Source organism: Quercus suber, unplaced genomic scaffold (genome assembly GCF_002906115.3).
Source record: "Quercus suber isolate HL8 unplaced genomic scaffold, Cork oak 2.0 scaffold_475, whole genome shotgun sequence".
NCBI lineage: Eukaryota > Viridiplantae > Streptophyta > Magnoliopsida > Fagales > Fagaceae > Quercus > Quercus suber.
The window spans coordinates 202,217-263,164 of NW_027069926.1; the positions used below are offsets into that span (position 1 = coordinate 202,217).

The 60,948-nt window shown below is 32.6% G+C and overlaps 1 protein-coding gene across 1 annotated transcript; it reads left to right on the plus strand.

The window, feature by feature from the left end:
• The first annotated feature begins 30,855 nt into the window (after window positions 1–30,855).
• On the plus strand, window positions 30,856–39,464 carry LOC112011970 (filament-like plant protein 4). Its single transcript, XM_024044322.2, has 6 exons — window positions 30,856–31,164; window positions 34,120–34,233; window positions 35,131–35,350; window positions 35,478–37,896; window positions 38,235–38,295; window positions 38,711–39,464. The coding sequence occupies exons 1-6, from the start codon at window positions 30,883–30,885 to the stop codon at window positions 39,164–39,166; spliced, it is 3,552 nt and encodes a 1,183-aa protein (XP_023900090.1). The 5' UTR covers window positions 30,856–30,882; the 3' UTR covers window positions 39,167–39,464.
• Window positions 39,465–60,948: the final 21,484 nt, after the last annotated feature.

Sequence of the window (60,948 nt, forward strand, 5' to 3'; positions counted from 1 at the left end):
AGGATGGTTGGGGTTGGGATTGGGATGATCCGCAAAAAAAGGCTAATGCATGTGCTTCAAGTCATGAACTGTGTACACTGGATAAAGCAGCTTGCACAGTAAAGTTTTTTTTTTAAAATAAATAATTCCATAGCTACAAAGAAAAAGATTTAACTCGAATTTTTTTTAATATTTAATTTAATTTACTTAATCTCATAAATCAGAGTAATAGACTTGAGTACTAGACAAACACTTTTTATTTGAACGGAAGCTACCAAAAGAGCATCTTAGCTATATAATTTAGGGAGCCAATAGTTTAGGAGTGTATAACAATTTAAATTCAAAGGTTTGAAACTTAAAACCTTTGTTATATCTTGAGTTTAATTTGTTATTTTAAAACTATAAGATTTTCTTTGTTATATATTCAAACTTTATGATTTAAAATGCAATTCCTCCCATTAATTTGTTTTTCGCAAGTGATCAGATAGATGAAAGGATTAAATTTTGATTTTGATTTTTTTAAAACAAAGTGCCAGTGGACCAAAACGGCCATTGACCCGTGTGAAAGGGGATATGAAAATTGTTCTTCAAAGACTGATCTGTAAACTCGAATAATAGTTATGAGCTTAGTTGCAGTGATCTTCCAAGGTGTTCATGATTATGATTAAGCCAGTAGCAATAACTTTTGGATGGGCCATAGAGGAGAGGAAGTCAAGATGATTGGCCAACCATACCCTACCCAAATTATGGACCTTTAACTTGATCGTGAACCTTGTATTTCTTAGTTTGAAATCTAAATTTTAGGACCCAAAAGCAGGCGTTTTTTTTTTTTTTTTGCCTACAGCACTACGAATTATAGCCCATAATCATTATATTTGTCTGTTCTATTTGACCTTTGACTCTGCCTCTTGTTTTCAATGGGCTATAACACCAGCAAGTGGGCTTTTTTTTCCGATAATATTTCATCAATTCTACTCTATTTTTTCTCTTTTCCGCTGAATCCAAACCGATCATGAATTTATCAATTTTTGCATAATTTTCTCCTAAAAAAAAGATTTCAGTAGATTATTGTTCATCAAAACTCAAAATATTTCAATGTCTAATAAAATAAGTTTATGTCAAATTATTTTACTTTATATCAGATTTTTGACAAACTTTATCTTTTTAAGTTTCATTTGTTACTTGGGTACTATTTTCAGTCACCACATCAATTTATACCACTTTATTATTAGTTAAACTCCACAATAAATCATCATGTCCGTTTGGATTGGGCTGAAGTCAATCAATTTTTTACTGTTTATTAACTGTTGCGGCTACTATTCATGATCAGTAGTCACAATATTTGATTTTTTTTTTTACAAATTTTACTGTTTATAGACCCACAAATTTCATTTTTTAACAACTTTTTGATTAAAAATAAGTCCTCCGATACTATTTACGCATTTAAAAATTATTTGTTATAGTATTTTTCAGTTTTCAATTTTCAATTATGTCTAAACGACCCTTAACTATACATGTTAACATTTTCTATCAAATAAATTGACCAGTCAGTATAAGTGGATAGAATAATTGCGACAGACGATAGTGTATAATGGATATAAACGGGTATACAATGGAGTAGCACTACACATCCAAATTGTTCGTGTTGAATTACATTGATACTGTGGCGATCCACCGCGTACAGAGACAATCCTCGTTGAAACTTGAAAGTGACAAGCTTTGTACCTTCGCAGAATGCCATGTGAAAATTTGACTTTAACATTGCCAACAGTTTTAGAAAATGGGCGTCAAAATCGAAACTTTAAAACCATGCTTTTGAGTCCAAGTAATGAAATCTTGAAAGGTGTGTAGGGTTGAAGAATCATTCTGAAAGTAGTAGAACCAGTGGCAGTGCAGAATTGTCACTTTCTTTTGAAGTGTATTCAGTAGAGGAAAAATGAGTGTCAGGTTAGGCAGGAATTTGTATTCAATGGCCTTGGTGGGTCTAACCACAATCGAATGGGGATCGGATTAGGCAGGATTTTGCTTTCTATTGAATTGGACGGTTTGATAAATGGAACACGACTCATAACGAATGGCTTTGCCACAAATTAATTCGTTATAGTGGAAGGAAAAGAAAAAGGGAAGAGGGGGGGGGGGGGTGATGATATTATGTGTAACGATCCAGTTTGGATATTTTGTGTTGTTGAAACTTATTGCTCAACAATTACAGGAACCTAATGAATACATTTATTATGATTTGAATTGGGTATATCTATAGATAAAGAAACCAGTATGCTGAAGCATTGAACTTAACTAGAGCATTTATTTTGTGTTTTTTAATGACCCATTGCCTATGTTTGAAAATTTTCTTGCTTTTGAGAAGGCAACCAACGTATGTAATAGTTTTATTTGTATTTTTGTTTAGCTAATATATCAGCACTTTCAACAAAAAAAAAAAAAAAAAACCGTGTAAAAAATTTTAAGTTGTAGATGCATAATTTCATGAATTGAATTTTCATTTTAATTGTAATTACATCAAATCATTGAGGTTTAAGTTTAGAAAAAAGAGTTCAAAGTGCTACAACGAGAATGTCGGTCAAGCGAGACAATCACAATTTGAATTTTAATTACACATAACAGTTCGCTTGAAATTCTCCTAAAACTTAGTCAAGCGAATTTGCTTAGGAAAAATCATTTCATATTTTTCCTAATTATTCTTGTAGCCAACCAACCCTCAATTGTAACTTGTAAGAATGAAAATTCAAACCCTTATCATATAGGTATTTATAATAGGCTAAACCATTTACTAATCATACAATAAGCTGTACTTTAAGGATTGTGCATAGGGGTGTCTCAACCATTAGGCCATTTAGGCAATGGCTTAAGACCCCAAAAGAAGAGACATCTTCTAATGGCCAATAAAATTCCTTGTCTATTAGTCCTATAATGTTAAATTTTTAATTAAGGCCCAAAGATATAATGAATACAAATTATTTTTAAAATATTATATTATTTTTTTAATGTTGTGTAGTCTTTTACGAGAGTAAAAGTCATCATTCTCTCAAAAATTCTACTATTCTTTTCTTACTCTACCAAAATTAAAATTAGAACTAATAGTTTTCAAGAAAAAATCATTATTTAATACCTGAAGTCCAATAGTGCCAAGAGAGATAATGATCATCTCAAACATGATATTTATTATAATATTTATTGTTTAGATTTAAGTTTTGAATTAAAAATTTTAAAATATGTTTTATAAATGGTTGAAAATAATCTAATTAACATATTAAGTTATATAAAAATGCTGGATTATTTTTCTAATGCATGTATAGCTTATATAATATTAACTAACAATATATCTTACATTTGCATTTGCAAAAAAGAAGTTATCCAAAATTAAAATTGATAAACTCTTATTTAAGATAGAATATCTCACAAGAAAGATAAAGTGAGAAATAACGATATTTCCAATTGAAAAGGAAATCTTAGCGGCATAAAGTTGAACACAAAAACATAATTTGTAGTAATCTTGCATCTCAAAAGTAAAGCAAGAAAATAGATTTTTAAAAAAATTATATCAAAACATAAATATTATTCAATTAATATTTACAATAAGAGAAGTTCCACTAAAAATTTCCAGAAATGTGTTGAGCTTGTTATTGCAAACTGCAAATTTGAGCAAGGTTTGAAATGAATCTATTTGAAATTGATTTGTGGTATTTGACAGAAATGACACTATTTTGAATTTACAAGTTTTTTTTTTTTTTAAATATTTTATATTTAAAATACTCTATGTATATGAAAAATTCTCACAATAATGTTGTCATATTTTGCATGAAATGCATTTAACATGTTTCATGATTTTTGGCACGATCATCATGGTATTAGCATACATAAATCAGTTCAATTAAGACTAAAATTTTTGAAAAAAAATACAAATACCAAATTGATGGATTTGCAAAGAAGTTTTCATCGAGAATTACGGTTGGGATATTGTAGGAAATTAATAATTCTTTACATAAAATAAATGATAAGAGAAGTAATCACCTTACATCCCATAATATGTTGAGCCACCTGCCTAAACCTAGACTATAATTGTGCTCTATATCAGAATTAGAAACATACCCTAGAACTTATTCTCTTATTAAGAATATTCTCAGTTAATACTTCCGGCAATTTCTTTAGTAAACTAATATGACTTTATTAGGTGAAATTATTTAGGGATCTATTATGTATCTAAATTTTGTTAAGATTGGGTGGGAATATGTTTTTAGTTTGTTATGGTTGATTTAAATAAGTTAAATTAGGTTAAGAATTTTTTGTATGGATTCAAACGTGTTTAGCTTGAAACTTTGAATTTGTTTATATTATGGGATAGAAAGTGTTTGTGATTGATTCAAATATCCCAATTGAATGAATTAAATTTGTCTGGATTAGGATAGATTATAATATATTTTGTTGATAAATTTAAGAAATTTGAAAATTTTCCTCAATTATAAATGGTTAGATAGTGTAATTGGAAGGTTTCAGTTTCTCTCAAAGTAAATTTTATTGTTTTTATTTCTTTGAACCAAAATTCAGAAAAATAAGAAGACAATTCCAAAAATTATCTATCACTCACAAAGCAATTCAATATTCGATCCGTTAGTAACAGGCTCCATGGTCCTGGCGTACTAAACCACGAATGGGCCAAAAAATTAAACAAAAAACTAGGCCTACCTTTCCAGAAGCCGAGTGGGGATTCATTCAATCCAATGGGCTTGTCAATTTGGGTTATCCTAAGCTGGACTTAAGTTTAAAGTCTCACTTGACTTTTTAGGTCGTGAAATTATAACCCAATAAACAAAAAACAGCAATACAGAACGTGACATACCCGTGCACATTGGGCAAGTAATGGCCAACTCATAGTCGTTTGGGGCTTGAGTTGAAAAAAATAAAAGGGCTTCATTTTTTTTTTAGATATAGTTTTAATTACGCTCTTGATAATTACTCTTAATCATAAGACCAAGATATTAATTAAATTTTTTGGTGTAAGCAAGAATCGAATTCTAATAGTTTGTTTGGATGGGAGGAAAGTAGAGGGGAATAGAGTGGAGGGGGGGGGGGAGAGTAGGCTAAATTACTTTGTTTGAATGTTTTTTCAGGGAGGAGGAAGAGAGATTTGGAGTGGTTTGAAGGGATTTTAATTACTTCTAATCCCTTATTTTTAATTTCCCAAATTGAAGAGATTTGGAAGGAGGGTAGAGTATAAAAATACTTGACCAAATGAATTACCAAATTTACCCTTACCATATTAACAAAATTACAAACTATGAAAAAACTAATTATTTCTCTTCCCTTTACTTAATTTTAAAAACATCCAAACAATGTGAAAGATAACCATTCACTTCTACTCTCTTCCCCTTTGCTCTCCTATTCTTCAAAACTTCCAAATATAGCATAAATCTCTTATTCGATAACAAAAAATTTTACCAGTTAAGTTAATTGGAACTATTATTATGTCACTTGATGTGGAGGCCAGTTTCAATCAAAAAAAAAAAGGTGATGTACTATCATTAAAACGTGTGATTGAGGAGACTACGACACCGTCATACGGAAGACAGTATTAATCACCTTTGCCGGTTGTTACGTAGTCTAAAGTTTCAGATATTCCAAAGTTGCTCTATGTGATTAGTAGTACAGCTACAAGCCTACAACCAAACAAAGCTCACGGCTAAGTAGGAAAATAGGGACAACGAGGCTCCAGCTGTGTTGGTCTATTGGCTCCATTATAGACTTTCATTATATCTTCTCTGTATGTATAGGCTGCATTACATATTACAGGTTTGGTTCAACCTAAATTGTCCCACAAAACTAGTTATATTATTGGTGAAGAAATTACAGGATTAAAATCTAGTAATAACTAGACCAACCAAAATGTAGTAAAGATGTGCACAAGAGGCATTTAAAGTGGAAGGTATGTGAACCAAAAATGTGCATCTATTGCGTCCAGGGACGGACCCACGTTAGGGCAGAGGGGGGCATTGCCCCCACCCCCCCCCCCCCCCCCTCAAATTAAAAAAAAGAAAAGAAAAGAAAAAGAACTAGCATAAAAAAAAGGATTTTACTAAGGGCACACATTAATTTTCATTTTTGGAAAAAATTTTCTCGAGAATTAAAAAAGTAATAACAGCTTTTTCAATTCTCGAGAAAATGTTTCTAAAAATAGAAAGTTTAATGTGTGCTTAACCGGACCCTAAAAAAAATTAAGATTTGCCCTTTAATATATATATATATATATATAAATATATTTATCTCTCTTCTAAAATATTTAGATATTAACCTACAAGAAAATAAATAAAATCTATGCCCCTTTAACTACAAAAACAAAATAAAAAAATAAATATGAACTAAACAAAAATCGTGCACAAAATAAGAAACAATTATTTTGTATGTTATACTTTGTTGATATGCTTTATAATATGAAATGTTTAAGAAATACTTATTTTGTATGTAGTATTTTGTTGAATATAAAATAGATATTAGTTTTTATTTTCATAATTTTTTTTTTTTTTTTTGGTTTTAAGCTTTGGTCCCCCTCTGGTATAAATTCTAGTTCCGTCTCTGATTGTGTCCAAGATTGCAGGTCAGGGCATGAATTGAATATAACAGTCCACGAAGAAAACAACAAGAGAGAAACTTACAATTATGAAGCATGATACATTGGTACGTTGTTATAGGACTGTATTTGGGATGAGTTTGGATTCCTCAGAAACCACACACCCACCAGGCAAGAAAACTAGTTTTGGACCACTTTGCGCATGGAGTTATCATTAAATATTATAACCTGTATGTTAGGAATCTCTATCTTTATCTTTATGTTTGGACGCATTATATGAAGAAAAAAACGAATGTTTCATCTCCAAATCCTTTAGGTGGTGTCTTTCTGTTCTACAATTTTCACCTTTTTGAACCAAATTCCCTTTACATGATAGTAGAATTATGATACCCAGATTACGTATATTTGGATTGGATTAGATAAGGGTGTGTGTTGAGTTCTATATTAAATGTTTATTATGTTGATATTGGCAATATAAGCGATTATGACGAGCTTAAACATAACTTCGTAACAACTCTATGCCTACATGCATGCTAATTTATTTTTTAAAAAGCAACTATGAATAATAAGAATTACAATACTCATAAAACCAACTTGTGGTGCAACCTATATATATATATATATATAAGGATTTGATATCTGTTTCTTGGTAAACAAGAACATAATATTGATTCCTTATCAAACTAATAAACATTTCTTGCACACCAAAATATGTCGTGTAAGTGTAACAAAGTCAAATTAGGAAATCTCTTTCATGAGCTAGACTTAACAAGTCCACTTCCAGCTCATAAGGTGTAATTAGTCTTCACCACATCTATGTGGGAGGGAGTGCTCCATCAAATCCTCAACCAAAAATGTATTTAATTGAGTTTAAGTTGAATTTTGCACTTGAACTTAACTCCACAACCATATCAATCAACATTATAAAGAAGTAAAAGACCTAAAAGACCCAATTCCCCCCTTCCAAGTTCCAACCTAACCACCCATCCGTCGATTTGTTGGACCTATGGATTTGTGTTATTTATATTAAATTTTGTGAGAGTATTATTTGTTAAATTTTTTTTTTTTTTTAGAATACTAAGTATTTTAACACACACACGAAGAGAGAGAAGAAAGTCTTAAAAAAACTGACAGAGGTATATATTCAAAATAATCTAACTCTTGAATACACATCATAAGTCTTAAACCTCTTTATTCGTTAAATATTGGTATGCTGAAGTTTGTGTTCATTAATAAAAATTAGAATTTTTACTTCACTATCAAAAAATGTTTTGGATCTTTTTTAGGAACTCAACTAAAAACTTAAAAATGTATTCAACTAAAAACATTTTTCATTAAATAGAATTTAATCAAGTGGAATATTGACAATTTTTTTATTATAAAAAAATGAATAAATTACACAGTAATAAATTGTTGGGTCCCCTTGGGTGGACCACGTAATGTTATCAACCCTCATTGTTGACCCAAAATTAAAATCACTACCAAACCTGTGGTGCAGCACCGACAGTAAGGCAGTTCTACACTCACAGGCTCAGTCACAGTAAAGCTCCTACGATCAGTCATTGTAGTTTATCCCAACCCTACTGAGAACACTGAGAGGGTCCTTATAGTTTCTGATCTTAGAATTCCTGTCTCTTTCTTAAAGCCTACTGTACTACTCAGTCACAAGCTAGCTACAACCCCTTTCACACTACTCAAGTCTTTTTTTCTTTTTCTTTTTAAAATAGTTTTAGTTTATAGAGTTCTATTTTTACTATCAAACTAAAATATTAATAGTTTTTTTTTTATATAGATAGGAATTGAATAATTTTAAATTTTTTATTTGACTAAAAAATAATTTTACTAATTAAGTTAATTGAAACCGTCCAAATTTCTGGATGAAAAACAGTAGAATGTTCAACTACCTTTGCCAAGTCGTCTATAAATGACGTGATGATTAATCATTACATCGCCAAAAAAGAACAAAGATTTTTTTTTTTTTTTTTCACTTCAATTTCAGCCCATCAACGGCCAAATCTACAATTAAAGCATGAAGATAATGTTATAGACTTATTATATATTTTTTTTATTTCTTAATTATGAGATTGCTTTCTCTTTTTTAGTTTGTCGTTACTTTTGGCTTGTCCTCACTCTAAAGAACTAGAATTAGTTTCAATGATTACCAAAAAGAAAGAAATTAAGAACTACGTTTAGTTTCAACCAATTTACCAAAATAAAAGAATAAAATATTCCAATTATGTGATAATTTGTCATCATTAGTAAGATCCATAAATGACAACAACAAATTTTACTTGAACACTAGAAGCTAAGATAATGATGATTTTATTGAGTGAAATTGACACAAATGTGAATAGGGATTGATTTCTTTTCAACGTTTTTGTTGTTTTGTGTATTTGTGACTTTGTGTCCGTACTCTTCAAAACTCTTGCCATCTTGATTGATAATTAGATAGTCATACTCATATAAGTCGTGTGAAGAAGATAGAGTTATCTGATTTAAATGCTTAACCGAATTATATATAAAATTAAATTTGATAAATGTTCCAGAATAAACTAGAAGAATTTAATAAAGCTTTGCATGAAGAGACCAAAGTGAATCAAATCAAGTTAATCCCGTAAGGTAGCACAGTCACAATCAGTTGGGAAACACATCACATGAAGCAGAAATCATTAATATGAATCTCTCAAAATTTTTTTTTTTCAAGTTAGGATAAAATTATACTGTCCTCAAGATAAAATCCCACTTGAAAAAAGGTAAATTATATTTTAATAATGAACCCGATATATAGTTCCATAAGTAACAAATTAAACTCTAAAGTTTTAAAAATTAACAAATTAAACATCAACTTATTTATGTGAAATCACAAACATGAGACACCATAAAGTATGTCATTATTACCAAACTATCAGTTTATCACTTAAATTCAAACTGGAATCCACTTACTACAGTTATAATGTTAAATATGTTAATAGATATTTTCACAAAAAGAGATCTACTAAGTTTTTTTTTTAAACAAGTTATTATATCTTTTATTATCTTTTGTCTAAATTAAGTATCCGCTTGGCATCACTTTAATTATTATTTTTTTTAACTAAAAGTGAGCTAAAAAATATTTATATTTTTTAAAAAAGTAAGATTTTAAAAATTTGTGCATAAACAAATGTTAGATACTAAATGAAAAGGCTCGTGACAAATGGATCCAAGTTGGCAATCACCACCTTGAATTGAAATGGGAAGATGTTAAATACAAGCGAATTAGTTATTACAATATTGTTAGAGTACTACCATATATTATTCTATTTTTTTTTTATTGCAATTAGTTTATTCTTTTACTACTTATATGTCATATTATACCGAATACATCTAAGAATACACCTAATTTCATAACTTATTGATTTGTGTGAATGTAAGTGATAGACACTTTCTATCCATTATTGATTATTTGAACCAACCCATAACTCACCACTTTTTGTCAGCCATTCACCATTACACAAGTCACCATATATGTCCGTAGTATTATTATATTGTTGGTTTAATGGTTTTTGGGCCTCAATTTATTGATGAGGTACTGAATTCAAGTTTCAAACCAACAAACTAGGGTTACTCCCAAGTAACTATTCTCTAGAAATCCACTAGTATGTTTGGAACAGATAAGAACTCTCTCTCTCTCTCTCTCTCTCTCTCTCTCTCTCTGTGTGGATAATATTAAAAGTTAAGCATTGGTTCATAGGGCATTCCCAGGGGAGCCCAATTCGCATTAGATCCCAATTCCCAAACTAGAAACTGATATACAAAAGGTGAACATTGGATATATTCTTGCACTCAGCTATTTTGGTCTCTACTCCTTGTAAAAATGTCTGTACAGCCATTTCTCTTTTATTAGTTTCAACCAAACACTAGAAGATTAGGGAAACTAAAAGCTGGTGAAAACAGATGAAGTACAAGCAATGAGAGAGTAAGGTAAGCATTCAAAAAAGAGAGAACTTTCGTGACACGTAAGTTATAGAAGAACATGCTAAGAGCTAAATTAAACCACTCTCCACTTCAAGGACATAGATGGGCCCCTGGTTAGTTTGCCCCCCTGCAATTTAAGCCAGTTTACGAGCCATGGCCCAGCTTGCATCAACTTCGGTTTGTGTCAAATCAAAGCCCTAGATCATACCAAATTTTGAGCCCCCGGACATTTCGGGTTAAAAGACAATGATACTCAGCTTGGCAAAAGCCAATCGTGTGATCACACATTCTAACTCTGGATTTATGTGGTTTATAGATGTTTTAAACTTTAGATGGTCTTATACTAAAAAAAAAAAAAAAACTTTAGATGGTCTTTTTTCCCCCTAAAATTTATCCTAAAATCTATGACTTCTTTGGCAAAAACTTATCTACAATTAGGTTTATTCACAAAATCGCTTGGACAATTCTTTCTAAATTAACCAAAACCGCTCGTAAAATAGAGTAATCATACCTCACTGTATTGTACCCATATATGTGTGTGTTATTTTATATTATATCATATGAACTATGTGTTTCAACTAATTAAATATATATTATATATTAAAACCACACCACACCAAGTTGTTTTAAGGTTTTCAAAAAACCTCAAAAAACTGTCCTACACCCCGCCTATTAATATATAATTTTTACTTTTTATTTAATATAGATTTTATAAATATTTAACCTCTATTTAGTTGTGGGTACTTGACTCCACACAAAGGATTTTGTTCGCTTTGGGAAGCCAGGCCCTCACGAATTTGTCCTCTTCGACCGAGTGCAGGCAAGCTTGGAGGGTTTTATAGTCACAACCCCAAGACTTGGAATCCCACATCGGAAGGAGAACCCTCCCACTAGCGCTTTATATGCTTCTGGAGCTTGCACTAGTGTATCACTACTATACCCTTTTAATGTGGGTACTTGACTCCACACAAAGGATTTTATTCGCTTTGGGGAGCCAGGCCCTCACGAATTTGTCATCTTCGACCAAGTGCAGGCAAGCTTGGAGGGTTTCATAGTCACAGCTCTAAGACTTGGAATCCCACATCGGAAGGAGAACCCTCCCACTAGCGCTTTATATGCTTCTGGAGCTTGCACTAGCGCTTTATATGAAAGCTGATCAAACTACATCACCTCACATTGACTGATCTATTAAAGTGCGGTGTGGGGAGGGTTCTGGGAAAACTGAGCAATGTAGTGTTAAATATTACCCAAAATCATACCAAAACACATTGTAAATACTTTTATCTGCAATTAAAGATTATCTATGGTAGTGGTAGACCCATGTAATCTTTAATATTATTACAATCAAAACCAGTTATCTTAACTTTTTAACAACTTGTTTAAAAATTAAAATAAAAAAAAAATTAAAAAAAAAAAAAAAAAAAAAAAACCGAGTCATTTACCACTGTCCATTCATTTATTGTTTTATGGTTGTTTCCAATGTTTACGGTCTAGACTCTAGCATCATATCCGTAAGGACCTTAACTTATTTTCTTTTTCATCTTTTGTTTAGGGAATCGTAAATGTTAACAATTTGTTGAAGTAATTATGTGTGATTGCCTAAGTGAATAAGAATTAAGGGAAATGCTAACGACTGGTTAATAATCCATTTAAAAATTTCTTTTATGGGAAATAAAAAAAAAGTAATTAATATTTTGACAATTTTTTTTTTATTTCCCATAAAAAGTGATATCAAAACATTCATAAAATGAATTAGGGTCATGTTAACGAGTGCCGTAAGGAATTGGTTAACAATCCAATTAAAGAAAATTTTTATGAGAAAAGAAAAAAAAAAGTAATTAATATTTTGACAATTTTTTTCATTTCCCATAAAAGTGATATCAAAACTTTTTAAAAATAGATTCTTAACTAATGCCCTAACGGCACTCGTTAATATTTCCCAATGAATTATTAATCAGTACTCTAAGGACACTCGTTAGCATTTCCCAATAATTAATTATGTCACATTTGAAGTAGTTACTTTGGCTACAGTAACCCATGCAATTTCCTTTATCAGGATTCATGGATTTCTGCACATGGATCAATTTTCATTAGCTACTTGTTTTCTAATTCTTCATGATCATGCTAAGATAACCTGCAAGAAAATTGTTAAATCCTTTAATAAATTCAACTTCAAAGATACAATTTGCAATGTTTGTTGTACCATTTTAATCTTCTTCCTTATAAAATATTTTCTTTTATTTGCCACTAAGTCTTTGACTTTGAGAGCTCTATTATCTATTCTGTAATGCGAATCTAAATAGACATACTATATTTATTTAATTTTGATATTACACTGATTAATGCAAACTCACCAACTTAAGGTTTTGGGGCTAGATACCCAGATAGTGTCCCAATATAATATTGTAGACTCTCACATAGAATACTCAATGTTAAGTTTTTAAGCATCCTATTAAAAAAAAATTCTTAAGAAATTAAAAATAAAAACTGTGGGGGATAAAAGGATCAGGCCCAAGTTAACGGGCCGAACACCCACGAGAGAACTGTTTCACATCCGGAGAGAAGGATGAATAGAATGCGATGTCCAGATTAGAGCGGAATCCTCTGGGTAGAGGATCATCGCTTTCCGAGGAGGATATCTCCTGTCCGAGGAGGACATCTCCTGTCCGAGGAGGATGTTTTACCCTGGTATGATAGTGGAGATTAATTGAGCAGGAGGAAAGTCTAGTTGATCGTCCGAGGAGCCCACCTGATCAAGATAAGCTCAAAGCACACTCAAGGACGATAAGGATGAAGAAATATCTGAGGGGAAGGCTGCTGCCACCGTATTCAATGCATTGCAACAGCTTTTCTGGCCGCATTTATGTGGAGAAGACATCTGAACAGTGCTTCATGACCTACCGCCACTCACACAGAGATGAAAAGCAGCTGCCTGACGTGACAGGTATTTGAGCACGTCCATGGATGGGGAGCACGTGGACGGTAGGGATGAGAGTGAGAGTGGCTATATAATAGCAGGAGAGGGTATGAAACAAGGCATGGAATGTAGGCGAAACTGATCAATAAATAATAAAAGAAGTGATAATCTTTTGCTGTGAATCCCTTGTCAACTCTAGTTCTTCAACCCATACTCTACAAATTAATTGTCTTTGGGTTTACATAGAGAAATTTGACCCTACAAAAACTAAGAGGTTGAAAAAATTGGAAATAGTTTTCTAAAAGTAAAAAAGCCTGATCTAAGCAAGTTGGTATAGAGACTCTATGATTATAACAAAATTAGTAACTCATATAATGTTGATGGGCATAATCTTAATTTAAACTTTTTGTGTTAAGTGATATACAAATCCATGGCATGAACTTTTATATTTAGTTATATCCAAACATGTTGATATATGTGTGTGTAGTAGGATCAAGATATATTTTACATACCAATCACAGCTGATTTTTCTTAACGAAATTCAAGGTCTTGTTTCTAAATATATATATATATATATTTTACGTAGCTTTTTTTGTGAAAATTCGGTTGTTGGATTATATATACTTGATATTCTATATATGGTATCAAATTTTGTGTTAATTGAAAATTATTTATTATTTAATCTTCAAACTCATATTTTGAGTATAAATTTAAATTTTTTTAAAAAAATTAAACATTTAATTATAAAATAATTATTAATATTCAATTATTTTTATATTCTGCAAACAAAAAAATTTAAATTTAATTATAAAATAATTATTAATATTCAATTATTTTTATATTCTGCAAACATGAAAGGATTTAATCTAAAATTAGTCAAAATACTATTTCAGTAAAAAGTTATAAAGTTAACTTAAACTAGAAAGCACACACACCTAAAGAAGAGTGTCATTAAGTTTCCAAGGCCAATTACCTGGCATCAATAATTAATGCTAGAATTTTAATGCAACTTAAGACAAGATAAACTTTTACCCAAAAAAAAAAAAGACAAGATAAACAAAAAAAAAAAAAAACAATATGATCATAATCACCAAAGGGGAAAAGCAAAAAGAAAAGAGCACATGAATTGGGAGATTGGAGAAGTACCAAAGGCAAATCGAATCCAAGAAGGAAAAAAAAAAAAAACCCGGGTTGCTTTAGCATAGAAAGTATGGGGAGGTGGACTAAAGCTGTCTTGTGTAAACGTGGGACCCCAAGTGGGCATAATTTTTTTTGGTTCTATAACATTACTCTCTTCTCCCACCCATAAATAAAATTCTTTCGTACCAACAAAGCAAAGGCTCAAAATTCCCACAAAAAGAGAGAGAGAGAGAGAGAACCTGTATACACAAAAACTAATGAGGCTCTCCATGTTATTAGCAATCATTCTCATTCTCAGATCTCAACCCCATACCATGCCACCACCACCACTCACATTTCTCTTTGATTTTAAAGGGGTTTTCAAGAATGCTATCTATTCATCATCTCCATCTAGGGAAAAGCCTACTACCTTGGCTTTACCACCGCCTATGCGGCTCTCTCACACTAATACATGTTTGCGCACACGCACTTGCACGCGCGTGTAATATATATTATGAGTTTGATTAATGAATGCTCTTAAAATGTTTGGTAATAGACAATTTTAAAAAAGTTTAGATATCATTTATATGAAAAATAATATATTAAATTAAAAAAAAAATCGATTATTTTCTTATTTTCTTATTTTCCAATTGAAAGTTTTTAAGAATATTTTCTAAATCATTGTCTTTCGGGCATCTATTAACTTTTTCTATATATTCAACAATAGGAATGTGACATGTCACATGTGTTCCTATCATATGCATGCATATGATTCACTTAAAATAAATTGTATACAATCGCTTAGAGCATTTATTAACTTTTTCCATATATTCAACAATAGGAAGGTGACATATTACATGTGTTCCAATCATATGCATTGCACATGACTCATTTAAAATTACTATATACAATCACTTAGTTGTAGTTTAGTATGCACATGACAAAGACACATGTCATTTAAGGTTACAACAAAATTTGTAATCAAACTTTGTCCATGTTATATTAGTTATTGCCTTATTTGTTTATCTACAGCTTTTTTAAAGTTTCACTTATTTTTAAATAGAATTATACTTCTGTCAACTTTCAACTACTAAAAAATAATTCAAAAAAAAAAACAAATAAGCTTATATTAAAAAAAATTAATACAAACATATTATTCTGCAAATTGTTTTACATACTATTTGATTTATGTTGTCACTTTAATTTTTGTTTTCCGGATTATCCTTTAATTATGTGAGCAATTTTTTTCTCTACAACTTTTTTTTTTCTCCCTAATGAAAAGTCTGAAAAATAAATAAATTTCAAATTCTACCTTGATTATATTTGGCTACTATTAGATTATATTTATTTTTTCTGAGTTGGCTATACGATTATATGACTATCCAATAGTATATTCTGCATATTGTTTTACAAACTATTTGGTTCATGTTGTCACTTTAATTTTTGTTTTCCGAATTATCCTCTAATTATGTGAGCAATTTTTTTTTAATACTAAAAGGTCTGAAATAAATTAATTTCAAGTTTCAAGTTTCTACCTTGATTATATTTGGCTATTCGATTATATTTCTTTTTTCTGAGTTGGCTGTACGATTATATGACAATCCAATAGTATCTACTATATCTTATTAAATATTAATGCTTCGTGTGTAAAATTGGTACACGTACGCCCTTTCACATGAAGCACATATATACAAATGTGTACGTGCAGTCGTGCACTGTCACATGTGCATACAACTAAGTTGCATATATCATGATGCGTAGCTTCTCTTCTTCTCTCTCGTGCTGCTCTATAAACATTAAACATCGATCAGTACTAAAAAAATAATAGTAATATTTATACATATATACATATAATATTATTTGTGTATAATACATATTAATTGCATGAAAGACGAAGAACTTATGTATTATAAAATTGCATTGAGCTCAGCCCACTGGATAAAGTTCAATAATCTTAATTAAACAAGTTTAAAAAAACTAGACCAATAAAATCCACACGTCATGCTACGATATATATATATATATAATATTATAATATAAAGTCGCCATTTTCATTTGGAGACATGCTATCTTCTAGCTGGCAAATTGGAATTTCCTCTTTACATTACTGTCCAGTTAGAGGAAGCATCCAATTAATGTTTCCTCTCTATCCTTTTCCCATTACATTTCATATATTTAATTAACAAACGTTTGGGTTAAAACGACACCTAAACCACTACTAGTTCCACTTAATTAATAATGACATATTAGAATGGATAACAAGAACAACATTTCAAGTCAATTATTGAATGCTTATTTAGCTTTTTGCATTTGAGAACAACTTAATTAGTTTTTTTTTTTTTTTTTACAGAAATTTTTTTTGCTGAAAATATGTTAAAGTATATTTATAATTTAAAAAGAGTGAAGAAAAAAGAAAAGAAAAAGTAAGGTTTTAAAATATCGAACATAAAAATTAAAAGCAAAAAAACCGACTTATAATCCAAGGCAAAAAAGACAAGCAAACAGTCCATTTATTTGAGTAATTCTGGCCATAACTCAACAAAAATGGGAAACCCTACCTGACCCCCCAACAATAAGAAAAAGTCAATCACACAGAATAAATTATTTTTGCTATTTATTAATGAGATGTTCACTTAAAGCATTAATTTATTTATAATTTACGACAATTGCTTAATTATATATATTGAACATTTGAACTGTCTTAGTCGATACATCTTCTCAAGGTATTATAATCATGACCCTAAAACCTAACAAATCATTATCACAATTTAATTATTGAGAGCTTGATGTTGATATTCTTGAATTGCCTATTAAAACCCTTCTGATTGTTTCATTTAATCTGAACATAAACAATAATTATTGCAAAAGGACAACCATAGCTGAGTAATTCTCTACATCTTAACTAAAACCATGTTATCAAAAGGAAGAAGGATATGAATAGTTTAACAACTAAAAAAAATTTGATCGTAACTGGAAAATGACTCAGGGCCAAATATTGGAGGAGAAGCATGGATCAATTCGGCTTAATTATTCAAATTCCAGCAAAATTTTTGGTTGGTGATCGATCGAAAATTATGTTTGTATCTTTCTATCAAGAATAAATAAAGTTTGTTTCTCAAAATTAAAAAAAAAAAAAGAATAAATAAAGTCCTTGATTAGTAAACAAACTATTGCGTCGAGTAGTGGTTAATACTCATTCAAATCCAGTTGTTAGCTTGGTTTTTTCAGAACTGACAAAGTTAAATGTAGCTATCTATCTATCCATGAAGTTTGTATGTTTTTTCAGCCGAAATTTTTATATATGGGGACTCTTACATCGTGCCTACATTTCAGCAGCAAGAACAGGCTTGTGTGTTGTGAAGATTTTCTCTAAATAGACATACAATCTAAAAAAATTAAGAAGAAAACCTAAATATATTAATTAATTAGCACAATATTCATGAAATGTACATATTCATAAAAATTTATATGTAAACTAAACAAAATAATTTAGTAATATTAATTGAAATTGAAAAAAGAAAAAGAAAAAAAAAGATGGTAAACCATAAAACTTCTTTTAAAAATTACTTAAAGTTTGTATAATGAAACTTCTTTTTAAAATTACTTAAAGTTTTTGATAATTTAGTTTAATCATAGCAGTATGTTAATAATCATAGCAGTATGATATAATTAAATTACTTCGATTTTTTTTTAACAAAACTATGTTAATAATTTTGGTGGGCTCATTTTATGTCACATGGTGAAAGCACATCATATGTGTAACACTTACATTAAATTACATAGTATAAACATGATGTATAGGACTCAAGTTTATTATTAAAAAAATTATTTATGATATAATAAAACATTTAAATTTTTTTTTAACCAATTGAATTGAAATAGCATTTTTAAATTTCTTGAAATTTTATTAATAAAGTTTCAGCCAGAGCAAATCATATTAATTATTTTAATATGCTTATATATAGTATGACATACAATAGAAGTATACCATATCGTGTGTTATACTTTAAATTGAAATACATGACACAATTATAGAGTGTAAGATGCAATTTAAACAATATAGTATTTGATATCAAAGGTGGTGGTTCAATGGTCGCTAAGCTTATTCTTAAGGTTTCGTGAGCACTAGGTCTTGAGTTCGACTCTTGCAGTGGGAAAGATTCTATTGATTATTGGTGAAACATCATCTTAGTGTTCATTGATGTCCTAATAAAGTTGAGTAAACTATGGTTCTATACACATCCAATAGATAGAATGTTACTATGATGAAGCCCAGTAAAGACTTAAGAGTAGTTTCATATAAGTGTGCCTTAATTAACCATGTACTCAAACTTACTTACATATTGGATTCATTTTAGTGGAGCTCTTGGAGCCAATTGTACTTGTACTAAAATAACAGTTTGAATGCAAGTTAGCTTGCCTTATAGTCTTTGCTTGCCTCTTGCTTTAACTCTATCATCATTTTAATTTGTTGCTTCATTGCCAAATTCTTCTTGGGTGAAACATTGCCAAACCCATTCAAATTAATTCGAATGAAAATAGTAATGTCAGGTAGGTATAGACAATTTTCATTTTTGCTTAATGCTCTGGCCACGGTATGAATTATAGAATTGCCTTCAGTAGAAGTATCGTGTGTAAAGATTGTATTTTTGGTGAACAAAACAAATAGAACTTGTATCTTACTTCAAGCTTCTCGAACCTCGTGGTTTTTATTAATTTATTTAGCTACTCCAAAGAATAAGACAAAAATTAATTTTAAGTTGCATTTGGTTCCAGTAAATGAACTTATTGACACTGCAAGCTCTACTTAGCCATTTTTGACATGCTCTTGCCCCAGAAGAAATCTACTACTTTATGGAGAAAAAGAAAGACAGCGGTGATATAACATTTGAAGAAAATAAGTTACATATGCGTGTAATATAAGTCAATTATTTCACCATGTTATTAAATATAGTAATACATAGCATAACTTTTATATTTATGTAAAAAATTTATGAAAAATATGAAGAGAACGATTTCACGGTGTTAGAAAAATAATTATAATGATATTTAAGCATGTAATATAACAATTATTGATTATCTACTAAATATTAATTATTTTTCAAATGAAGTATATCTTATAAAATTTTTATTGACAATACTTATATAGTTGTTTATACAAAAATATTTTTTTCAAAATTAAAATCAATATTTAAAGTTGATTACTCAAAAAATTTAAGTGAATTAGTCATGTTATCAATTGAAAAGAGATCTTAGCAAAACCAAAACACAAAAGCTTAATTAATAATTTTGTATCTAAAAAAATATTTTTTAAGACTTGTATTTTTTTATTTAAATATAAATGAAATAATTTCACTTTTTATATTATCATTTTTATTTAAAATCTATATTTTAGATACAAAATTATTAATTAAGCTTTTGTGTTTTGGTTTTGCTAAGATCTATTTTCAATTGATAATATGAATAATCCACTTATTTTTTTTGAGTGAGACAATTGACTTTAAGTATCCATTTTAATTTTGAAAAAAAAAATCTTTTTGTATAAACAACTATAATAAGTAATTTTTTTTAAAAAAATGATAATATAAAAAGTGAAATTATTTAATTTATATTTAAATAGAAAAACGTACACCACTTAAAGTTGTTTCCTTTAACCTTAAACTATATCGAGTTGGCCCTATTAACGTGGTCTAGCTTTAAAGACCTAAGTCCACAATGAAAAACTCATAGTGGTCATATATTTACTATAAAGTTCCATGAATTTATATTATAATCATGATTAGTTTGTTACACTATAAGTAAAATTATGATTACTTTATTTGTATTATAATTTGTTCTTAAGACAATGGAATTGAACTTGAATAATAGACTTAAGTAGTCCTCAATAAAAACCTCATAGTGGTCATATCTTTACTATAAAGTTCAATGAATTTGTATTATAATTATGATTAGTTTATTATACTACAAGTAAAATTATGAGTACTTTATTTGTATTATAATTTGTTACTTGAATAATAGAGTTGGGCCTTATCTAGAATAACATATTTAACAAACAGGAAGAGTTATATTAATTGATCTAATCTGTCATAAGTACCACTATTATACACCAATTTAGAAGACTCCAAATGCACTTTCTGAGTTTCAAGCCACTCGAAATCTTTGTTGGACCCATTACATTGTGGCTATTCCTTTAATGATTTATGATATCCTTTTATTTTTGTCTTGATTTTAGACAGTGGAAGAGATCATAATTGGCTACAATTGACTCATCATAACTTTTAATGAAATACAATATTTTAGGGTAATATTCATAAATGAATTATATTTAATCTGATCAGATCCATAGAGCCTTTGTAATTCTGTATTCTTTTTTTATTTTTCACTGTTTGCCTCAAGATATATAGAACAGTTAGATCATTCAATTGTACCCTCTTACAACAGGAAGTCCACGAATATAGATATCAAACAAATTGTACAACGGTTTCATGAATTAGTTTTGCTGAATAAGGGAGGCATGCAATGTGTGTGTCGGTATACGAATGGAAGAATTCAACCCAAAAAAATAAAAAATAAAAAGTAAAAAGTAAAAAGTGTACAATTGGAATATTATAGATCATAAAAGGAATTTGGGTTTCCTTAATTTAGAGCTTATCTTCACAATTTGTGAGATTATTTGTATATATTATTTAAACAAGTAATGCAACTTTTTCCTCCAATTCACTGTGTGATTAGTTGTATTATTTGAACAAACCACATGACATATTTTAACAAGTCACATGTGACTATAGATACTCGTCAATAGCTTTTTTACTTGCCATACAGTGAATTAGTGAAAATTCCCTCCAATCCAATTAGAAGGTAAACTTTTTCTTTAAAAAAAATAATGTGACAAAAACTACACAATGATGTATTTTCAATGACTAGATAGTGACTTAAAAGAAAATAGCATCAAACCAGTTTGGAGTTAAATTTTTTCTTAATAGTTAATTTTTCCCTTATTCAGTTTATTTAATTTATTTACAACTTTTTAAATTTTTAATTTTTTTCAATATGATTGTATTTTTGTTTAACTTATTTTTCAGACCCAATAAATCAAATCAATCAAAAATAAAATCTCCCAGACCAGCACTTTTTTTTTTTTTAATAGGAAAACCATCACTTAAGTTAAAATGTTCAATTTACTCAAAAAAAAAAAAAAGTTAAAATGGTCAAAAGAGAGGAATCGCATAAAATTTTACTTTGTTAATTAGTTTGTCTACTTGTTTTTTTTTTTTACACGTCTCTACTTGTTAAAAGGTCACGGAATGTTCTTTCTCACAAAGTATGCCAAGGACTTAAAAGGCATTCTGTGACTTATGAAGCTCAAAATTCGTCAAATGAAATTCATAATTTCATATATATATATATATATATAACTTCAATTAATGTATGATTTCTTTTTCTTGTTTTTCTATATTCTTTTTTGGGTAGGAAATGAATGTATGATTTCATTTCATGTTGGTGTGTATTGTTGTGTGGGTTAATAATTTGTCGTGATTTGAAGAGCTATATGGTATTATTATTATTATTATTATGATAGGCTATTGGTTTTGTTTGTGTTTTCACTTTCACTTCTTCTTCTTCTTTTCTTCTCTCTGCCGACGCTGTCCGTTTCGATAATCAGGGGCCAAACGATCCGGTTTTACAAAACGCAGTTGCTTTCTGCCGACACGTGTCACTGAAGCTCTCAGAAATAAGTGGTCCCTACAGGACACTGATACGTGTGGTCCGTGGGGACCACATTGTCTATCTCTCTTACAAGTCCCTAACGTAACATCATTGGATGCTGTTCTTCTCTGCTCCACTTAAAAGGAGTACCTGTTCTTTTTTATTTTATGCCCCCACCCTTATCTTCCCACGCGCTTCTATGTCTCTGTGGGCTCTACTCGCTCTATTTTTGCCTCTCCTCTCATCTCATATCATACCCCCCACTCCGTAATAGATTGTCTCATGCTTTTCTCACAAACTAACAAAGAGAACAATATTATTATTTTGGGTAAATTTTAGATATAGTAAATTAGTTGTGTGAATTTTTTTGTCGGCATCAATAACATGATAAGAGTATATAGATATGCAAACTCAAGAACCATGGTTCCTATATTAGAAATGCAATGAAAACCTCTTTGCAAACAATAAGAGTAGAAAAGCTAAATTTTGAATTGTTGAGGCATAAATTTACAACATTGGTGATAGTAGTGGATCTATATGAAGAGGGTGAAGTTAAAATTGTATGGGCTAAGCAATATGTACTCTATGATCCATTGCATACAGAGTAACAACAATCCTCTAGACCTTATAGTTAGCACTAGCTAAGGATTTGCACAAAATATTGCAAAGGGTGATGTTAAAAGTTGTTTTGATACTTTGAATTTGGGCTTGCCCAGTGTTGAGCAGTCTATTTCTTTTTTTTCGGTAAACAAGCAGTCTATTTCTACTAATGCATTGAGCTTAGTTTTTGCTTTGGTTTATGTGCATTTAGTTGAATTAGAAAAGATGCAAATAGTGTTGCTTATATTCTCACTAAGTTTCGTTCTACAAATAGGTCTTATGTTCGTTGTAATAAGTTTTTCTTCTCTCCTTCGATTTTGAAGGAGTTGAGAAGGGATGTGCGTGGTTTTTTTGTTTAATGAAATTGTGCATTATAATAGGGAAAAATAATTACCATAGGTATAGTACATTAAGTTTTCAATTAAATTTAAATAATTGGTTGTATTGACTAATAAAATACAAAGAATGTAATCACTTTTAAACACAATTAAATTCAATACAATTATAAGTTTCAAAAAAAAAAAAAATTGATTAGGGAACTGAACATCTTTGGATTACATTGTTTTATTATTTCTTTCATGCTTAAAAAAAATTACAATGATCAGAGACCAATAATTATTTTATATTTAAAATAATTTTTAATTTTTGTATATTTTAAATTATACACAAAAGATAAGTTTAACATTGGACAATAAATACGATACGATTAATATGAAGATATTTTCCATTAAAACATAATAATAAAATAAAGTAACATATGTTCATAAAAAAAAAAGGTGACATATATACATATTTTTCTAATATATATGATATAATTCTAAAATTTTTAATATGCCTATTAAAATCTTAAATCAAATAAAATAGTAAAATACAGACATATTGCCTCGCACATCATTCATACATTAATTGTTTTACGCACTACCTAACATTTAAACCAACCGGTGGTGATAAAAGATTAAAAAATATATCATGTCATGATAAGTATAACACTATGAATGCTTGTCAGTGTGTGTGGTCACTAGTCACAAATTATCAATCTTAGGTTCACAGGTTTCTTTCCAACCAAAAAAAAAAAATCTTAGGTTCATAGGCCATCAATGCCACTTTCAATAGGTTCCAAGACTTCTAATTCCATTGTGTCCATACTCCATATTCCAAAAGTCCAACCTGAGTCGGCCAATACCATTAAGTCATATCTTTATTTTTTATTTTTTTAGTTTTGTTCTTAAGTGAATTACAAGTTTCCAACATAATTAAGTATACAAATTTTTTATTGTTACCGTTTAAATGAAAATAAAATTGTTAGGATTTCATCTAAATTTATAAATTTTAGGTCAACAATAACATATATATATATATATAATTTTTTTTTTGTGGTTTGGTCCAATAATTTTTTCAATTGTTACATTTTAACTCATAAGTTTGGATTAAAATTAAATCGTTCAAGTTACTTTGGATGAAATTTTAATGAGTTTCTATTAATCTAAGTGTGTGTCTAGAAAAAAAAAATTACAACTTATTTTACTATTCAGTTTATTTTTGCTACTATTCATGAGCTCCACTGCACTTTTTAGTACTATTTGTGGGTCTCACTGTACTATTTCAGCTAACTTTTATCTTTGTCTACAGTACTTTCAACAAAAAATTTTTAATTTTAGCAAAATAAGTGGATCCAAACCGATCCTAAATCTTAAAATGTCAAACATAAAAATTGAGAGTTTATGAACTAAATATGATTAAATCATATGGAAGTAAATTGTAACTATTCATTCCCTTCCTTTTTATTCAAATTTGGTTTTATCTGTTCATAAAATTGTCTTTGGTAGATTTCAATTAAAAAAAAAAAAACTTAGTTTTCAACTTTCAACTTAGAGCAATACTAAAGACACAAAAAATTTTATAATATTTTTCACAACAATTAAATTGACAAATTTTTATTGATTTTTATCTTCTTTTCTTTAAGCAGATATTGATTTTTTTAAAATCTAAACCTACTTTATCATATAAGTCTGGTGTGAAATTTAAAAAAAAAAAAAGAAAAAGAAAAAAAAGAGAGAGAGAGAGAGAGAGAGATAAAGGAAATGTCCTCGCTTAGAAAAGAAAAAAGAAAAAGAAAAAGAAAAAAGAAATGTCCTTTACCATTTTGTTTAAGCGGTGTTATGTACGCGCTAGCATTCCTGGTTGAAGAATCTTTATCAGCATTTATCTAATGACGGCTGTAATTGGTTGGACAAGTTTACATGGGCTTTCGTGAACTGAATTTCGCGAAATTTTATATAGTGCAGCTAATGTGCCAAAAAGTCTGAATAAATTTGATTAGAAAATCAACGGTGATTGTCAAAATTACTGGGATTCAAAACCAAATTAACCTCTACCACTTTTGTCAAAAAAAAACCAAATTAACCAACCAAATTAACCGATACTATTAAATTGGTAAAAAACTGAATCGACAAAAGTTAACGAGGCTGTCTGACAGAGCAGTTAAATATTTTTCAGATAGTCCAAAAGGTATTGTCTTTTTAAGATGTTGACTGTTGAGTACGGAACATAGGTCCTAAGTTGCAAGTTGCAACTGTTTAAGCTTTCATTGTTTGTCACAAAACAGTGCCATGCAATTCTATTTTTTGACAATTTCTATAGGGCTTTTGGGGATACTGCACGACTTTTCATAATTCCAGTAATGAAATTCAATTTGGGAAATTCTGATATGTGACGCTGCATTTTTTATGAGATGGATACTTTTATTTTCAGCTAAATTTCAAGACAGTCGGTGGTACAATTTTTGTGTCATAATTTTGGTATAAATAAGAAATAATAGGTTAATGTGAAAATTATAGATAATTAATTATAGTCTATCATGTTTGGATTGTAACAAAATTTGTACTCTAAAAGAACTCCTAAAAAATAAAAAGGGTAAAGTGCGTACTATATTATTAAAGTTTGAAATGTTTAGATTTTATACTGAAATTTCAGAATTTAAATTTTATTCTTTAAAATTCTATTTCATTTTTATCGATAACCCCTTCATCCATGTTTTTCGTTAAGTGTTACATAAACTTGCCATGAGTGTTTAGTTTGTCCAATAAAATAATGTCTTATTATTTTTGTAGTTTAAAAAAATTAAATAAATAAAAATGATATGACATAATAAAAATAACATAACATCATTTTATTTGATGAACTAAATACATGTGGTAAATTTATATGACATTTAACGAAATATATGGACGGATGGGCTGCTAATGTAAACATAATAAAACTTCATTGAGTGTATTCAAATTTTTAAAATTTCATGGTGTGGAATTTAAATACTCTCAAATTTTAAAAAATGTAATTTATAATTTTCTCCAATAAAAAATTGATTTTTAGCTCATTAATATGTTATTCCTTGCAGAAAAATACATTTGAAAAGTTAGCTATTCCTTTATTTTTTTTTCTACATATAGCATTAAAATGACAAGACAGGCTAAACTTTTGGTCTGAGTTTAGTACTATGGCTATGTTTGCCATTTTAGGAAATGCTTGCGTGTGATTGTAGGCGAGTTAATTCGCATCCTTGACCATGCAAATGCAATACGAAAATCGCTGTTCCTGCGGTTACAAAACTTTTCTCACACCCACAGGCCCCCCAGGTTATAAAGGGCAATGAAAAAAGTAAAAAAGAACTAAAAAGCAACAACTATCCGAGGTAACTTCGTTTGCAAAACATCCCAGTTGAATTAAAGGAAAAAATAATTCAAAAAAAAAAAAAAGAGAGAGAGACTCTAGTGCACAGATTCCGGCTGGTCTAGGGTACCAAGCACAGCTAGCTCGTGCTTGGCTCGATAAAAATGTTTTTTAAGTTCATTTCTTTGACAAATAAATTAAGTTCAAATTTTAGTTTAAATTTGATTATTAAATAAATTAAGTTCCAACGTAATAATAAATTTGTGAATTAGCTAGTGAACACAAGATTTGATTTAATTATTTATAATATTTTTTATATGTATATTTTTCTAAAAATATACTTATATAAAATTGAAATTAGATTGTATTAGTTTATAAATAGGTCTATATGATATCAAACTATTATTTGTAGTTTGTCAATAATATAAACAACTAATTCCTAATAAAAATTCAAAGATTTATGAAGATGTAACAAATTTTAGTTATGATTTTACCATAGAATGGAAACAAAAATTTAATCAAGTAACTCATAAATAATTAAGCTCGAATTTTTTTTAATAAGAAAATAAACCAAACTTAAATATGTAATCTTATTTAATAATAAACTTGAGCTCGACTTCGCATTCGAAATAAAGCTAAAGAAACATGCCTGAACTTTTAGTAATTAGACTTGGTTTAGCTTGTTCATAATTGTTTACAAATCACAATATAAGGTGGATAAATAAGATGTAGTACTTCAGATGTCATGCATGCCTATACATTTCGCCTCTTTCTCTTATGTCGCTTTCATTTTAGCCCATCGAGTATCAAAAGACAAAAGGTGCAATATAATATAATATATAATATATACCAGTAATGTCACATATTTTATAAGCTGCCTTTTAAGAATTCTCTTGAGATGCTTTTATTAAGGAGCTTTCAAGGTAAAAATCGTAAAATTTTCATTGTTGCAAATAGGGAGCAAGAAAAAGAAAAAGCAGACACAAGTCATATCAATAATCTTGGAGTTTCCTACTTTAATTAATGCTTAAATTTGTCAAATGAATGTGATGTTACGTAGTGTTTGGCATGAGATGTGATTTGATGATCATGTGGATTGTGATTTGTGTTGTATGTATGTAAACCATGTGAACCTAATTTTTCTACCCGTAATTTTCCACCATGCATATACTTTTTTGGTAAACACCATGCATATACTTACTTTTACGTCGCTTTGGCTCTTTCAACTTTACACTATTATACTATGATTTCTAATACGATATTGACAACAAAACTTTTTTTTTGTTTTTTTGGAGAAGAAATTGACAACAAAACTACAAGGTCTTCATCATTATAAAGTGGAAGTATATGTAGAAAATGTTGAATTTTTGCCAATATTAATCACTACGCCAATATATATGATTTTTTTTTTTTGAGAATTACGCCAATATATATGTTAAGGTCAAAGTTTAGCTCAAAAGATTAAATACTTTGAGCCCACAGATTAGGTGTATTATTGAAGAGAGTACAATACTTGTAAAATGTTAGATTAGATTCCCTGTTTAAAATGGATTAAGTTCAAATTATACTAGCTAGTCAAATGTTTTTATTAAATGTATGTTGCCAAATTTAAAAGTTGACTAAACTAGTTATTAGTTGTTAACTTGTTCATATAATAAAAATTTCATACAAGTTATATGTTTTTTTTTAAATATTAAAAAAAATATTTAAATAAAATATCTATCGCAAATCCTAGGAAAAAACTATTCAAGAAATTTCTATAATTTATAAATATTAATGAATAAGAAGTCAAGGATGAAAATTAATTTGCTAGAAAATATCAAATTAAATGTAACTTCTATTATAAAGTTTATAGAAAAAACAAAAGCTGTTAAATTAGAATTTGTTTAGTATTAAGTTGTTTTAGTCAACTAAAGTCATGATATATAATTTCTATGAAAAATAAAAAAGACTTTTTGTTGGTTTCAACTAACATTTAATATTCAAAGCAGATAAACTGTGGAGCCCCTTATACTTTATGCATGACAAAATTTTTTTTTTTAAATGAGTGTATAATTAATGTTTGATTAATCAATATTAATAAATAAAATGTCAAACCAAAGAATTTGTTAGAAAATATAAAAATTTAAAAAGAAAAAACAATTGGAAAGAGAACTTAGGAGATTTGGTAATGGTTTTATGTCATATTCATCTAAAAAAAAAAAACCAGCTGGAAGGGTTATTCTTTTTACAACTCTAAAAATTAAAATAGAGCTTTTCAAAGACTTCTTTTATGTGGCAACAAATGAATCTCTAAAAAATCATAATAAAAGTTCAATGCATTCGTTTTTTATTATTCTATTAATTGTGTCGTAAAAAAATTTAGCATGTAAGTCAAGTTTCGCAACAATCGAATATTCGTTACAATAAAATCCATAAATTAACTTCTCTTTTAATTTATTTAAGAATAAAAAACTGTAATCTTAAATACATATTGTATAGTACTTTGTTTTTAGTACATATATGACTTTGAAATTTGGCAAGCATGATGGTTAACACTTAAAAGAAAACATTTGATGTTCGTTTTACAAATTGTTATTATTTCTATTATAAAAAGATATTTGGTGATCGATACAATTCTAATAAAAGTTAGACTCATTGTCACTTGAACTTAATGGGATAGTACTATAGTAGCTATAGATCTCAATTTAATTATGAATATAGACATGAGTTAGAAGATTCTTCAATTTTTTTTCTTGAAAAATAAAAAGTAGGATGGGTTGACAAGAGTGATTTCCCCATCGTTACCCTAGTAGTATCTTACCTTCTTGGTTCGAATTTGAAATTCTTATATTATTTGAGGAAAAAAATTAATATATATTATTTATAAGTTAAGTTTAAGTTACACTTAATGTAATTTTAAACAATATTATACTAGTTAATTACTTTTTGTCGAATTAATATTTAAAAAATCCTACCACTAGATTACTGGTACCTATCTTTTATGCACAATTTTAAATAAATAAAAATTGAAATTTTGCATTCATGTAGAGTATAAGAAGAAAATCTAATAATTTTGTTTAGGAAAATATAATTCAATGGTGTATTCATTAAAATTCTCTCTAATAAAAAAAAAATTGAGTTGTATAACATAATTTAGAATTACATGATTTGTAACTTAATTTTTTTTTTTTAAATGATTGATCACCTTTATCTCCTTAAAAAAAATTCTTAAGAAAAAACAAAATGATATTTCCAATACAAACAAAATTTTGTTTGACACCAAAACCCCACAAATGGGTGTGTGAAAACAAAGAAGGAAAAACAAAAGGAGAGCGTAGATAAACGGCCCTGATATTCCACTCCACGAAGCTATCATGCAGTGGCAGCCCATTGTGTAGCCGCCACACAGCTGCAAAATACCGAACGTATGAGCTGTATAGTGTGAAGACCGAGAGTGGGTAATATAAGTGGCGGTGGTCCAAAGTCCAAATAAACACAATTACTATTTATATTCAAATTAAAATAAAAAAACAGAACTTTCCATATGTCGGGTACAGCTAAGCCGTTGCTTCTGCCACAAGCGTGCGAGTTGGGACCCTCTCGCCATTCTCCAATTTGGCAGGGGCAAATCCGTAAACTAATATCAACCTAATCTTCTTGATTAATATTTTAACAAACATCCCAGATTCTAAATAAATGCATAAAACCCAAAAAAAACCACACAATAAAACAAACCATAACTATCTATTTTTTGATACGAGGAAGTAACCCCATTATATATATATATATAATTTTTTTTTTTTTATGAAACATCTCTAATATCCTATAAATCGGTAGTAAAGTAAATGTAATTTGAGAGATCCAGATTTATGACACGTCTTTCAAATCTATGAAGTCTAGTCCAGCACATCATATCTCAAAAGAAATTACGCTATTAACACAATAATTAAGCTTATAAATTTTGGCGGGTTCTTAACTTCTCATCTACACCAACCATTGCCATTACTTTTTTACTTACAAATAACAACTTATTATCTCGTCAGTTGAAATTCTTTTCAAATCTATGAAATCCAGCATAGAATATCTTGAATGAGATTATGCTATTAACACATCAGTTAAGCTCATCAATTTTTTACTAGTTCTCATTTACACTAGATACTACCATTACTTTTATACTTCAAATAACAACTTGCTCCCATTTCTCTAAACTTGTTGCTTGAAGGCATGTAATTCAACCATATTAGTATTTCCCACATAAAAAAATACTGGGTCATTAAAGTCCAAAAAAAGAAAGAAAGAAAGAAAAAAAAAAAAAGAATTTTAAAAAAAGGTGATAGTTTTGGAGCTTTTGCAACGTCTTCCCTTTTAAGTGACACCTATGTCCGAATATTTTTCACCCACCACTATCACCACCCGCTCCACCTTCATCTTCACCTTCACATATTCACATTCACCACCACACTCCTATTTCTCTCTCTCTCTGTCTCTCTGTCGAACCAACACTTCACTGCAACAAAGAAGCCCTAACTTTGGATCTCCATTGCTGAATCTCTCTCTCACTCTCTTTCCAACCAAGTCACTTTTCCATTTCAACACAGTCCAGATTATACATATATATATTATCCAATACCGTTTGTTGAAGCGAGCTGCATTTGTTTTGGTAAGCTTAATCACAAAGCATTGTGTGGAAACAATTAAGTCTATGAAGCTACTGGCTTAAAAATAAAAGTGGAAATAGGACTGTCTTTGTTTTTGTTTTTCTTGTGTTTTTTTATTTTATTTTTTGGGGTTCATTGTTGTTATTCGTTTTTATATTTTGCTTGCCCTTTCTATTTTCTGAAAACACTTTGCTTTTATTTGAGATTTTTACTTTGTCAAATTTCCGATTCTGTTTAATCTATTTTCTGTCGGCGACCTTTTCAAGTTTTCCATTCCCAGATTATTCTGTTTCTGCTTCACTCTCTCTTTTTCATTTTTGGTTTCTTTGTTGATGTATTCAATGGAGACTAAAAATTTCACTTAATTTTTTATTTTAAAAAATTGGGTTCTGGGAAAATACCATTTTTTTTTGCTTTGCTTTCAGTCAACCAGTCTTGCTTGTGGTGTGTGTTTGATTAATTTGGATCTAAAATTAGTTCAACAAGATGATTCTTCTTCTAAAATATAATAACTAAACCAATATATGCTTCTTTTTTTTTTTTTTTTTAATAATGGGTTCACTTTCAGTGTTTTCATTTTAATTTTAATTCCTTTTTTTTTTTCTTTTATAAATTGAAGTGAAATTTTGTTCTGAATTATGGGATCTCTAGCAATAAATAGCTTTTTGATTAATTAGATCTTGAATCTGCCATTGCCCAATTGATTAACCTCATTGCATTCACATTTACATACCCAATTTCAATACAATGTACCCCTTTTGGAACTGTTGAAACTGAAAGTACTGTGATGGCTCAGTGTTTTCATGTTAAGAATTTTAGATTTATATCAAACATGCAATGGTGTGTGTTGTAACATACACAATTTCTTAACCCATATATACATATAAACACAAACGCATCCAAAAAAAAAATTTGGGTGGTGATTTAGTACTGTTTAAGCTATATGATTGCTGGTGATTGTGGTGTGTAATTTTTGGTATTTTATTTCTTCATTAATTTACAATGGCTACTTGCATGGAAGAAGTTGTTTAATTACCCAGAAAAATATCTGCACTGCTTGTTTCAATATAGGGGCTCTGTTTTCTTTTATGCTCTGTTTGGCTGTGAAAATGTACAAGCAGAGAGAAATTATGGTTTGGAATTTATGTTTTTGTGGCTTGACAATTTGACTTTGTTGGCATGAGTTTTTCATTTTTGAGAAACCAAAGCCACATTAGAAAATGTTTCCAAAGTAAACAGAATTATTGGAGTGTATATGTTGGCCTGTGTCAATAAATTACAAAATTCTGCTGCGGTCACTTGCGTACCTCAGTATTCTTTTTTACCCAAATATACTTTTCTGAATTTTGGTCTGCTTAGTAGGAAGGCAGTTGACAAACCCTCAGAAGTGACCATACTTGGTATCTTAAAGTGAACATTTGTTTTTGATAGGTAAATAGTGTGGGGGGGGGGGGGTGTTGGGGGTGGGGGGTGAGATGGGGTTTGAATCACAAATATAGGGCACCACAGAGGTGTCAATACCCTTGAGCTATCACTTGAACTCCGTATCTTAAAGTGAAAATGTGTAGTGAGATTTGATTCAAGACCCACGGAAGAAGTTAATAGGTGTTTCTTGGTTAATTTCAGGACTATATGGGACAGATATCCTCCTTGAGTGAGCATGCTTCGGATTTTTGATTTTGATGTACCACTACCATCATTGCAACTAAGAAGAATGCACTAAATTCATACAATTAGGCTAGGAATGAGTAAATTTATCTTTTCAGTGATCTTGCAGAGTTTTCTCACATTGGAAAATGTCATGAGTGAGCTATGTGCCATGCAATTTATACCTTTTGATAATCCTCTTTCTTGTGTGTGTGTGTGTGTGTGTGTTCTTGAAATATCATTTGTCTAATGCATTGCTACTGATGCTTGATTTCTTTTGTATAATAAGAACTGATTATTATTTTTGTGCATTTTTTTTTCTTTGCTGTGTTTCTGCACATTATGAAAGATATCATAACCATAGAACACTCATTTACTCAAGCATCACTCACCTCTCTCTCTCTCTCTCTCATGTCATTGGTCTTCCCAATTGGGGATGAGCCTTTTGTTTTGTAAGATTCTTGTGTTTGCCCCATAGCTTGGGAAATTTTGTCTCAACAACATAAGGTCTCATTGCATCCAATAGAATGAAAGTGCCAATATGGTTTATTAGCTGAGGATTCAAATGTCTGTATTTGATAATCTGGATTAGTTTCAAAAACACATCTTTGCCTCATTATACCTACTAGTATGATGGTGCTTTGTTTAGTAAAATACTACCTGAGAAACTCATTGGTGTCTGCTCAGTAATCAATGATGGAAAACATGGAACTGCAGTGTCCTTAATGGCCTTGTATGGATTGCTCTGACTGTCAGTCCAAAAAGTTTTGAATGCTGCACTTTGTCCTTGTTAATTTATTAGCATGTGTCTTATCAGATTATTGTAGTGCTTATTGAACCATCGAGTGGATGTTTTTTAATCTGTTTCTTGAGACTTGAAGAAGATTCAAGTCCATTGTGTTTTCTGATAATAATTGAATGTTTCCTGGAATTATACCAACCCAAAACAGATTTTCATACATGAAAATGCAGTTTGCACTTCAAAATGTTTTTTGGTACAACATATCTTTGTAGTTTTTTTTTTCCCCTTTCTCTAATAATTTTCCCATATTTATGAGAAATGTTAGTTCTATAAGAACAAATGAATGTAACTATATATTCCAGAGTAGGATTTATAATTATGGATGAATAATGTATTATTTAGGGGCTTGCAAAACATTCTAGGTACAATTTTTGGTGTATTAGTTGGTTTAAAGCTTATGCAGTAATCCTTGATACATATCTAATTATTTTTCCGCTAATAGGATCTTTGTAAAATTTTCTCAGATGCTCTTTTGTCATTTTAACTCACAATTGGGCAATTTTTACAGTCTGAGATGGACCGTCGAAGTTGGCCATGGAAGAAAAAGTCATCTGACAAGGCTGCTGCTGAAAAAGCAGCTGCTGCATCTGACACTACTGTTGCTGCTACTCTCGCTGATCAGGTGAATTCATTGAAATCAGTTATGTTAATAATGCAAACAATGGTACTCTGAACATTCTTTCATCTTAAAGGTTTTTCTATTCTTTTTTTACCCGTAATGTTTCACCTGCTAGTTATTTATTTGTAACCTGTGGTTGAGCAATTCCTTTTTCTGTCAAAACCATTCTTGAATGTTTCTATATCCTTACTTTTTATTGTTTTTATAGTAGCCTTTAATATGTTGGGTATCCATCTAATTTCCTTCTGCTAGTTGAGAACTTCACAATGCTAGCTTTTATGTTCTTTGCTAAATAATTTTCTGCCTTAGTGGATGGTTAACTGTGATAAATAAGACTAGAAGTCTGATAAGCCTATCTGAATCCAGAAAGTGTGCCCGTGGGATTGAGTGTCTCTGCTTTTTCATATGATGGATGTCTTCTAATCACTTTAATGTATATCTGAAGTATAGTTGTCTTCTAGGGTGAAGCGTGTAAACTAAATGTTGCCACCGAGGTCTTTTTTTTCCTTCCATCTCTTCATCCTGTTCATCTTCTTCCTTATGAACATTCTGTCGTTTGTACTTGTTGTTTCTAAATTAGCAGTGAAGCCTTGTCATACTATAGTTTTCATCATTCCCATATCTACTCTCTAAACTGTTCTTCTAACATTTTTACTAAGATATCAGCTTCAGATTTGATGCATTTTTCCTTTCTCACATCTTTTTTTTTTTTATCTCCCTTGTAATAGTTATCCTCTTAAAGGTGGGTATCCACTCATGCCTTTGTGCATGAGCATTGATTGGGGGATTGACATTCGCAGCTATATATGAGTCTAATTTTCACAACCACATAGTTTCTTTAGCATTTTGATGGAATAATTTCATAATTATTCTTTCTGGTTTTCTTCTTTTATTGAACAGGATAACTATAAAAAACCGAACTATGTTCAAATTTCTGTGGAGTCATATGGGCATCTGACCAGTTTGGAGGATCAAGTTAAGACATATGAGGAACAAGTCCAGACACTGGAGGATCAGATTAAGGAATTGGATGAAAAGCTGTCAGAAGCCAATTCAGAGATGACTACTAAGGACAACCTGGTAAAGCAGCATGCGAAAGTTGCTGAAGAAGCTGTCTCAGGTATGATGCTGATCTAATCTTACTCATAAACGAATTTGTTGCCTTATCAAAATCTGGTTTTTATGTCAAATGGTTCTTCAATTTATCTTGGCTTGAACTTTTTCAAATTGAAACTACTTTTCTGTAGGTTGGGAAAAAGCTGAAGCAGAAGCTCTGTCATTGAAAAATCATCTAGAAACTGTCACACTTGCAAAGCTCACTGCTGAAGATCGGGCATCACATCTTGATGGTGCTCTTAAAGAGTGCATGCGGCAGATACGAAATCTGAAGGATGAACATGAGCAGAAATTGCAAGACGTTGTTCTTATTAAAAACAAGCAATGTGACAAAATTAAACTTGAGCTTGAAGCAAGAATAGCTAACCTAGACCAAGAACTCCTCAGGTCTGCTGCTGATAATGCCGCTCTTTCAAGATCTTTGCAGGAACGTTCAAACATGCTAATCAAGATAAATGAAGAAAAGTCTCAAGCTGAGGCTGAAATTGAGCTTTTAAAGAGCGATGTCGAATCATGCCAAAAGGAAGTAAATTCTCTTAAATATGAACTCCATGTAGCTTCCAAAGAGCTGGAAATTCGTAATGAAGAAAAGAACATGAGTATGAGGTCTGCAGAAGTAGCAAACAAGCAGCAAATGGAGGGTGTTAAAAAAATAGCCAAGCTAGAAGCAGAGTGCCAAAGATTACGTGGTCTTGTGCGGAAGAAGTTGCCTGGTCCTGCTGCACTTGCCCAAATGAAGCTAGAGGTTGAGAATTTAGGCCGGGATTATGGCGAAAGTCGACTGAGGAGGTCTCCCGTTAAGTCTTCTAGTCCGCTTCTCTCTCCAGTGCCTGAGTTTCCCCTCGATAATGCACAGAAGTTCCATAAAGAGAATGAGTTTCTCACTGAACGTTTATTGGCAATGGAGGAAGAAACAAAGATGCTCAAAGAAGCTTTGGCAAAGCGTAACAGTGAATTGCTGGCTTCAAGGAGTTTGTGTGCTAAGACAGCCAGCAAGCTTCAAATTTTAGAAGCGCAACTTCTAGTCAGCAATCAGCAGAAAAGTTCACCAAAATCTATAATTCATATTACCACTGAAGGTTCTTCAAGTCAAAATGCAAGCAATCCACCAAGCTTGACCTCCATGTCAGAAGATGGAAATGATGATGAGAGAAGTTGTGCTGAGTCTTGGTCTATGTCAATGATTTCTGAGCTCTCCCAATGCAAGAAAGAAAAGAACAACGAGAAATTAAACAAGGCTGAAAATGCAAATCACTTAGAGCTTATGGATGACTTTCTAGAGATGGAGAAGCTGGCTTGTCTATCAAATGATTCGAATGGAGGCATCTCCAGTTCGGAATCTTCAAACAATAAGGTGCCTAAAATTCCAAACCCTGATGCATCGGGAGAAGTCACGACTGAGAAAAATCTCCTGTCTGAACATCAATGTGATTTAAATCCATTGGAAGATCAGGTATCTTCTGGCGTGGAATTGTCAGAACCAAGTCCTGGCTCAGATGCAGATCAGCTGCCAGTGATGAAGCTCCGATCAAAGATTTCAATGGTGTTTGAGTCTATGCCCAAGGATGCTGATATGGGGAAAATTTTGGAGGATATTAAGCATGTTCTGTTCGATGTACATGTTGTTTCCAAGGAAGTACACTGTTCTGATGCCACATTGGACAGGAAGTCTGACCCAGAAGATTCAGTGGTAACTGCAGAAAAGGACATTTCTTTGTCCCAGCCAGCTACAGAAACTGTGGATATGATAAGCCAAGATTTGGCAGCTGCCATTTCACAGATTCATGACTTCATATTGTTTTTGGGAAAAGAAGCAATGGGAGTCCATGACACATCACCTGATGGCTATGGATTGAATCAGAAAATTGAGGAGTTCTCTGTCACCTTTAATAGAGTTATGTACAGCAATACTAGTTTGGTTGATTTTGTTCTTGACCTTTCCCATGTTTTAGCTAAAGCCAGTGAACTCAGATTCAATGTCCTGGGCTACAAGAATGCTGATGCAGAAATTAATAGTCCTGATTGCATTGACAAAGTTGCTTTACCTGAGAATAAAGTAGTTCAAAAGGATTCATCAGGAGAAAGATATCACAGTGGTTGTGCCCGCATTTCTAATCCCACTTCTGACCTTGAGGTTCCTGACGATGGAAATCTAGTCTCAGGCTTTGAATCAAATTCCACATCATGTAAGTTCTCATCAGAGGAGTTTGAAGAACTGAAATCAGAGAAAGATAACATGGCTGTGGATCTAGCAAGATCTACTGAGAACCTAGAGATGACAAGGTCCCAGTTACGGGAAACTGAGCAGCTTCTAGCAGAAGTTAAATCACAATTGGCATCTGCTCAAAGGTCCAACAGCTTGGCTGAGACACAGCTGAAATGTATGGCAGAGTCGTACAGATCACTTGAAGCACGAGCAACAGAGTTAGAAACTGAGCTGAACTTATTGCAGTCAAAAACAGCAACTTTAGAAAATGAGCTTCAAGGGGAAAAGAAGAGTCATCAAGATGCGCTTGCGAGATGTCAGGAACTTCAAGATCAATTGCAAAGGTTAGAATCAAACTTATTCTTGCCCACCTCTCTTGTCCCAATTGATACACATTCCTCATCTAAAGATCGGACATGAGAGGGCCTGAAGGCCTTCTGGGAAATTCTGGGATGCAATTTTTAAGGCCAGAATGCATTTTATTTATGCTGCCAGGTTCATTTCAATAAGCATATTTGCATTTTTAATGATTTGTATTTCCGTTGTTTTAGGCATGCTAATTCACATGGCACTGTTAACTCACAAGTTAATTATTCATTTTGTTTTAAATATTTAATGAAATCTCCTGTTGCTTGATCTCAATTCTGATTTATGTCTAACTCTTGCACACCTATTATTTTAGGAATGAGGGCTGCTCTGTTTGTGCTGAAGCAGCAGCTGATATTGAACTCAAGGCCAAACAGGTGAGGCCTAGATTTATCTGCAGAAAATAATTCTTTCTATCCCCCAAACATATGTTTGTATCAATGCAATTGTGTAGAATACTTTTTCAGTTCTGTTTTTGTTCAAACGACATAATTGAAAACATCCATGTGTTATTTGGTGCTTTACATGTGTGCATCACTAGTTTCTCTCATTGTTAAGTGCTTGCATATTGAATAGATCTATAGGTACTTCATGCATGTTTCCATATCAAGTATATATATATATATATTAAAAGTTATGATAAATGATTAAAGTTTGTACTGTGATTTCCAAGTTACTTGAATTTAGTTCCTATGTTGCTTGTTGAATGCTTGCCTTTTGCCAATTGGGCTGATCAGTGTGAAAAACAAAGAAAAGAAAAATCTGAACTTCAAACTGTTTCTTTAATCACAGGACAGGGAGTTAACAGCTGCAGCAGAGAAGCTAGCCGAGTGTCAAGAAACCATTTTCCTCCTTGGCAAGCAGTTGAAATCTTTGCATCCTCCAACAGAGCTAATGGGATCTCCTTACATTGACAGGAGTCAAAGGAGTGAAGGTCTGGTTGAGAATGAACCAACTACTAGTGGCATGACCTTGCAAAGCTTTGATCAAGCTGAATTGGACGGTGTTACTTCTGCCAATCTGCAAAAGTTAGGTGCTGAATCTCCCCTAGACCTTTATAGTTCCCCAGGAAGCCCATCTGATATCGAAGCAAACCAATCCCTGAGGTCACCAATCAGCTCAAAGCATCCAAAACACAGGCCTACCAAGTCAGGCTCTTCATCATCTTCTTCTGCCACCCCAACACCAGAAAAACATTCACGAGGATTTAGCAGATTCTTTTCCTCGAAAGCAAAGAACGGTCATTAAGCTTGCTGCTCGCAGGCAAAAATAATGGTTGTTGGTTGAAGTGGCCATTTAGAAATAATATTTAGAAGTACCAAAGATGGAGAGCTCTTGTCATTTCATGTTAGAATCATATTTTGGGAGGTTTTGTGAAGCTCTTTCTGAGAGGTATGCTTTCCAAAACATCAGGTAATTTTTGTAACTAATGGCTGTACATGATATCCATATATGTGAATTTGTTTTCTTCTATTCTACTTTACCTTCTGTAATTTGGGCAATTGAACCATGACATTTGCTGAACTGTTACAAAATATTTTGCTTATATTGTATGTAGCAGTTTATGTATATGCTCTTACTTTATCCTCTTTGGTCAAAGAAAGAACAAAACTCTGGAATCTGGGATGTAAACAGTTAAAAAAGGCTTAAGTGGAGTGGGTCGATTTAGGTTCAGTACCATCAGGGTGGGATTGAGGTTGGCCTAGAACTTGTGGAGTGTCCAAAGTTGTGGGTTCCTGTTTGACCCATTTGGTTGAAGATCTTTAAGGCCTCTGATATGGGTGCTGATTTTTGAGGCCATATCTTTTCTTTTCTTAGCCTGGAACCCTGGGCCTCATCCATTAGAGTGATATATTGGGCTCAAGACTCAAGAGCAGACTTATGGGTTGGCTGGGCTACGTGGGTATGGACTATAGGCTCTGAAAATAGGTTGAAACATTGGCTTCGTGTGGGCCTGTGGCATGTGGGATAACTTACTATCACGTAGATCATCTTTTGTTGATCTAGAATTCAAATTTGGGCGTTTCTCCAAAAAACAAAAAGAAAAAAAAGAATTCAAATTTGGGTTTGTCCGGGTGTCCACCCAAATCGATTTTGGGCTACTATGATGTAACAGTGAGTACATAAGAGGGATGGAGAATCTGAGGGATTTGGATCCGATTCAATAATTTCATCGTGCAATTACCATAGAGTTGTGAGATTTGAAGTTTGAAAGGTAAAAAAAATAAAAAAGTAAAAAGTTGAAAGGTTTTTTTTTTTAAAATAAAAAAAAAAAAATTGATCCAAGAGCTGAGAATAATAAAAGTGAATTTTAAACTTTTAATCTAAGCCATTGATTCCCAGCATATCTGAATCTGAAATATGAGATTGAGAATCTTTCTCTCATTCCAAATCAATTTCAGAAAAGAAGTAAAAAAAAGAAAAAAGAATTAATCCTATTTCTTGAATTATATTATGATATGCAGTACTTTCAATTTGGCTGTTCATGCATGGTGTTATTCTTATTAATGAAAAATGCTACAATTACTACTCATTTTTCCACAAAATAATTACAAAATGACATGATAAATTTTTTTTTTTTTTTTTTTGAGAACATGATAATTGGTTTCACATCAAGATATAATAAATAATAAATTTTAATTATCCTTTGATTTTATATCTTAGAGTTGAAAAATCAGTTTGTAAAACATATATGGTAAATTTTTTTTTTTTTTTTTTTTTACATCACTCATTTCTAAATTAATCATCAGCAAGTGGTTCAACTTAAAAGCGAAAAGTCAAGCAAGTTGCCGGAACTGTACGAAAGGAAATGGCACGCGATTTCAGACAAAAGTTCATACTAAAATCACGGATTCATGTCTGCCTATCTATATTTTTTGAGAAGAAATGTCTGCCAACCTACACATATATCCATATCTATGACTAAAAATATATTACCCCATCATTCATCCCACGTACGTGTTCGAATTTGCAAACCCAACAGTACGTACGGCATATAATATATAAAAAAAACTTATAATATTTTTGCAACTTTTTTTTTTTTTTTTGGAGAAAGAAATATTTTTGCAACTTGGATCAGATACGGGGACAAGTTTGAATGTCAATAAAGAATTGATAAAAATTTCTCCTTTTTCTTGCTTGGAAGATTTGGTAAGTGAACATGAAGTAAAGGTTATGTGCCAAATGCCAATTATAAATAATAATAAACCTATATATATATATATATATTACTCATACAATGTTTATAAAATTATAATATTAGCATCCATCATTTTTATGCATCAAAAGAATAATAATGCCCTTTATTTTATTTCTGTTTATAAGTTACTTCAATCAAATTTTGGGTTACTGAATCAAGAAGCGATTAAAATCATTTTGATTTGCTCATTTGCAGTAGGCTTGGTCAAGTTCCAACTTCCAAGACAACCATCTTTTGGTTCTCTAGTTCAACCAACAGCTCTTAACTTGAGCCAAGATGCATTTGATAGTTGATACTCTCTTTGCATGAGATTACTTGAAGCTTCTCGTTAAAACTCTCTAAAGTATTAAATTATGGGTCTTGTTAACGGGTCCTTAAGACAATTATTAATAAACAATATAAAAAAAAATTTTTGACATAACTTTTATATATAGAATATATAAAAAACCGTCAAAACAATTAATAATTTTTTCTTTTTTCATAAAATGTTTTATAAACAAATATTTTTAGAGTATTCAATAACTTTTTTCTTAAGTTATTAGTGGTTTAATTAGTCTCACCCAAGTAAATTGCACACCTATTCTATATATATTTTGAAATTCATGTACAAGCCCCTATGGTAGGTTTTTAAGAATTAATAAATTATAGTTGAAGATGAAGTGAGGAAACAAAAGTGTTGTCCCACAGTCAAAAATACATATAGTCAGAAACATATCTAACTAGTCTACCCTAATCAAAACTTACATACAGTGTTGGATCCAACGACCCCACAACCTAGCCCAACCCCCAACATATGTGGCTCATGTGTCTACACTCCACCCCAGAGATGGAAGAAATAAAAAAGTATTTAAAAAAATTAAAGATAGAGGGATTGAACCCCAGATATAAATTTTATTGTTGGGTTGGAACATCTAGTCATATGCCATAAAAGAAGAAATGAAAGAAAATAATAGTTGATGAAGTGCAAATCGTCAGTCTTTGTAAGTTCGTCCAGATGGAGTTGGATCCTCGTCAGAGTCTCTGCAAACGTAGAATGAAGGCTCCCTTAAGGTGGTTACAGGTGTGGTGCCTGCCACCACGCCTCCAATGCCAAAGTTAGCATATGGAGGTCTTCGGAGAATAATAATAGAATAATGGATATCAGAGTGTCTATGAATACTTTTAGGCAAGTTTTCATACCTTGTGTTGGTGTTGTGAGGGGTTTATATATGATTCCACACTTCCTAGCCGTTGTGGCTGTTATTGTGGTTTTAATGCCTATCTTGGTAATGCTTTATGCTCAGTAATATAGGCTTTGATGGGCCTCCAACGGTCTGTATAGATGGTCTTGTAACCGTCTGAGGCATTATTGACTGCATTGAATGGCTTCCCTACCTTCGTCAGTGACATGGATATATTGACAGAGATATTTGATTGGCTCGTCTGAGAAAAAGGGCTTGTCGCTGCAGTTAGTAACAATTGCAAATTAATATCCAACAACTAGAGAATCCATTTCGTTAGAGGTATTATAAATCCATGTGCTTGTAGAGAAAATAAATTAACCCTAATCCTATTATTAGTCTAGGGTTGCAGTTGAAGATTATTTAAGGGTTAATTATTATATGACTAACCACTCAATTATAAAGATGAAATTATGGTTGTAAGAGGCCATCAAGTCAAATCACGTAATGTAAATTCTTACTTTCTCTCTCTTTTTTATCTCACATTATGAAAATTCTTATTTCTGTTTTTTTTTTTTTTTTTCTTACTTACAATACCAACCACAATTCCATTCTAGCCCAACCCCCAACATATGTTGCTCATGTGTCTACAATCTACACTCCACAATAGAGATGGAAGAAATAAAAAATTATTTTTAAAAAATTAAAGATAGAGGGATTGAACCCCAAATATAAATCTTATAGTTGGGTTGGAACATCTAGTCACATGCCATAAAAGAAGAAATTAAAGAAAATAATTGTTAGTAACAATTGCAAATTAATATCCAACAACTAGAGAATCCATTCCGTTAGAGGTATTATAAATCCATGTGCTTGTAGAGAAAACAAATTACCCCTAATCCTATTATTAGCCTAGGGTTGCAGTTGAAGATTAGTTAAGGGTTAGTTAATATATGACTAACCCCTCGATTATAAAAATGAAATTATGGTCGTAAGAGGTCGTCAAGTCAAATCACGTCATGTAAATTCTTACTATCTCTCTCTTTTTTATCTCACATTACAAAAATAAGAATTTTCGCCTTTTCTCTCTCTCCTTTATTTTTTTCTTTATTTTTTTTTTCTTACTTACAATACCAACCACAATTCTATTCTATGATTTCTATCAATTACAAAGCGGTGGAGATGAGTAATATCATGCATGCAGATCGACTTATCAGAACTTGTGTTGCTTCCATGCTCGGATTTTTTTTTTTTTTTTTTGGTAAAACTTATTTCATGGTTCCAGGGTCGAAATGAAGAAGGAGACCTATTCAGTGTGATTGCTAGAAAGTTTTCTAATAAATCAAATCTTCTGACTTTTGAGGGAGGAAAAAAACACATATATTGGTTACTTTTGAAAAGGAAAGGGGAAGTTTCTCTTGAAATTGTAACTTTTTTTTTAATTTTTTTTATGAACCATGAAATTGTAACTTGTCTTTTTAGAACAGTAAAAGATTTTATCTTCTAATCAGAAGAAGCCTTCAATAATCAATAGTTCAACTGACTTAATTAGAGAAGGAAGTTAGCTTGATCCTGCAATTTGTATCAATTAAAGCCACTAAGAGCTTTCCCTAATCAAAAAGAGAGAAAACTAATTAAAACGAAATTCTTTCCAGGAGAGGAAAAAAAAAGGAGGGGGCAGAGCTAATAATTGATTTTGTTTGATTTAAATTAGTCTCTTCCTTTTCCAGTGATACCATATTAGTCCAAATAAACATAATGTGACATGAGAGAACCTGATTTGATGCAATCACATGAGTGTTGCTTGTTTATTGTCCAATATGTCTTTTATTATTGACTTATTATATATAAGGTTGTGTTTAATTGACAATAATTTAAGGTGAGGATTTAAATTTTTTTGAAATATCTCAATTCCCATCCTTTATTCTATTCTAAACTCTCATCTATATAAAATTTAGAAATTTTAATTTTATGTGTGTTGCATCTAATTATAATTATGATAAATTAATCATGATTAAAATTAATTATCATTTTTTATCAGGTCTCGCCCACCATAATGGTCATAGATACTCATTAAACTTACTAAACTCTCGGGATTTCAAAAATAATATCTCTCTCTCTCTCTCTCTCTCTCTCTCTCTCTCTCTCTCTCTCTCTCTCTCTCTCTCTCTCTCTCTCTCTCTCTCTCTCTCTCTCTCTCTCTCTCTCTCTCTCTCTCTCTCTCTCTCTCTCTCTCTCTCTCTGTGGGGACCTAACGGCACATAGAAAAGTATTTACTACTTTTGGAATATAATTACGCAACTTTTTCCTTCCACGTGAATAATGGGTCCACTAGCCACATAGCAAGCCCTAATATAGAATCACGTAATGATATTTTTAAGGGTTCAAGTGATAACCAATTAGTAATGACTAATGACATATTTTATGACGTTTCATGTGTGGTTTATAATCATACCACATCTCCCTCACTATTAACCTATTTATAGATTGAACTGGTGTTGTTTGAACCACACTAGCTATTTTTTTTGGGTAAAATATCATTTTCGTCCCTAAACTTACACAAAAGTTCGTTTTTCGTCCCTAAACTTTTAAAAGTTTGTTTTTCGTCCCTAAACTTTAAAAAATGTTCTGCTTTTTGTCCTTTTGTCTATATCCGTTAATTTATGTCCTACGTGCCTTAACAGAGTGCTGACGTGGTATCTGACTTGGACTAAACTAATTTGTTTTCTAAATTATAAACATGTGTCACACAATGATTGGCAGACATGGATTAAATTTTTCAGTGAGACAAAATTACCCTCACACCCAAATAGCTCGATCCAAACAACCCAATCTCCAAAATCCCTAAATCTGAAAAGATGAAAGAGAAATGATATGTTTACAACATTTTTACAACAAATCCTAAGTGACAGGTTGTTACTGGTTGTTATTGTTGGGTCAAAAAAGTAATTTTAGTGTTGGGGGACCTAAGGTTCATCGTTTCATATTTGGGGATTTTTAAATTGGGTTGTGTGTGGGTGTGGGGGTAATTTTGTCTCAATCAAAAATTTTAATCCATGTGTGCCAATCATTGAGTGACACGTGTTTATAATTAAAAAAATAAATTAGTTTAATCTAAGTCAGATACCACATCATCACTTTATTAAGCCACGTAGGACAAAAGGATGAAAAGTAGAACATTTTGCAAAGTTCAGAGACGAAAAACAAACATTTAAAAGTTTAGGGACGAAAAACGAACTTTTGTGAAAGTTTAGGGACAAAAATGATATTTTACCCTTTTTTTTTTTGGTGTTCACTAAACGATTCCTAGGCTCATTAATTATTAGTGAATTATAAATGTTCCTTTGAACCAGACAACCATCTGTTCTTCTTTGTTATAGAGATGTAATGTCTCTAACACTCTTCTTCTTCATGAAATGTGATTTAGATTCTTTGAAGACCTTACGAAAGGAGTGCTATGCTAAATTTGTGTTATAGTAATAATAATAAGGGTTTTGACAAACTTAATTAGACTGGGTATATCATATATTAATGGTGATATACATGAAATTTCATATGTGAGATGCAAAAATAGAGAAAAATATATGCCAAAGAAAAATAATAACACACAAGACAATATTTATATAGTTCGGCAATTTGCCTATGTCCACAGAGTTGTAGAGATTTCACTATTCTCAGGGAAAAAATATAGAGTGCGGCAGTATAGTTTTCTTTCTCAAAAACATCATAAAACTCTAACCTCCAAAACAATAGTTTTTATATCTTGCGCAAGGATTCACAATGAGCGCTATGGCTTGGGCCTATCGGCCCAAGCATCCGCTCCATGAATTAAGTCTCAAAAAATCTCTCATTAAAAACTGTAACAATATTATTTCAGATCGGGTCATAATCCGAATCAAACACAATTAGGCTTCACAAAGCTCAACATATATATGAGATCAAATTCTCCATGCCTGTTGTGCAAACGAAATGAGACTAGAAAAAGCATGATTTTCCAGAAAGTAACATTGAAAAGACATGAAAGAATAACAAGCCAAGAAAATGTAAAATCATAAGACTTATAACTGTCTAGATTTTTTTTTTTTTTTTTTTTGGGTAAGCCAGAACTTTATATTAAAAACTACACAGGAACAATTCTATTACAAAAAGAAGCCTCCTTATCAGCAAGGAGTAGATCAGCCACCACAGGCGATGGATACAAAAAAACAACAAAATTAGAAATGGAGCTCCCCCCCAAATCTTGCCAGCATGTCTGCACACTAATTAGCCATACGGTATGTGTGCACCACCCTCTTGTTGGGAATGGCACTAGCAGCTTCCTGCAATCAGATAGCAAAGGTTCCATTAAAATATTTGCCTTATTATTATTCATGAGCAGAACAATGCTTAAGGCGTCCATCTCAACAATGAGGTTATTTAGACCAAGTTCTATTGCGATTTCAAGGCCATCACGAAGAGCCCATAACTCAACTGTGGAGCTGCTTGTGTTGCCGTGAGCCCTGGCATAACCTCTGACCCAATTTCCCTGATGATCCCGAATTAAACCCCCTCCCCTTGCCTTGCCCAGGTTCCCCAAAGCAAACCCGTCAAAATTGAGCTTCATCCAGCCCAGAGGAGGCTTTTCCCAAGCCACACGAATAACCTTTTTCATTTTATTACACCAGCCCTTGGTCCCAATGGAGTAAAATTCGGCACTTTCTTTAATGCACTTCGTATGGATCATCTTATCAACAACACTAGTTTTGAAAAGAAAATTGTTACGGGCTAACCATAACTGCCAAATTCCCATGGGAAACACAAATCTCCACGGAATGCCTATATGCACAGAGGCAGCCCCAGTAGAACAATTCGTCTCCAGCCACTTCTCTAGGGATTGCCCAAAAGAGTATAAGAGATCACAAGGCACCTTAAGTTTTAGCCATACGTCCTGCGCCACACTACACCTTCTTAGCAGGTGGTCCACCGATTCATTTTCCTGGTGGCACATAGTACATAAAGGGTTGAGGTTTAAACCTCTTGAACCCAGAATTTCTCCAATAGGCAGACTGTTATGCACGCATAGCCATATAAAGAAGTGAATCCGAGGATGTGTCTCGGTCTTCCAAATCCACGCCGTGGAAGAATTATCCAGGTTCAAAGGGTTTGAACCCCTTGCTAACAAATAAGCAGCTTGGAGAGAAAAATAGCCATCATTAGAAAATGCCCAAGTGAGTGAGTCTTCGTAATCATGGTTCAGCGCAAAAGGAATAGCCTTTATTAAACTCAGAACCTAATCTGGCAGCTCAAAAGAAATATTACACCCAATTCCATTACAACTTCGGTCCACCCCTTGTTGCACATTCATCTGCTCTTCATCACGTTGTAGAGGTCCTTCAATAATGCTTCGAAGTGGCCCATAAAGCAACCAGAAGTCTTTCCAGAAATTTATAGATCTACCATTATTAACAGTCCATTTAAGCCCTTTAACATACACTGGACCCCCAATTTTTCAAGCAGTCCAAATTCTTGAACAAGGCAACTTCTTAGCTTCCTCCGTTAATCTTCTTGGGGACAAATATTTGGCAGTCAACATCCGAGCCCAAAGTGCCTCATGCTCAGTAACCAAGCGCCAGCAAAGTTTTGCCAACAAAGCTTGATTCTTGTGTCTTGCTTGGAAAAGTCCCAGACCTCCCATATTCTTTGGTTGCATAACAGTTTGCCAATTCACCATATGCATCTTTTTCTTTTCCTCGGTGGAGCCCCACAAGAAGTCTCTCATCTTCTTATCAACTCCTTATGTTATCAACTCCTTTGATTAAGAAATTTGATATCTAATTTATTTTTTCTTATAATTTAATATTTCATATTTGTCTTATAAAAGTTATAATATAAAAAATACATTAAAAGGTAAATTTCAATATTTATTTTAGCTATTTTAGTCATTTTTTCTCCTTTTACTAAGTTAATATATTTATTTATCCTTTTTTTAAAATTTAAATTAATTATGATATCATCACGGTTCGACTTTCAAAACTTTGAACCTCTCTCTTTAACAGTTCATTAAACCCAGGTCTAAAAACCATACTTAAAATTGTCGTCTAAAATGTATGGGAAGAAAAGTTTATACATGAAATATATCTAACAGAATAGTATAGGGGGTCCAAAGGACTAGCCAAAAATAAGTTTTTATTGAATAGCTATTCTCAAATAATACATGTGTCAATTGCCCCTAGTCTACTACATTGGAAAATATGAATTCTATTCTATCAAGGTTGTTGCTGGCTTTGACTATGATTGCGTTTAATATCTCTAACAAATGAGACACATGTTACGTGTCTAAGCACGCGTATATCTTCTTCTTCTTCTTCTTTTTAAATGGACCATTTATTATGCAATTAAGCAATAGCAAAAGAGACCGCATACAAAGCCTCAAGGGCAGGGGTTGGTTGTTCTTCCAACCATACATAAACTTCACGTAATTGTCTTGTAAACCTGGCCAAAGAATGGGCAACTCCATTAGCACTCCGTCGAATACAACTAGCTGATACACTTCGAAATCTCAAAGCTAAGCAACGAGCATCTTCATATATATTTGCAACCAATGATTTGTCGGGTTTGACTGCTGTCAAGCCGTTCATAACTGTGACATTATCTCCCTCCACCACTACATCTTGGAAACCTGCCTCCACAGTAAATTCCAAAACTTTCCGACATGCCAAAATCTCTACTTCTTCACTGTTTGCTATTGGAGGGCCCTTTACTGACAGCGCTGCCATCACTTCTCCCATATTGTTCCTTATAACCGCACCAAAGCCCAACGACTCTGTATCCATGAAGACAACCGCATCGAAGTTCAACTTATACAGAGAACCTGGAGGTGGACACCACGATTGCACTGCCTCCCTGGACGCAAGGATAGTCAGCTGATCCCGTGATGCCTTAAACTCCTTTATCAGGTCAGTAGTCGAGTGGTGATTCTTGATGGGTCCTAGACTTTCCCTCCATGAGACAACATATTTCGCTGGTGCCAAATCAGCCAGCAATGAACCCAAAAAGCTCAAACTCTTCCTCAGACAATCGGTGGCTCAAGTGTTCAAGCAACTGCATAAACTCCCTTTGCTCCATGCTCACTTTTTGCAATCTGCCTGAAGCACCTGCCCACACGACTTGCGCTGCTTCGCACTCCCATAGCACTTGAAGAACTGATTTTGGAGCTTGGTTACATCGCTAAAAGTACTCATCTGGAACCACTTTCCTGTTAAACAAATTCTCACGTGTAGGTAGAATATTTTGGCAAGCTCTCCATGCAAACACACGTATCTTATTTGGCACTTTCATCTTCCATACGTATGTCCAGATATGAGATCCTCCCGCTCCCTTTGAGCACTCCCCCAAATCCTTCTCCTGCTTTTGAATCAGCCTAGCTATCTGATACCTCGATTTCACCATGTACTCTCCATTCTTGGTGTGAAGCCATATTAACACATCTGACACCACCCTATGGCTCAACCAAATGCAAAGAATTGCTTCAACATCTTCCCTATGAAATGCAGCAACAATAAGCTCCCTATCCTAAGCTTTAACCCTCCAATCAATAAGCTTGGACACTCTCCATTCCCACTCCTCCACATGGGATGGGTGGAGCACTCGATGTGTAGGATGATTGGGAATCCAGCTATCCATGGTAACCCGAATAGAGGACTCGTTGCCAACCCTCTAATAACCTCCTTTCCTTAGGATTGGTTAGGCTGCCAATAAGCTTTTCTAAACATAAGAGCTATTCGGTACATCCGTAGCTTCTAAGAAAGTACACCGTGGGAAATATTTAGCTTTAAAGCACTTATACACCAAAGACTCTTGTTGTTGAAGTAATCTCTATCCTTGCTTGGCCAACATAGCTAGATTGAAGCTATGTAAGTCTCTAAAGCCCATTCCTCCCTTCTCTTTTGGTTGAGCCAGCACGCTTCACATTTTCCAATGAAATTTCCTTTCATTGTCAATCTTCCCCCACCAAAACTGAGCACACATAGCATTTAGTTCTTCACAAAGTTTCATTGGTAGTTGAAAAAGCCCCCATAGTGTAAGTGGGGATGGATTAAGCCACCACTTTGATCAATATATCCTTACTCGCTCTTGAGAGTAATTTACCCTTCCACCCTTGAATTTTTTTCCACACTCTATCTTTTAGAAATGAAAAGGTTTAGTATTTCGCCCGGCCAACCAAGGTAGGTAAACCTAAATAGGATTCAAACCTTTCCACCTCCTTGATCCCCAACAACTCCTTTATCCTTTGTCTTCAATCCTCCTCCACATTACTACTAAAATAGATTGAGGATTTTTCCATATTAATACATTGGCTAGATGAGACAGCATATAAATGTAATACTTCCAAAATAGTTCTCACCTTATCATGAGTAGCTTAGTAGAACAAGAGAGAGGCATTAACAAATAAAAGATGAGAAACGGAAGGTGCGCTTCTACAAATTGAAACACCATGAAGCTGCCCCTCCCCTTCTGCTTTAGCAAGCAAGGATGTAAAACCCTCGGCACACAAAAGGAACAAGTATGGAGATAATGGGTCACCCTGACAAAGCCCTCTGGTTGGGAGAATATTTCCATAAGCTTTGCCATTGATGCGAACTGAGAAGCTAGGAGTAGTTACACAACTCATTACTCTGTCAACCCATGTATCAGGAAACCCCAGCTTGGACATGATGCCCCTAAGGAAAGACCATTCAACACAATCATATGCCTTACTACCATCCAGTTTCAGGGCTAAAGAGCCTTTTTTTTCCCATTTTTCTTACAGTGCATAGCATGAAGAGTTTCATATGCCACAAGGATGTTATCAGTGATGAGACAACCAGGAACAAAAGCACTTTATGAGGGAGAAATCACATGAAGGAGAATCTGCTTCAACCTCTTCACCATAGGGATGGCAATTTAGATCCAACCTGCAGATACCCGGCTTGGCCCAACCCTAATGGGCCGGATTTTACCTGGCTCGATAAAGAATAGGGTCGAGTATGGGTTTAAAAAAAAAAAAAAAACCCAAAATGGATAAGACCCGGTTATATATATATATATATATATAATTACTAAATTACCCTCACATATATATAGTTAAAAACCCTAAACTTTTCTATTCCTCTCCTTATTTTAGCTCACACCTCCGCCTATCCCTCTTCATCTCTCAGCTCTCTCACACACGGCCACAAGCCCACAACACACACGACCACAAGCCCACAAGCAGACTGAGTAGTCAAGCACAGGCACAGTCCTCTGCACCTCTCATCTTCCTCACACTTCCACTACACAGGCTCTTACTCTCCTAACTTCATTTCATCCTCGCCGTTGCCGTTCTCGCACTGTCGCACAGTCCTCTGCCCCTTTCATCTTCCTCGCCCATGGCCACAACTACAAGCGTGACACGGCCTCACTCCACCTCATTCTCCATTTTTTTTTCTTTTTTTCTGGGTTCAATTCACCTCAATCATGTGAGTTTGTGTTTGTGTTTGTGTTTATGATTTCTGAAAGGGAAAAATGAAAATCATAGATCTGAAATTTGTGTTTGATTTATGATTTTAAAAAGGAAAATCGTAGATCTGAAATCTATGTTTGTGATTTCTGTGTTTATGTTTGTGATTGTGTTTGGATTTGTGTTTGTGTTTGTGATTTTGGGCTAAAAATTCATAAATCAAAATTTTTGTTTCTGGTTTTGGGCTGGGCTAGTCATTAGGGACGAGGCCCGCGAGGCCTAACGGGGGCGGGTTCAAGTCCTGGAAAAAAAATCCGTTTAGTAAACGAGCCGGGTCTTGGCCCGCGGGTTAGGTCCGGGTATGAAAAAACCCAACCCGAACCTGACCCATTGCCATTCCTAGTTCACTAGCACTTCTGAAATAATTTTGTAAATAACATTACACAGACTAATAGGTCTATAATCTGATATCTTTTTCGGTGATTTAACTTTTGGGATAAGCACAATATGAGTATAGTTTATTTCAGGTACCATATTTCTGGAATTTAGAAAATCAAGTGTAGCTGCAGTTGCATCCTTACCAACAATATGCCAAAATTTTTGATAAAACAAAGCATTCATACTATCGGGTCCAGGAGCCTTGGTTGGTCCCATTTGGAATAACACTGCTTTAACTTCATCCGCACTAAATTCTCTGGACAAAATCTCCTGCACTTAGACACTCCTCCATCCGACTACAGTCACCTGCTTCAAAAATAGTCTCAAAATAATTCGTTACAACACCGGCAATATCCTCAATCTCCTCCACCCAATTGTTTTGTTAATCTCTAACTCCCTTAATAAAAATTTTCCGACGCCTTTGTGTAGCCTTGGAGTGGAAAATTTTAGTATTTCTGTCCCCGTGTTTCAGCCAATTAACTTGAGATCTTTGTGCCTAATATATCTCCTATTTGAGTAACAGATCATCAAGTTTTTTACTAGTAGCCAAGAATTCTGTCTTGCTCTCCTCAGAGGTAACCCCAACACTTAACTCCTCAACATGTTTCAGCAATCCTTTAATTTCCTTGGCATCAGGGTGGGCCCTAGAAGAACTCCATGCAAGCAACTCGGCCCCACAGTGCCCAATTTTTTCTTTTGTGTTTGCCAGCAAGGTCAGTGCCCTCCACTCTTTGTACCAAGCTTCAGTAACAATTTTTTCACACTCCTCCCACAAAAGCCACTTTTCTTCAAACTTAAAGCTTGGGACCCCTCTATTTCGTAGGCACCCCTTATCACTTGTTTGCAACAACAAAGGATGGTGATCAGAAGCATGGGAAAATAAATGTGTTAAGGTGCTAGCTGGAAATTTAACTCTCCACTCCAAATTTTCCACAGCCCAATCCAACCTCTCTCTAGTATTTGCAATACCTGGCCTTTTGTTGTTTCACGTGAAAGGATACCCTCTGAACCCCATGTTAACCAAGTTGCACAAATCCAAAGCTTCCCGAAAATTGTCCATCTGTTTATATGAAGGTGGGTGACTACTCTATTTTTCAGATGAGTGTAGGATAGCATTAAAATCCCCAATGCACATTCATGGTCCTTGAATGAAAGTAGAGAGATGGTTCAAGAGCGCCCATGATTTTTGTTTTTGACTAGCATCAGGTCAGCCATAGAAGCATGTCAAATACCAAACAAACCCATCTTCTTCCACCACCTTTGCTAATATGTGATTGTCCATATAATTGATGACATCCAAATTAACCTCTCTTCTCCAGATTAGTGCTAAACCTCCCCTGGAATTTGGCCTCTTCACTATTGGTTTATTCTGAAAAGGCACTTCCTTACAGTGTTTATCGTACCTCTCCTTATCCAAATGAGTCTCCATCAAAAAGCACACCTTGGGATCTTGGTCCTTCACTAATTTACGAAGGCTACAAACTGTCAAGGGTTCCCAAGCCCTTGGCAGTTCCAGCTTAAGAGTTTCATTGCTCTCGGCAAGGGTGATCCATCACCCCCGGCGTTGCATGACATTGAGAACCGGTCTGAGACTTGATACATTTCTTGCTCTATTTTTCTATGTATTCCTCTGTTTCCTGGACATCCTGGTACACCCCTCTCTTCCCTAACACAGCCACAGGCTCCTCAATAATTAAATTCACAGGCCCATGATCCATCCATGTAATCCTAGTCCAAGTGGGCCTAGGCTTAGTAAATTGAGGCCCATTAATATTTTTATTGTCCACATGCTCAGCATCCTCTATCCGTGTAATTGTAGAGACATTGGAGGTTGAATTCTCTAAATCTGTAATCGCCAAGTTTGTAATTACTTGCTCCGCAAAATCTAGACTACCTCCTGATTCCTTGTTCTTTCCTTTTTTGCTACTATCACTCTTCCTAGGGTTTGTTGGACGGCTGTGTTCATCCTCCGCCGCCTCCCTCCGTTTGTTGATGCTATTACTACGCTAGTCAGCTTCTTTATTCCCTTGGTTCGTGGTTTTATGTATTGAATCCTTTCTTGAAGGTAACTGAGGCCGGCCACCTATAGACTTCAACCATTCCCCATATTGGCATGTCATCGAGCCTCCATTCTTAGTTACACCAAAGTACTGCGCACAATGCTTCAGGTCATGCCCCATCATTCCACAGCAATGGCAAAACATAAGGAGGCGCTTGTATCTGAATATCACCCATGTACACTGCTCATCTGTCCCTACAAGGAATCCACCCCTTCGTATTGGTTTTGATATCAGAATAGCCACTTTAACCTGCATGAACAAGTTCTGAGCCTCTTGCTTCTGGCACTTCTCAACCTCCTCCACTCGCCCTAACTGGCTTCCTATCTTTGCTACAACTGTTGGGGAAACCATGTCAAACGGAGCCCCCCAAATCTGAATCCATAACGCTATTGAGTCAAACTGAACGTTCCCCGCCATCATCCCTTGTTTCCACCGCTTCACCATGAGCACTTAGTTATCAAAAGACCATGGACCGCTTTTAATAATCCTCTTCGTCTCAAACTCCGTTTTGAACTTGAACTGGAATAAGTTTGATCCAACCTCAACCATCTTCACCCTATCATCCAATCCCCACGCTCTTCTAAAAGTGTTCAGCGCCGCTCTCTTGTTGAAGGGTTTACACGTGAGAAACTTCCCAATGAGGCTCAAAGAACAGCTCTCAATTTCCTCCTTCCGACCTCCATCCAAGATAGCTATTACTTCCTCTTCCTCTGTTGTCAATTTCATATTTTCCAAACTGTTGATAACTTCATTCGCCATCAATGTGAGGAAAAAGAAAATACAGCCCCTCAGTCAATCTAAGGGAGAGAGACACCTCGTATATGCACGAGAGGGAGAACCCTTAGCGTTACCTAAGGGAGTCTTGTCAATTCCTACCATTAGCTTTAGGCTTTTAGCACGTGTATATCTTAGTAATAAGTCAATAAATAAAGCTCCAAATAATAAGAGTCGTTTGAAGCGAATATATATATACACATACTTTTGAACATCTCTAATTTTAGTGGTCCGTTTAAATTGAGGAAGAAGGAAGAAGAGTAGAGTAAATTTGACAAAAAATTAGCCTATTTTCAACTAATTGTACTCTACTTCCCTTCACTGCCTTTCCTCCCCTCAAACCAAACAAGTATTAATGGTCCGTTTGGAACCTTTGGATTGAGGGAAAAAGAGTGGAAATGGAGTAAAGTAGAGTAAATTTAACCCAAAATTAGTCTATTTTTAACTAACTTTACTGTACTTAAACTCAAAAAAAAAAAAAAAAAAATCCTATGTAGTAACCCAAATAGAGAAGAAAGCAGACTTTTATATAAGAAAGCAATCTTTTATCCATAGGTTCATATCACTATTCACCTTTCTCCAAACAAAACAAAATTTTGTGAGTTCCACTATTTGCCTTTCTCGTGGTAATTTGTTCTTTGAAATTAAGAGATCGTAATTAATCATAATAATAAATAAATAAATAAAACTATATTATGTCAATCTACATAAACTTTTTTTTAGAAGAATCTACATAAACTAAAAGAAAAGAAATTATGTTTATGATCTCCATAAACTAAAATCCTAACCTCCACTGATATTTTTATCTTCTATCTTAACTTTTCCACAGTCTCGAATACTTCATTTGCTATAGACCTAAATTTTAACAACTTACTATTTAAAAGAATAGAGAAATAAATGATGAATTTTGCATAACCTTTTTAAGAGCATTCAAGGCCGTGAGAATATAACTTTGTAGATATATGCTACATATTATTAACAATCTTATATAAATTTATTTTCTTAATTTATTTTAAGGAATCAAATTATTGCATGTTTAAATTCTGTATTTAGATTAATCTCTTAACTATGAATTGATTTTTTTTATTAATTATATGAGATATTTCTTCTCAAAAAAAAAATTGAGATATATACCTATAGTCAATTAAGATTATGGATAAACTCAATCATAAGATTGATTTTGATTCAAATTCTAAACAAACTTGTATTGAGGTGTATTTTGCAAATTAATCTTCCAATTGAAAAAGTTAAACTAGGTATGAAAATTACATTAGATTTTGTATGACAATTACATTAATATATAATTTTTTTTATTGTATTTGGTTATTAATTAAATCAATTAATAATATTAGATTAATTTTTACTTTCAACCTTGTTCATTAATTTTGTCTCTCCTAAACTAAAATATTGGCTTCGCCACCACTACTAGACAGCTTCCTATATCTGTAGTCATAGATTTGCCAATAATGCTAATTGGGCAGCATTCCTTATTATTTTGTTGAGTGAAGGTGGAGAAGGGAGGTTCCTTTAATTCTATTTTGGTATCTTCCTGAGAGGTGTGACATTGGTTTTTTTTTTTTTTTGAATTGCCTCACGCTTGCATTTGTCATTTGATCTAAAGCATTTTATAATGAATATTATATATGTTTATTTAGGTTCAGTAATGACGTGCCATTTATAAATTTTTGTCTTTTACGGAATTTATTGATTTTTTTTATATAAGAATATGGTAATTAAGGAGGACTTTATTGATCTTTAGCATATTATAAAAAATAGGTGTCATTTATAAAAAAAATCTACTATGGAACATCTTTCTAAATAAATAAAGAAAAATGCTAATGGATGTCTTTAAAGAAATAAAAGTAATTAATGTTTTGATAGCTTTTTACATTTTTATAAAAGTAGTGTTAAAACTTTTCTAAAATTGATTATTAATCATTACGCCAAAGTCACCCATTAGAGCATTCCCATTAAGGATGCTAAAAGGGCTATATGCTAAATTTTGGCATCAAAACACCAAAAATTAACTCCATCAAAGCTTTTAAATTCTAAAATTTTTGAAAAAAAAAAAAAAAAAAAGTGTATTAAAAAAAAAACTCTCTCTCCATTTTCAGTTCTCTCTTTCTCTTTCTCTTTCCTTTCTCCCTTCTCTCTTCTCTCTCCCAATGGATGTGATCCGGTGATGGTTCTAGTCCAAGGATGGTTCTGGTTCAGCAATGGTGGTCCGATAGTCATGGGTCCGACATGGTCTGATGGTCTCCCTCTGTTCTCTCTTCTCTCCCTCTGCTCTCTATTCTTTGTTCTCTCTTTGTGGGTCTGCGTGAATTGAAGGAGTCGTGGGTTAGAGTGTGGGTTTTTGGTTTGGAGTGTGGATCAAAGGAGTTATGAGCGTGGATCAAAGTGTGGGTCTGATTGTTCATGGGTCTGATTGTTCGTGGGTCATCCTCCACCGAGTTCCACTCCTTTAATCAAAAATTTCTCTCTCTCTTCACTTCGGTGATCGCTGCCTCCTTGTTGGATCCAATGGCGCTGGTTCGTTCTATTGTTTCTTCTTTCATACTTTGTTTTTTCATTAATACTACTCTTTTTTTGTTTTCCCAAAAAATGGAGGGAAAGAAAAATCAAAATTGGAAATTGAGATATTAATGTATTGATTTTTGGGTTCAATTATAATGGGGTTCGTTCAATTTTTGTTCTTTTTTACATTTAGAGTTTCCTTGAATCTTTGTTTACTTGCCGAGAAAATGGAGGAAAGGAAAATATATAGTGCTTTTGTTCTATCTATAGTACTTTTCACCTTTAGAATTGTTTTGTGGTTGTCACGGTGCTGCTGTGACTTGTGGTGGTGGTGGCTGTGGTGGGTAGTGGTTGCTACAATGGTGGTTATGGCAAGTGGAGCGGTGGTAGGGGTGGTGGAGGAGGGGGTTGGCTGGTTGTTATAGATTTTGGTGTAGTTGTTTTATTATTATTTTAATGAGTAGTTTATATTATTTAAATGAAATGGTAAAAAATATAGAAGGTTTGATGTTTGATAAATCTTAAAGTGGGATGGTATAATGAATAAAGTAGGTTTTTGAAGTGTTAAATGCTAAAAATTTTAGAATCCTTGATGGGAATGCTCTTAACATGAGCCATAAATAAATAAAAATAAAAATCTATTGTGGAACATAGAAAAACATGCAAAAGTCAAATAAGCCTTTAACATGTTTTTGCGGGACTTTAATTGATGTGTTGCATTATCAACCACAGAGATATGAATAAAATAAAGGAAATGCTAACGAGTGCCCTTAGAGCACTAGTTAATAATTCATTTAAAAAAAGTTTTTATAGGAAATGAAAAAAAAAAGTAATTAATATTTTGACAGTTTTTTTCATTTCCTATAAAAGTGGTATCAAAACTTTACTAAAATGAATTATTAACCAATGCCCTAAGGGCACTCGTTAACATTTCCCATAAAATAAATATTGACTTTGAAATCAATAGAATCCGATTCTACGAAAATGGTAACTCTCGGAGTATCATAACTTTTGCCATAATTAGAAGTGGTAGAGAAAAAGTATTGAGTCTATGTAAAAGTGATAAGTGTACCATATAAGATAGTTATGATATTTTTATGTGGTACTAAAATTACTCTATAGTCTTTATCAATTTTTTCCAAAAAAATTGCCAACATAAAATTTTATTAACTATATTAAAAGTGTGTTTAGATACCGTTTATTTTGCTGAAACTGAAAAATTATTACTGAAAGTACTGTAAATAAAGGTAAAAGTTAATTGAAATAGTATAGTGAGTCTCATGAATAGTGTCAAAAAGTGCCATAGGGCCTATAAATAGTAGCAAAAATAAGTTAAATAGTGAAATAATTTTAATTTATAATTCATTCCCAAATGCACGCTAAGAGTAACAAGAAAAAAAGTTATTCCAATTTCCAACACAAAAATATTAAAAGAAAAACCATAAAGGAACCCCAAATAGCAATACTAACATGAAGAGATTTTGACTAATGAGAAAACATTGTCATCTGTTTTCATAAATGCGAAATTGTTGTTGTGTTCCCTACATTTTGGAATCAATTTCAATTTACTTCTCAAAATTCAAAGTAACCCAAAAATATAGGGACGAAATGATAATTTCGCCTTTTATTTTATTTTATTTATTTATTTTCTTTTTGATTGAAATAATTTTACCTTTTATGAATGATGCTTAGCCCGAACACATTTTATTTATACATAAACCATGTAATATTGGAACTTTATTTGTTAGTGCTAGTGAAAGAAAGAGAAAAAGAAAAAGAAGAGACAAATTTGAGACAAGTACAAAAATATAGCTTGTACACTTTGATCATGCATGCCTTGGATTCCAGGTTTCAACACAAGAAGTAGCATACACATTTGCGAAAAATCCAGTGATTGGTCTTACATTCACCAGACTCAGCTTTAGAGCATTCTTATCATGAGGAATTGCAAAAAAAAATGCTATTTTAACACTTCAAAAATATTAATTTATTATTTTAACACACCATTTTACAATTTAGTATACATCACATCTTCTATTCCTCAATTTTATACATAAAATAATATATACAAATATTTAAAATAATATCAAAAACCAACAACATATAAAAATACAAAATAAAAACCAGTCACCCCTACCGCCCCACATCCCACATCACCGGTCACCACCGTCCATCACCCCACAACCCACCATCAAAGACACCAAAACCACCGCATCAAACACCACACAAACACCCAACAAATCACACCACCATTGCCGAATCCACCATCAAATCACACCACCACAATAATCCATAACCCAAAATTGCCACCACAACTGCACCACGCCCTCAACCACAAACACAGCACATCAGAACCTATCCCAAATCTCACACCCACAACCCGATTGAGATAGATCCGAAGGTGGGAGGTCGGAAGATGCAAGAAGGTTGTTGGCATGGCATGAGGGATGACGCTTCGAGGTCGGCAGCAAGTTGTGGAGAATGAGACAGCGAGATCGGCAACGAGAGCTGTGGAGGACGACTATGGCTCCAAATGAATATGGCGGCGAGATTGGTAGCTGTGGAGAATGAGGTGGCGAGATCAGCAGTTTTAAACGAATATGGCTCCAGTCTGGGTTTGGTCGGAGTAGGAAGCAAAGAGAGGCGAGTAAAGATCTTGAAAGAGAGAGAGAGAGAGAGAGTGAATATAGGAGAGAGACACGGGTCGGTGAATAAACAAATAATAAAAATAATTTGCAAAATGCTATAGCGCAGTTCCATAAATGAAACCACACTGTAGCATGTTGTAAAAAATTTAGAGATTTGAAACAGCATCGATATTGGTGTTTGGTGTGCCAAATACAAAAAATTTGACATTTAGCACACCTGATGTTAATACTCTTGTCATATTTCTTACAATCATCATTGCATTGTGTTGAGAATAAGCATATTCCAAGAAACACTCAAGTCATGCCCACAGACTAGTTCAAAGCCTTTTTTTTGGTTCTGTAATGTAAATTCATACATTTTAGAAAATAAATTAGAAGTACAGTAAAAAGCAACTCTTCAAAAAATCTATGCATAGAGTTTCAGAGTATCTAATAAAATTATATGAGTACACCTATATCATAATAATGCAGTACAGCTAACCATGATATAATAATTATAATTTGTTGGTTTGAAGGTAAAGAATATTTGAGCTATGGAGCCATAGTAAAAGTACGAAACAATTTACTAAGATTAATGAAGAGAATTGAAAGTTCAAATAGCGTATAAAATACCAATGAACGTTTAGACCTCCAAATACAAAAATACTAACACAAGCTTATAATCAAACAATATATGTACGGAATATGAAGTATAAGCTATATCCAAATTGGTAACACACTCTAAACCAAAATTAATTACAAACACAACAGCAATTAAAAGGAACAGAGAAAGGAAAG

Bases quoted from the DNA above. Each gene is read 5' to 3' on its own strand.
- LOC112011970 (XM_024044322.2), top strand. From the start codon at position 30,883: ATGTCCGAATATTTTTCACCCACCACTATCACCACCCGCTCCACCTTC. The intron at 31,165-34,119 runs GTAAGCTTAATC...CAATTTTTACAG, and splicing joins AGCGAGCTGCATTTGTTTTG to TCTGAGATGGACCGTCGAAG. The intron at 37,897-38,234 runs GTTAGAATCAAA...CTATTATTTTAG, and splicing joins CTTCAAGATCAATTGCAAAG to GAATGAGGGCTGCTCTGTTT.